The sequence below is a fragment of the Medicago truncatula genome, chromosome 7, assembly GCF_003473485.1.
Source record: "Medicago truncatula cultivar Jemalong A17 chromosome 7, MtrunA17r5.0-ANR, whole genome shotgun sequence".
NCBI lineage: Eukaryota > Viridiplantae > Streptophyta > Magnoliopsida > Fabales > Fabaceae > Medicago > Medicago truncatula.
The window spans coordinates 36,579,244-36,650,482 of record NC_053048.1 but is presented as its reverse complement, the minus strand read 5'-3'; the positions used below and the strand labels follow the sequence as shown (position 1 = coordinate 36,650,482).

Genomic DNA, 71,239 nt, shown 5'->3' with positions numbered 1-71,239 from the left:
CATAGTTTTGAAATTGTCATAGAAATTGACGCTGACAAAATGGCTGAAAAGAAATGCTAAACTGGTTGAAACTTTTGGAAATATGCCAAGAACCAAAAGAAGGGGAAAATTAAATACAGAAAAAGTGCACTTGGATAGAGAGAGTTCTTGAATATATTGTCATAAACAAGTGACTTATGTTGTAGAAATGACAACTCAAGTCCACAAGGTTGTGAGATCATAGTTTAGCTTCCTTCTGATATGAGTAACAGGGGCACCCCCCCGGTTGATGTATCAGCTCTCTGCAGTCCTTTTATGCCTTTGGAATTGATGCAATTTTCAATTTGGACAATAACCTAAAACCATAAAACAGTGAAATCAAATGTAAAAGAGTTGTTAAACAATAACCTACCTCAGAGGTGAAGGTTTCGGATGAAAAACAAACATATATGAGAGATAAAAAATGGTGAGCGTTAAATCCTCATAGTAGTTTAGTACCTATATCTTAAAACTTCAAGGGGAATGGAGTTCCATTTATCTTTCCCTAGAACTGTGTTCATGTATCATACCAAATGCTTGAATGCATTTTCTATTTTATAATACATTAAAACAAATAATTCTTTGTTTCATTGATCATATACAATTGGTGACATATGGTAGCTCAAAATATGATCATGTAGTTTGAAGGTTTTTATATAACAACCTAGCATTATGAAAGAGTACAATGGAGCAATCAAATTTATGCTACATATCCTAACTACATAGATCTATGTAGCTCAAACAATTGAATTTCCTAACTTACTTATAGTTGATATAGATGATAATAAAAAACAATAATAAATTCATTAAAACCAAGAGATTATCAAGTCAGTAACAATAACCAATAGATAGTGTCATAGTCATTCAAAAATACAATTAACTTAAGCAATCATAAAAACGTAATCCATGGCCCACCACCAGCGTACATCTTCTCTAGCTATATTGTTGTTGCTATTAGGTTTACTTGCAGTAAATTCTATTTTCTCTTCCTTATCATCTCTCCAATTATATAGAACTGCATATTTATCTTTCATGATTGTAAGCTTGAACAACACACGGCCATCCTCAGCAAGAAGCAATGGTACCGCTGGATTATAATTTATTGCGTCATCCTCAATAAACCCTTCTTCGCTAGGATTTTTGCAATTAAATTTTAAAAATTGAGTCCAAGACTCTTCATCTGCCATATAACAAAATCAGTTTCCTTGGAAAAATAAGAAAAACAAAGGCAGCCCCCTAGCACACCAAATGTTGGCTCCACAGACGGCACTTCATCAAACCCAGGAGGCAACATGTACTGCTTCTATGTCTCCGTCTCCAAATCAAGTGAAACAATAACAAATTGCCCAACTGTGATATCTTTGCAATTGTAACCGATGTTATTGTGAATAGTTAACCAATTAAGAGTGCCACATTCTTCACTAAAATGGTCCCTGTAAATGGAGTCCAGATGAAGAGGAACAACTGGAAAACTTTCAATATCTCTCCAAACATTAACTGAGAATTTTCACATTGCTTCTCAATTGAACTGGATTGTAACGGAATGCCCCACCTTGTAAGTTTTGTTTGAATTATCAAAACCAAATTTGAAGTTGCAAAATTCATGACAATAGAAACTTTCGTAAAAGTCACCCAAAAGCCCAAATTTTGAAGATGTTGTCCTGGTGGCTGGGTTCCATAAACGGTGATAGTACTCTAGATAGTTATCAGTTAAATTTAAATCATTTCCAAACAAACAAATCAAAAATGAGATCGTCTTTACTTAATTTTAATAGATTTTGTACTCCTTATTTTTTTTATACACACAATTTTAGTCTTTATTAAACTCAAATTATCCTTGAATTCTTAAGTGTTCGAATGATATTTTTTTTCAACAAACATTATAAAAAGAGTTTCTCCACGAAAAGTAAGCTCTATATTTAATTTTTAGTTCTAAATTTTTGTTACTTTAATCTTAACTTTTTGACGTTTAAAAGATTCCTAGTTAATTTGCCTCATGTTAAAAGTTTTAAATTTTAGTAAATGAATATAATCTACCAAATATGTCTATGAAAAATCACTCAAAAATTTAAAATTTTAAAGATTACTGCATAAATTTTATTTGAGCAGAGCTAACACTACGTGCAAAAAGTTTTATAGAGACTAAAACAACTATTAAAATTAAATAAGAATGAAACTTAGAAAATTACAATTTTGTAGAGACCAAAAACATATTTAACCATAATTTTTTTGGTAAAATATGTTTAAAGTCCCTACAAAATTATGAACTTTTAGCCCCTATTTTCATTTTATAGTACCTATTTTAAGGACTATGAAAATGTTTTTTTTTTTTTTTTTTTATAAAAATATTAGTTCAAATGTATATCATTAGGGAACTAAAAACATATTATATATAATTCTGGAACTAAACACACATTATATAGAGAGAGATATATGATTTTTATATAGTTATATATGTTTATGTTGGTTAAATCTTGTAGATTATGAATATCTTTAAATCTTAGGTACACATGCATTTTTTGTTGTTTCCTTGAGTTTGGGTGTCTTTATATTATTTAATCCGAAAATACCAAAACTCACTTCGAATTGTATTATCCGAACAGAGTAATACTGGAATTCCAGAGGGAGCCCGAGAAGGACGGTGGGTGGGAGATCCCAAAGTAAGATTCAATTACCTAATATACTTTCATTTCTATTTTTGGTCATTACTTGATGAGTATTTTGCTCTTTTTGGGGGAAAATTCAAGTTATACTGAACCACCTCAGTTCATTATTTATACATAGTCTATTTTTGGCATATGAAACGATAGGAAAATGTTCCATTCAAAAAAATTCACTGGTTTGAAAGTTGTACTATTATATCTCCTTTCATTCTTCAATTGCCTTCATTTACAAGCTTATGGGAAAACTTTTGTTTTAATACTGAAGAACAATAGCCACTAGAAATATATGGCAATGCTTTATTCACTTAGATATCTAACCCAAAATGAATGTAGTTACTGTCGTCATTTTAAAACAGAAACACAAGGTATAAAAATCAATAAATATAAAGTAGGAATCACTCACTCAAGCTTTTCCAGATTCCGGTGATAAACAATCTAGCTTCACAAATATTTAAATAGCTGGTAAAACCCTTTGAACACGTTTTTTTAACTAATCATTATGAGTAGTTACACTCTATGCAACGCAAACTTCACAAATTTCCTTTATAAATACTTTTCAAACCTTCACCATTTCTCACACCATTATCTCACACCCTCTCCTTCTATCACAATGTTTTCATCATTGTTCTTTCATAAAAAGAGACTACTTTGGAAATTTAGGGATTGCATGAACAGTCAATGGTGATGGTGCCACGCTGCAACGAAACACGGTTTGTCTGGGTGTCAGGTTGGTGTGTCTGCATGCAAGGTTGACCATCAAAGTCTTTTTCGCCCTTGAGAGGAAACAAACCTTACCCTCCCCACCTGCAAACCTTAGGGTTTTTAATAAACTAGCATTAGGTTTAAATATTTTATGTAATAAGCTTAAGCTTTATTTTATTGTAAATGTATTGATATAATAGTAAAATGAGATTTTTGGTATCATTTTGTCCTTTTAATTTTGTTTGTATTTGCATTTATTTTATGTTTTTGGCATCAAAATAATATAAATAAACCAAAGTCTATTTAAAAGTTTGGACATAGCAAATTTTGGATTATATAATCCAAATATTCATGGCAATCTAGTTCGGATTATATAATCCGAACTAGGGGTATTTTTAGAGAAAAAATAATAGGGCGCGTGAGAAACATATAGGCTGGGAAGAGTACTTAAAGGTATGTTATGTCAATGGAAAGTTGGACTTGGAAAAATACCTTAGTATATCACCCACTTTCATGACAAATTCGTACTGGCTATTCACCTATATTTTTCATGCCTAAATGGTTTGGTGCTACAACCTACTTCTCCCCATCTTCTTATCAGAGGGGAATACTTAGAATAACATTGATCATTCAAATCTTATATTCATGAAAACTGCAGGTTGAAATTCTAAGATCAGTTGCAAGAAATGAGGGTCATAGCATATAACACAGGAGCAACAAAAGTCAAAATATATCTTGAAAGTGCTAATCAGTTTTGCAGAATAACTTTTGCGTAAGAATTCTCTCAAGAAATTGTCTAAAGAAATTAATTTCCTACATTAAACTAATCCCAATTCACATACACAGTATGTCTTTCGCATGTAGTGAAACACAGAACAATTAATCTTGCTTATGTAGTTTTCTTTCAGCTTTTATAAATCATCTTCTTGCTATCCTCCAACATCATCTTTGAGTTTGACCTAAGTTCATTCCTCAAAACATTTGAAGTGCTTCTGGATGATTTCTTCCTCCGTCAATCCAAGAAGCTAATAAAATAGCCAAAGTGTGTGTATAAAATTTTAGAGATGTATTAAAAATTCATAATGGAAATTTTGTCATAAGATCCTAAAGCAATTGCAACACAATAATAAACAATCAAATAACTCATCAGACACTCTTCCACATAAAGGCAGGTGAAACATGAACAAGTAGATATATATCCATCGATACTTCAAATAAAATCAGCATAAATGAACTTGAAAGGGTGTAAACAAAATCAACAGTGCATCTACCAGTTCGGTGTCATATCATGATAACTTTAAGGGGCATCGTTCAGATTAAAACTAATTTATACAATCTATTATATATTATGAAAACAACATATAAAAATCAATCCAAGCCATCATAAAAATGAATATTCACAAAATCTATTATATATTTTGAAAACAACATATAAACATTAAAATTAATTTAAACATGTAAATCATGGGAGAGGAACTTACTTTCAAAAAATTGAAACTAAGCTTTCAACATAATTCTTGATCCATTCCCAGTTTACATGATCTCCAGATCTATCATCAGTAATAGTTCTTCTACTTGTAGTAATGTTTGTTCGCTCTACTGTATTACATCTCCGATTATAGAGAATTGCTTGGTGTTCTTGACTGCATTTCATTATCAATGTATCGCCATCCTCAGAAAGAAGCAATGGCACCAATTGAAATTTATACTTTGTATATTCGAAACTATAGTCATAATCAATTTGAAGACTATGGTAACTAATTCTAAGGAATTGAGTCCAAGAATCTTCAACCCCAAATTTCTTCATTTGCCAAACAATAAAATCAGTTTCCTTGTAACAATAACAAAAGCAAAGGCAGTCCTCCAACACACCAACAATTGGTCGTGCAGGTGGCACCTCATCAAAACTCGGAGGCAGTCGATATTGATTGTATGTCTCAGTCCCCAAATCAAGTGAAACAATAACAAATTGGTCAACAGTAATATCCTTAACATTGCTAACATTATACCAATATTCGTCATGGATAGCCAACCAATTAATAGTGCCACTCAAATACACATGATTGTCACCATGGCTCAAACAAAGAGGAGTTAAAGGAAAACTTTCAATATTTCTCCAAACATCATCACCAAGATTGAGAACTCTCACCTCGCTTTTCAATTGATCACGAAGGTAACGGAACGCTACCACTTTATAAATGTCCGTTGAATCATCACAACCAAACGCGAAACCAAAATCAGCAGATCTGGGAAAGTTAAACTCACTAAAATTTCCAAATTTATGAGATATTTTCTTAGTGGATGGGTTCCATAAACAGAAGCAGTACTGTGTATATTCATGGGTGTAAGAATCGGCAGCCAAACAGATCAAACCATTGCAGGTACCAACTATACGAGAGCATCCTTTGTTCTTCAATTCATAGTAAGGATCAACTGTAAGGTTGAAAGATGTGTTCTCGATTAAACTATTTATGGAGTATGGAACAACAGTGTAATCCATCTCAGTTTCATCATCACTGCCATAAGGGGATTCGCCTGGGATATGTGTGAAGTGCTGAGAGATTAGTGTGAAGAGGGGATCTCGTGCTTTTGATTTCTTGAGATGCAATTTCACAAAGGTTGAATCAGAAATGAGAGTGTCACAAGACTTGCTAACGCACCTGAATCGAAGAACAGATTTCGAGGGAAGAGCGGAGAAAATCTCTCCGATGAGATCATTGTGGAAGAACTTCGGCAAGGTAGCTGATTGCATATTCATAGTCGCAATTCCAATTACAATAGGAAACAACGCTGTTGTACTTTCCGTCAAAAAAAAAAAAAACGCTGTTGTACTTGTAATGGAAGATTTATGTTGTTGAGACATGAAAATCACATTTAATTCATGTATCACAAACAAAATTGTTTTTTTTTTTTTTTTTTTTTAGAGATTTTTATAATATTGTAAACATTTTTAAAAAACATTTGAAGGGTACACATGACCTCACTAAAGTAGAGACAAAAAATGGTGGTGGAAAATATTTAGACGGCCAAAATTGAAATAAAATTGTAGAGGAACTAAACCAAAATTTGAAATTCTTTTAAGGATCAAAAACTTATTTAACCTTTTTTTTACTCTATGTTTGGTGTTTTTAACAAAATCAGTTATTTAATAAAACTAGTTCAAATAAGTATTAGCTCTTGTAATATGTGTAATAATTATTAATTTAGTCATTTGGCTCACTCATACTAGAGAGATTTAAATAAAATATTTTACATATTACATGGACCTATTCCAATATAAATATATGTTGCAAGGACTAAATTATAACAAGGGCCAAAAATAAAATGTTTAGAAAGACGGATTTCTTTTAACGATAATAAAAGAAACAATTAGTATATTTTTAAGGACCTCTGTTGTTTTGAGTTAGAGACTACTTTTTTTGCCGGTATGAAAAATGTAAGAATTACTTTGAATTTTTTTTTCTTAGAGACTAAATTGGAATGATTAAAATTGTGAAAGACCAAAATGAATTTTCACTTCTTTTTTACTAGAATTTGTGACTTTTTCATCCACCCATATTTTTGTGACCCTGTGTAACGTAATTCTTTTTGACCCCTCCTTTGATCATTATTGTTCAAGTCCATGTATTCATACCATATAAACAAGATACGTGGTGTCTCAAGTTCCTACACAACAATTGTCGTATATGAAGACAAATGATTGTATAACAATTTTTTTCGGATGGTGTGGAAGACAAATGTATTGGAATCTAGATTCGGGCAAAGGTTACACAGGAAGCAGTATATATCATATGTTGTCATTTGTGGAGCAAGTTGGTCGTTCCGACATCTATGATATAGTTTGGAACAAACGGCCCCTTGGAAGGCTTCTTTGTTTGTTTGGTGGTTGTTACACAGTCGCTTACCAAGAAAGGATTATATTATGTAATGCGTCAACAATGCTTAAATTATTCAACAGGTTAATGATAATCAAGCTTTAATAAAATGGTTTAAATAATCACCTCCCAAACAGATCAAGCCATTGCACGAACCAAGTATACGGGAGTATTCTTTGTCTTTTAACCATGTAGTAAGGATCGACATCAAGGGTCATTGTCGGGTTATCAATTAAACTGTGTATGGAGTAGGGAATTGCACCACAATCCATCTCGTATTCATCGTTACTGCCACAAACGTTGCAAGACTTGCTAACGCACCTAAATCGCATAATAGTTTTGACAGGAAGAACGGAGTAAATCTCGCTGATGAGATCGTCATGGAAGAACACCGGAGACAATGGAGTCGTGATTGTATATTCCAATATGAACACAGCGCAATTGTACCTACGAGTGTGTTTGTCCATCTTTGTTTTTTAAGATTTAATCCCCTAAGTTTTGCAATTATGTGATTTAGCTCTCCAAAAGTTTTTTTTAAGCTATTTTGACCCCTCAAGTTCACGCCCTTTTTAATTTCCTAGTTCCCCACTCACATTTTGACCAAGTCTCAGCAAAATTAAAAATTAAAAATAAAAATGTTAGCAAAACACATCCTAACAAACTCCATTCTCTTCAACTCCAAAACCTTAGCAATTCATCCTCTTAAATGTTTCTTCATTGTTATTGCTATTGTTGTGGTTGTTGTTGTTGTCGCCATTCTTGTTGTTGTTTGTTGTTGTTATTGTTGTTATTTACTTTCAATCCAAATCGATTAACCAACTAAAGCAAGTAACACATTCAATCATCAGTCGCAGGATCTAATTCTCTATATTTGAAACACAAGACACCAAGTCTCAACTTGACCTTAACTCAAGTTCACCTGTTTTTTACTTTCTAGTCCCCCACTCACATTTTGACCAAGTCTCAACTGTTGGTATAATGTTGCGAATCAGATGCTTTGTTTACCAGCCCCATCTGATGCAGACGGCGTTGACACCTTGGGTTGGGGAGGGAGTAACACTCGCCAGTTTACTTTCAGAGTGCCTATTAGTTATAAACGGGGATATTTAAGCTACAGTTGGTGATTGGAAAGATGTTGTTAGTTGTAAGGGTCCCTTTCGTATTCAAACTTTTATCAGGTTGGCTGTTCATGAGCATCGCCTCACCAATTTTTGCAAGAGCAAATGGGGAGTGTGAATTTCTCCTTTATGCACCAATTATGGGCAACATGTTGAAACTACTCTCCTTGTGTTGCGGGATTGTGTGTTTGCTATGTAGGTTTGGATCCTCCTTGTCCCTTTTAATCTTATAACTGATTTCTTTTCTGTTGATTTGACTTTTAACAACATCAACAAGTTATAGATGCTAACTGGCAGACTACTTTCATGACCACTTGTTGGTTTCTTTGGACATGGCAGAATAAAGCTATTTTTGAAAATAATTTTTCAAAAGCTAAATGATCTTGTTTGGACAATCCACAATTTCATAGGAGGAATCAATAGCTGTTCTACGAAATCGCTTCATCATAATATTCAACCCAAGGAGACTATCTATATTGGTTGGAAGAATCACCCTGCTGTTGGATGGATAAAGCTTAATAGTAATGGTACTTGCAAGGGAGGTGGAGAGATCGCAGGATGTGGCGGCTTGTTTCGTAACTTTGAAGGGAGATGGATCAAATCTTACATTAATAAAATTGGAGCTTATGACACCCTTCATGTCGAAATGTGGGGCATACCTTGGTTTGGATATGGCTTGAAAGGACTAAGGAGAGTGCTTATCATCTCATTGCAGAAAGTGACTGTAAGAGGCATGAACATGTCATGATTTTGTTATTTTAAGTAACTACTCACACTTTTTTCTAAACCTGGGTAGTACAGAGTAGTTTCTATTTTTCAGATTTAACCAATTCTGCTATATGTTCCAAGTTACTGAGACACTGCAATCTTCATCTGCATACATTTATAGGCCAGACTCATAATATGTTCTTTGAACTCATATTAGCAATCTGCACATGTTGGGATGTACAAGTTGGAGGAGGTTGTTTAACACCTTCAATTCATAGAAAGAGATATATAAAAGTTCTATTAATTTGATCCTGTCGGTCAGCATCAAACATATCGTTACCTATTTATGTTGTGGTAACAGACCCTACATCAGTATCTATTTTCATTTTTAGGTTATGTCGACCTAAAGTTGAGCTTGGAATAGTACTTTGGTAACACCCTCTTTCATGACAAATTCTTAACGACCATGTTCACCTAGATATCTCTCTCTGCATAGTCATGTAGAAAACCAATGGCCACTTGAATTGATTCGATGTGAATGTCGAATAACCACATTCACTTGATACATTAATCAAATTCCAAAGCTCCCTCTTGGATATTTACCCAATATTTTGGAGACTCTTGTCATATGAGTCTAACCCACAAAGAATGTTCTGTGTTACTGGTCATCATTTTAAAACAGGGTACACAAGATATAAAAATCAATGAATTTAAGATTTATCAAAGTGAAGGAATACAAGGTACAGATATAGTTAAACAAACATCACTCACATGATCAAACACATGAAATCAGAATAATCTCATGATAGCAATTTTATATTTAAGTATGTAGAATTCCATCGTAATCTTATATTCTTATCTTACTTAAACTAAAATATCGGACATTCTAAACCATGAAATCATCAATCTCCTTTTTACTTCATCCACACTTATAGGAATCAATCACTCGAGCTTTGTTAACTTGGTTTTTCGCCCTCACCCCTTCCATGACATACCTTCAGGTGCCTAGTAAAATTGATATGCATGCATAACCAAAAAATGTGTTGATTTGAGGTAACATTGATTTTATTTTTGCTCAGGCACATATCTTTGATTAGACAGTATTATGCATTTAATTAATTTTAAAATAACTTACTTTTTTAAATACATTTTATCAGTTCCTGCTATGTCCAAAATTAGCAGTCACTGCAATCTTCTGTTCTTGGAACTTCTATTCGCAATATGCACATATTGGGGTTCTAGTAATTTGACCACGTTTATCAAATCAAACATATCATTATTATTATTTTTAGTTCGTACATTACACATGAGGGCCTCGTCTAAGTAACATCATGCTCGGTTAATATGGTTGTACTTTAGAGCTTTCATATCATAAACAAACATGTTCATAAAAATGTATATAAAATTTCAAGTTTGAGGTAGTTCTATCACCGATTATGGTTATTATGGGTCGCTGTTCTAGTAAAACCACCACCATTTTAAAACAGATCGCCAACATAAATATTAAGTATCGGTGTCAGGGAATATAAAGCTAAACATTAACAAACACGTACACATATTTGGGTAAATATATATAGTTAAACATCATTCACATGTTTAAACACATGAAATCAGAAACTTTTAATTTCATGACATCGGTAAATTTTCAAGTATGCTGAATTTCATTATGTTGTGCTGCTTCATTACCAAGTTCAATGTAATTTTTTGCATAAAGGTTAAAGACATATGGTTCTCTCATTCTCACCCAACCCAAACACACATTCATGTTTGGTTCATATAGACTGGATGACCCTTCAACCTATTTTCATGCATCAAATATTTTAAACTAAATTACAAACCAATGGTCTTTTCTCTTGTGTGAGTGAGAATAGAGATTTCATTTGTTTTATGTATTTTACTAGCTTATAATGATCCCGTGCAAGCGGATATTATGAAAATAATGACGAAAAATAGGTATGAAATTTCAATGCATGTCATCAAGGGGAAGACTTATTCTAGTTCTAAGAATATATTGATTCTTTCCAAAATGCACCCCCAAAGAAACATCAACACCATGGGACACATAATCATGAAAATGCAGGAGTTTGTACTAGTTGCAACAAAAATGCAAACGAAGGGTCATAACAGATAACATGCATGCTCCATGCCACAAAAGTCATAATATATCTTGAAAGAGACAATTAGTTTTGCAGAATAATTTTTTCATCAGAATTCTATCGCAAATTATCTAAGTTTATTTTCTTAGAATAATCTTATCTGACTCGGTACAAGTATCTTCAATACCACAAAACATGTGATCAAACACAGAAAAATTGATCTTAACTTGGTTCAACAACATCATCTTTGAGTTGGCCTTGAGATCCTCAAAAAGCATCTGAAGTGGTTTTGCATGATTTCTTCCTTCAGCAACCCAGGACGCTAACAAAATAACCAAAAAATTTGTGAATAATTAAAAGAAATAATATAAAATCAGTCATATCATCCTAAAGCAATTGCAACCCAGGAAGAGAAACTTACTTTCAACAAATCAAAACTAAGCTTTCAACATAATCCATGGCCATGTACCAAGATATACTAGTGCTTGTTCTAACATTAGTTCTATGATCGATAATAGAACTACTTACAGAAGCTTCTGTTCGCCTTACTGTATTATCTCTCAAATTATACAGAATTACTTCCATTTCTTGACTGCTATCCAATATCAGTGTATCACCATCCTCAGAAAGAAACAAGGATTGCAAGTTAAAATGATACTTCATGAAATCAAAACTATAGTCATAATCAATTTGAAGATTTTGATAACTAATTTTAAGTAATGGAGTCCAAGAATCTTCAACCCCAAATTTCTTCATTTGCCATATAATGAAATCAGTTTCCTTGTAACAATAAGAAAAACAAAGACAGTCGCCCCAACACACCTATATTTGGTTGTGCAGGTGGCACCTCATCAAAATCACGAGGCAAGAAGTACCGATTGTATGTCTCAGTTCTCAAATCAAATGAAACAATAACAAAATTCTCAACAGTGATATCTTTAATAGTGCTGAGAATATATTGTAATTGATTTTGAATAGCCAGCCAGTTAAGAGTACTCCTGAAATACACACCATCAGACACACTAGTTGGGCCATCATAGTCCAAAGAAATAGGATCAACAGGGAAACTTTCAATATGTCTCCAATCGTTATTGCCAAAACCTAGAATTCTCGCATTGCTTCTCAGTTCACGTCGATTGTAACGCACAGCCAAAACCTTATAAGTGTCAGGAGAATCATCATAACCAAAGTAGAATTTGTAATTTCCATCAAACAAGAAAGGGACGTCTTATAGAGAATTGCACTTTTCACGAAAATACCCAAATATTGGAGATGTTATCCTGGTGGCTGGGTTCCATAAACAAAGCCAGTACTCTTTATCTTCATAGGTGAAGGAACAATCAGTCAAACAGATCAATCCATTGCAGGAACCAACAATGCGGGAGCATCCTTTGTTTTCACCGTATAGTAAGGATCCATGGAAATAGTGAATGACAGACTGTCTGATAAGATTAGTAGGAAATGTGGATTTGGTGTTGCTGATCTTCTTTTGAGCTGTAATTTCACAAAGGTGGGATCCGAAATGAGAGTGTCGCAAGACTTGCTGAGGCACCTGAATCGCAGAAGAGATTTCACTGGAAGAACGGAGAAGATCTCGCCAATGAGACCGTCGGAGAAGAACACAGCCGGCAACAGAGTCATGATTGTATGATTGCAGCCGGCAACCTGAATGTGTTTTTTTTTTTTTTTTTGTGGTGCCGGGGTTTAAACTCGGACTTTAAATGTATTATACATTATCCTTACCAATCACGGGGACATGTCGTAGAGTGTGTTTTTCCAACTTTTTTTTTTAGATTTAAAGCTATTTTTTATGATATTTTTAGGCAATTTTAAATTATTATCGGTTTTATGGGAAAAAAATATTATTACTTTTACTTTTAATATAGAAGTTTTTTTGGTGAATCTTTTAATATAGAAGTTTGTAACTATATAACTTTTATGTTACTTTTAATATGTGGAATCATATATCTTTTATTCTAGATTCTACAAACACCTATTTAGCTCAAACTCCACGTATAATCCTTTAAATATCCCTTTGAACCTTCAAATTCACAAAACTCAATCATTGTTTGAGCACAGAGAATCCTTTTTTGACTGAAATGTCTGTTTTTGTCTACTAATTGAGTATTTTGCACTTTTGGGAAGGAAAAAAAACAAGTTATAATGAACCACTTTACTTGATTTTGATACAGAAGCCTAGTTGTGTCATATGAAACTGTAGGAAAAGATTTCATTAAAAAATATTTATGGTTTGAGTGTTTTGTACCATCATAAGATTTGACTCTTATTATGTGTGTTTAACCACAATTAATCTTCAAAGTTATTTTCATCATTTGAAAACAGAACACACAAGGTATCAAAATCAATGAATACAAGGTATCAAAATCAATGAATAAGGCTATGCAGGAAATAAGATATGCTTGTATATGCCACAGCCTCTACTGTCTCATTTGAAGACTTATTCTAAGGTACCAATTAGTTTTGCAGAATAACAAAAGTCAAACTATGTCTAAAGAAATAATTTTCTTAAAATAACATAATCCCAATTCACATACACAGTACCTAATTGGCATGTGCATGAAATATCAATATGAGGACTCAAAACAAGTATCTTCTGTGCCACAAAACATGCAATTAAACACAACAAATATCTTCATTTCCTTCAACAACATCTTTGAGTTTTGACCTAAGCTCCTTCCTCAAAGCATTTGAATTGCTTGTGGATGATTTCTTCCTCCATCAGCCCAAGAAGCTATTAACATAGCCAAAGCGTATGTCATGAAATAAAAATTTAGACATACATTAAAAATTGATAAAGGAAATTTTGTCATATGATCCAAAAGCAATTGTAAGTAGATATATATCAATCAATGCTTCAACAGAATCAGCATAAATGATCGTGCGTGGGTGTAAACAAAATCAAAGGTGTGTCTGCTACTTCAATGTCCTATCTTGTCAGGATAACTTCTACTAATGCAATTCCCTCTTTTTTTATGTCAAAGATATGTCAGCTCGATCGTAAGAGTTTGACTTTCTAACTTTAAGTGAAATGGTTCAAATTAAAACTGATTCATACAATCTATTCAACATTATGAAATCAACATAAAATCAATCTAAGCCATCATAAAAAAGAATATTCACAAAATCTATTATATATTTTGAAAACAACATATAAACATTATAAGTTAAAACTAGTTTAAACAAGTAAACCATGGGAGAGGAACTTACTTTCAAAAAATTGAAACTAAACTTTCAACATAATTCATGATCGATTCCCAGGCAACATAATCTATGGTCCTATCATCAGTAATAGTTCTACTAGCAGTAATGTGTTGGTGTTTATACGTAACTCATAAAATAGGAAAGGAAAAACTGAAGCTTTATTGAATAAAAAAACTACTATCAAAATACAAAGCTGTGATTTAAATAAAAACAAATACTAAGTAACTAACTCCTAATCTTTAGCCACTACTTTATTAGCTAATTTAAAAATTGAAATATTAAAACAAATTCTCCTAAAGACTTGGTCAATCAGTGCAACTGGCAGTCACAACTGCTGATACACACGTTCAACACTCCTCCTTGTATCAGTAGTTGGATATTCCAAGTTTCTCCCTTAGTAACTCAAACCTGCCTTTTGGAAGAGCTTTTGTAAAGATATCTGACAGTTGGTCTTCAGTCTTGCAGTACTTCAAACACACATCACCATCCTTTTGGACATCTCTGAGGAAAAATAATTTAATACTAAAATGCTTTGTTTTACCAAGAAAGACAGGATTTTTGGAGATGGCAATGGCTGCCTGGTTGTCCACCATTACCTCAGTAGTTTCCTTTTGCTCTAAATGTAAATCAGTTAGAACTTTTCTTAGCCACAAGGCCTGATTAACAGCTGCTGTGGCTGCAATAAACTCTGCTTCAGCTGTTGATTGTGCAACAATTTCTTGTTTTTTTGAACTCCAAGAGAATATCCCTGTCCCAGAACTAAAACAGTAGCCTGAAGTGCTTTTCATGTCATCTAAAGATCCTGCCCAATCACTATCAGAGTAACCTTGCAACTTGAATTTTTCCGATCGACAGAACTTAATGCCATAATTTAAGGTTCCCTTGACATACCTCAACACTCTTTTTGCTCCTTTGAAATGAGATTCTTTAGCACAGTTCATGAATCTTGAAAGAACATTTACAGCATACAAAATATCTGGTCTTGTAGTTGTAAGATACATTAAGCAGTCAATTAAACTTCGGTAGAGTGTTTCATCCACTTGTTCTTCTTGAACATCCTTGCATAGCTTCTCCTTTGGACACATAGGAGTGTTCATGCTTTTACAGTAATCCATATTGAATTTCTTTAACATCTCTTTTGCATACTTCCTTTGACAGATGAATATATCACCATTTTTCTGCTTAACTTCCATGCCAAGGAAATAAGACATTTCTCCCAAGTCTGACATCTCAAACACTTGCATCATATCATCCTTGAACTGTTGAATCAGTTCAGCACTACTGCCAGTAACTAGGAGATCATCAACATATAAAGAGATCACCAAAAAATTAGCTTCATCAGCTTTGATATATAAAGTGGATTCACTTAGACTTTTAACAAAGCCTAACTGCACTAAGTACTCATCAATCCTGTTGTACCAAGCTCTTGGAGCTTGTTTCAAACCATACAAGGCCTTCTTCAATAGATAGACCTTATCTTCATGCCCTTTCACAACAAAACCTTCAGGTTGCTCAACATATATTTCTTCCTCTAGAAATCCATTTAAAAATGCTGACTTGACATCAAGATGACATATTTTCCATCCCTTTTGTGCTGCAATAGCTAACAACATTCTAATAGTATCTTGCCTTGCAACTGGAGCAAATGTATCAAAGAAATCTACTCCAAAAATTTGAGCATACCCTTTAACCACTAATCTGGCTTTATGCTTGTTGATTGATCCATCTGCGTTTAGCTTTGTTCTAAACACCCACTTCACCCCTATGAATCTTTTGTGCTCAGGCCTTTTAACAAGTTTCCAAGTCTGGTTTTTATCAATCATGGTAAGCTCCTCCTGCATTGCAGCCCTCCATTTGGGATCTTCTTTTGCATCCCAATATCCTGCAGGTTCAAGGACTGCAACATTGCATCTTTCATAAACATCAGAAAGCAATCTGGTACCTCTTACAGGAGGATCATCAACTAACTCATCTAGATTTTGCAAAGGATCAGCTATTGGCTTATTTTCTGTATCATTCCAGTTCCACTTCTCATTCTCCATGAACTGCACATCCCTGCTTATCAAAAATTTTCCTGTGTTAGGTTGGAAAACTCTATAAGCTTTAGATGTTGAGCTATAACCCACAAATATACCAGGTTCAGCTTTCTTATCTAACTTGTCTCTTTTAATTTGTGGCACATAAGTAAAACACAAGCATCCAAATATTTTAAAATTTTTCAAGAGAGGCTTGTAACCATACCAAGCTTCAAAAGGAGTCTTTCCGTCTACTGCTTTGGTGGGAAGTCTGTTAAGTAAAAATACAGCTGTGCTTGCAGCCTCTTCCCAATATTCCTTAGGCAACCCTTTCTCATGAAGCATGCATCTGACCATTTCCATTATTGTCCTGTTCTTCCTTTCACTCACTCCATTTTGTTGAGGGGTGTAAGGAGCTGTAAGTTGATGCTCAATGCATGCCTCCTCACAGAACATAGTGAATTGTGTTGATGTGTACTCAGTGCCATTGTCAGACCTCAAAACTTGAATCACACAGCCACTTTGTTTTTCAATCCAATTCTTAAATCTCCAAAATACCCCAGCAACCTCTGACTTGGACTTGAGAAAATAAATCCAGCACATTCTGGTGTAATCATCTATAAAGACAATGTAGTATTTGCTCTCATTAAGTGAAGCTGTTCTTTGCGGTCCAGCCAGATCTGTGTGAATCAGTTGCAGCTTCTCTGTTGCTCTCCAGGTTGCTTGCGTGAACGGTAATCTTACTTGCTTACCATACTGACATACCTTGCAGCTTGGTAATTCAGCATCTAAGTGAGGCAAACCTTGAGCCAAATTCTTTCTTTGCAAATTCAATACTGCTGCATGATGAAAATGGCCTAATCTTTTGTGCCATATCTCTGTACTATTAACAATAGCTGGATAAGCTATTTGCTCCTCCTTCATTGGATCAAATGAAAAACTTTTGCTTCTCATTTTAATGCTGAAAATTACCTTATCATTGGCATCTTTGATCAAACATTGCTTATTTTCAAAGATGACTTTAAATCCTTTATCTCAGGTACATATAAAACATCAGAAATTAGCTTTGTACCTGTGCAACTTTCAATGGCCACGGTTCCTTTTCCTTCAACAGCAATCAGTTTACCATTACCGATTCTGACTTTTGATATTTGTGATATGTCCAGCTCTCTGAATATTTCTTTATCATGGGTCATGTGATGGGTACAACCACTATCCACTAGCCAACATTCACTTGAGCTACTGCTTGTAAAACATGTTGCTACAAACAACTGCTCTTCCTCTTCTTCTTCTTCTTCTTGATCTTCAGCTTGAGCCTCATTACTTTGTTGAAAATTGCTTCTGCAAATTCTCTCGTGATGCCCAAGTTTGTTGCACTTGTCACACTTCACATCAGGTCTTCTCCAACATTTGAAAGGAGGATGACCGAATTTTCCACAATGCTTGCAAGGAGGAAATTCTCTATTTTTTTCTTCATTTTTGTAGCTAGTGCTTCCAACTGCTTCTTGTTTGTTGAAACTCTTCTTATACTTATTTCCCATGCTCTTTTCTCCTTTGTTGATTTTTAATTTAGCTTGTAATGCTCCTTCCACTGATCCTTCAGACCTTATCATTCTTCTTTGTTCTTGGGCCTGCATAGCATTTACAAGCTCCGCCACGGTAAGCTTTGACATGTCCTTGGTATTTTCCAAGGAAGTGATGGTTGCTTCAAATCTTTCAGGGACAGTCACGAGTATTTTCTGAACTATTCTTGAATCAGACAATTCAGAACCAAGCAATCTTACTTTGTTAGCAATGCTAATAAGTTTATTTGCATACTCTTTAATTGTTTCAGACTCCTTCATCTTTTGCATCTCAAATTCTCGAATCAAATTAAGCGCTTGCATTCCCCTAATTCTTTCATCTCCTTCATATTCAGTTTTGAGGAAATTCCATATTTCAAATGCTGATTTGATGGTCATAATTCTGGTGAAGATTTCTTCTGAGACAGCAGCAAACAAAGTAGCTCTTGCTTTTGACTTTCTTGTTTTCCTTTCCTTGTGATTTTTTATCTGAGCCATTGTTGGATTGTCTGACAAAGGAAGAACTTCGTAGTCCTCCTCAACAGCTTCCCAGAGGTCATTTGCCTCTAAGTATGCCTCTATTCTTGCTGCCCATATATGATAGTTTTCACCATCAAACACAGGTAAAGGTGGGGCTTTGTAGGATGTTTCAGAATCCATCTGATTGATGAAATGAAAGGTAGTGTTTAAGCTTTTATGGTGGGTTTCACTCACTTCACTCACAAGTCCCTCTAAGAAGAAGGCTCTAGATACCAATCTGTTGGTGTTTATACGTAACTCATAAAATAGGAAAGGAAAAACTGAAGCTTTATTGAATAAAAAAACTACTATCAAAATACAAAGCTGTGACTTAAATAAAAACAAATACTAAGTAACTAACTCCTAATCTTTAGCCACTACTTTATTAGCTAATTTAAAAATTGAAATATTAAAACAAATTCTCCTAAAGACTTGGTCAATCAGTGCAGCTGGCAGTCACAACTGCTGATACACACGTTCAACATAATGTTTGTCCGCTCTACTGTATTAGATCTCCAATTATAGAGAATTGCTTGGAAATCTTCTAGGATGGATTTCAGTATCAATGTATCACCATCCTCAGAAAGAAGAACCGGCGCCAATTGAAAGTGACACTTTGTAGTTTCAAAACTATAGTCATAATCAATTTGAAGATTATGGTAACTAATTCTAAGGAATTGAGTCCAAGAATCTTCAACCCCGAATTTCTTCATTTGCCATATAATAAAATCAGTTTCCTTAGAATAAGAAAAACAAAGGCAGTCCCCCAACACACCAACAATAGGATATGCAGACGGCACCTCATCAAAACTTGGAGGCAGTCGGTATTGATTGTATTTCTCAGTCCCCAAATCAAGTGAAACAATAACAAACTGGTCAACAGTAATATCCTTAATATTGCTTTCAGGATAACAATATTCATTATGGATAGCCAACCAGTTAATAGTGCCACTCAAATATACATAATCTACAACAGTGTAAATTTGAAGAGGAACCGCAGGAAAACTTTCAATATTTCTCCAACGATCATCACCGAAATTGAGAACTCTCACATCGTTTTTCAAATGAGCATGAGAGTAACTGAATGCTACCACTTTATAAATGTCGGTTGAATCATCACAACCAAACATAAAACCAGAATGATCGGATCCAGAAAAGTCAAAATCACAGTCAAAACTTTTAGATGTTTCCCTAGTGGATGGATTCCATAACAAGAATCCGTCAAAAGAATCGAGCAAACAGATTCCATTGCAGGTACCAACTATACCAGAGCATCCTTTGGCATTTAATTCATAGTAAGGATCAACCGTAAGGTTGAAAGATGGGTTCTCTATTAAACTACGTATGGAGTAGGGAACGACAGTGCGATCATACTCAGATTCATCGTCACTTCCATAAGGGGATTCACCTTGGGTATATGTGAAGTGATCCGTGATCAGTGTGAAGAATGGATTTCGAGCTTTTGATCTCTTGAGATGAAATTTCACAAAGGTGGAATCAGAAATGAGAATGTTCCAAGAATTGCTAACGCATCTGAATCGAATAATAGATTTCACAGGAAGAACTGATAAGACCTCAGTGATGAGATCATTGGGGAAGAATCGGGCTGATTTTGTATTCATGGTACCACTTCCGTAGATCTAGGTTCGATCAGGACTTTTGAGTCAGACTCTACTCTACGTAGATTTTAATAATAAAATGATACTGAAAGAGGTTTTTTTAGATCTCACATGCACTCTCGTACTTGATTTGACTTTACTCTCTGTCTAATGGGTTGACCGACACCAATATGGACTTCCCCATAAGGTCAACATATGGTATCATAGCTCGATTTGACTTTGTGAAGAAGCAGAAGTGGTTCTTGGTGGTAGATCTCACATGCACTCTCGTACTTGAGAGAGATGTTAACATGTCAACTATGAGTTAAAGTTCTATATCAGTTACAATAGTACATGTTGAACAACATATAAACGATATGACACATATACCTAATTTCTTAAGGTTTATGGTGAAAATGCAGTGTCAAACTCACTTGTGTGAATTATCATTATCTAATGGGATGATCAAACTCACGGTAGGATCCCTCAAATGTCACAACATAATGAATTGTTCTTTTAGTTTTTAGATGTCATTTGTCTAATTGATTATTTTAACATAGTTTTTTTATAAGTCATTCTCTTTCATGTGATTTTTTTCATTCAACCTCTATTATTTAAAATTCATTCAGTTTTGAACTTTAGTGGCACGTGATAATGGAAAACTACATGTATGTTATGTTAAATTGACAAAATACATGTTTATTAGACATTTAAAGTCATGTTACGTTCTTTTATTTGAATTTAATTTTTTCGTAAAATAATTAATCAAAAATATCCGACTCCTTCAACAAACTCATAAATTATCAGAAACTCACTATTATCTATGCTTGGTGAAATGGGGGAATATGTATAAGGTTTGTGGAGATGATCTTTTGCATGGTGCAGAGGTATGTTTCTTTCGGAGATGGATTTATCTAATATTCTTTTGGTGTTGTTGGATGGTATAGGGTTGTGCTAAGAGGAGGATAAGTGGGTGTGGCTTTCGGAATAGTGTTGAGTGTTTACGGTAAAGTCCATGTACGAAGTGTTGGTAAGGTTGTTTATAGTAGATGAAAATTTTTCTCGCTTACAAGAGAAAGTGTATGCTATTCATAGAAGAGTCCGACTCCTTCTAAGGGTGGTGAAATTCTCTTGAAAGCTACATGATGTAGTATCAAAAGTAAGTATTTTTGTGTATCGTCTCCACATGGACTAGTGCGATATTCAAGTCGTTCAACAATCGATATCGTTCTAAACTTATGATTCAAATGATTTGATTGATTAAAAACTAATCTAAATTCGAATCTAGCAATAAAATTGAGACGAGGTAGGGTAATTCACGCATGGGGTTAGAGTCGTTGACCAAGCATTAAATAGTGCACTCTTATGATCGCTTAAACAGATTCTAGCTTTACTCGATATTATTACATGTCGCTCAACAGCATCATTCGTGTCCAAATGATGTCGCGAATTCTAATGGACTATTTAAATTCCGATTTCCCAAACTATTAAACGATACAATAGTCGATTGCATCGTTGTATTGTCGATATCCCGAACTATTAAACGATACAAAAGCTTTGCGTTCCAATATTCAAAGTGATTATCAAAACCTAAATTCCATGTCTAGAATTAAAGTTTTGATAAATTATAATTATAATAATAATAATAATAATAATAATAATAATAATAATAATAATAATAATAATAATAATAATAATAATAATAATAATAATAATAATAATAATAATAATAATAATATTGAATAAATAAGCTAGAACCATATATTTAAGTATCAAAAGGAATACATATTAGTTTGATCAAGTACCTCTAACTCCAAAGGATAGATTTAGCTACTTACTTTCATAGTAGCCTTGAAAAAGTGGAAGAAAAGATGAAGATTCAAGACAAGATCCATGATTCCTTTACAAATCTTGTGAAGATTCTACCTCAAACACTCTTGATTCATGTTTCTCTCTCTAGAAATGCCATCCCTCACTCTCTCTCTAAAAATCATAAATTATCAACAACAATGAATGAATCCCTAAAAAAATGAGAGAAAAGTTATTTATATGGTTGAATCTGTCAAACTCGCTTATAGCGAAATTTACTCGCTTATAGTGAGTTGCACGAAAATCTGCTCTACTCCAATGGATGAGCTCCACGTGTCTCTTATCCTCTTGAACTTGCTTGACTCGCTTATAGCGAGTTGCCTCTGGACAAAACTCACTATAAGCCAAAAAAAAACTCGCTATAAGCCAAAAAAATCCGCTATAAGCCAAAAATTATGAACTTTGGTTGATTATTGGTCCTTTCTTGTATTTTCTTGCACAAAAAGGGGTAGAATAAGGCATTAAAGCATAAATGGCATAATTGTATCAAATTGTAGCTTTTCCCTTAAGTAATTTGCAAAACAAATCACTAAAGTGCCTAAATTAACACAAGAAATATATCACTTTTGAGCATTTATCACTACAACATGATCTAATCCCAATCATTAATATGCAACCGTGCTTGACAATGTTTGTTTTTATTTTTGGTAGCACCGTAGCAGCAGTTTTGGGGGTGGCCTATCTTGTAACAGGTTTGGTTAGGTCTGTGGCGTTTCGTATATATACGACGCCTCTTGAATTTTATCATTTTTTGGCTAGTTTTGTTCTCCTTGTGCAGGCTATACCTTAATAATATTTGGTTGTTTAAAAAAAAAAATTATATAGAGAGAGAGATGATTGTGAATACAAATATGACATGATGAATATTTTGAGCCGAAACATTTCAGAGAAATTAAAGCATCCTATTTTCAATTGCACAAGATATTGTATTCCGTTCATCTACAGAAGATGAGAACTGTGTTATGGCGTCCACCACTACCGAAATAGTTTGGATGTTGGTTACTTTCTGATATGGGTGTCACTCTCTCTAAACCAACTCCCATATATTGTGATGACAAGAGTGTCATTCAAATTGTTCACAATTTGGTCTTTCTCACTTTACTCGTCATCATCTTCAAAATGGAACAATTACTCTACTCTTTATGCATGCCGTCCTCCTTGCAGATTGCTGATTCGTTCACAAAGACAATCAAACATTTTATTTCTTGATTGACAAACTCTTGATGCTCCATGTTAATGCATCATGAGTTTGAGAGGAGATGTTAAATATTATCATAATAATGTTTTATTATATTCTATTAACATGGTTTTGTTAACAAAAACAAATGTAATAAACATGGTGCATCGAACATGCACACGCTCTGGTGATAATTAATTAGGTGGTATCCATGAACTATTTTGATTCCACCAATAAATTATTCATTTTCATTGGTTGGTGGGTAAATTACCCACCATTCTTCAAAGATAATCTAAAAAAAAACTTTATTTTATTTATTGAAATTCATAGTACAATGATCCCTAGTGGGATTCAATTACAACCAGGAGAAATATAATTAAAGCATCCTATTTTATTTTCTTTTGTGATAGTAAATCCATCTCGTTTATTTATTTGTCTTGGTTGTAACCACAAACAAAGTCTTATTTATTCATCCAGTACTAGTTTACCCTGCAATGAATAATTAAAGATAATTTGACATTAGTTGTCCTTACAATTGTATTATTTTTCTGACGAAAAATGTATTAATTATAAAACTTATCTAACATGTACCCGGTTCAACGGTGGATTATACTATTTTTAGTAAAAATTAATAAAATATTATTTTTGTTCTCTATTTTTTATTATTATAAAACTAATTTTTACTAAAAGTTGTAAAGGTTCACATTCAGACCATTTTTAAAAGATCCATGTTATACATACATACTCTTACTTATTATGTATCAAAATATCACATTTTTTTAATCAAAGAATAAAAAAAGTTTTAAAATATTCTAAGTCCCTCACTCCCAACTGTAATATTTTTAAGGAATTTAAGCTTGGTAAACTATCAGTGTAATGTTTTCAATTGTCAAAAAATTACAACCAACAAATAACTAATGATCTCTTTCAAATATTCTTAATCATTTTTATTAAACTTCTTTTTTTGGATAAAATCTCAATATTTTGTTTTTCGTTATTACTTTTTTTTAAAATTAGTCCCTTAAATAAGTCATTACTATATATCTTATAAGAACTAATTCAACATATCTTATAAGAACTAATATATGACAGGAATTCAACATAATCCAAATATTATAGGGACTAAAACAAAAGTTAGGGACATAATGAGATCCATCTTCTTCTTTGTAGATCCATTTATCAATATCAAAACATCATCTTCTTTCTCTCCTTCCATCTTCTTTCTCTTACTCTCTATCAATTAATGGATTGCAAATCCGTTATCATGTTTGGGTTTCAAATCTCAGTAACGGTGCAACAGCGTTTGAGCTTCTTTTCCTCAGTTCACAGCTTTGTTTTTTGATTCCAAGTTGGATTTCGGCTCAAGGATTGGTAGGTTGTCAAGTTATGTTGATTTGGGAATGATTGAAGGAGTAACTCGTATGCAATATTTTTATTTTTATTTTTGAAAACTCGGTATCCGATCTAAGAATCGACTAATTCGAGGGGATCAATCCCACCGCCCACTTGCGGGGGCCCCGTTTAAAGCCAGAGCAAGTTCTGTATGGACTTAGCCCACCGAAATTGGCACCAGAGGGAATCGAACCTGAGACCTCTGAGGAGCAAACTGCAAAAAAATAGGTATTGGTAGATCACTCTTATATATGATGGACCTGCAATCTAATGGCTGAAATCGCATCTAAAATATTAGACATAAAAAAACTAACGGAATGGATCAATTTGACTGACGGAACATATTTAAGGGACCAAATTGAATTTTTTTAAAGATAAGGGATCAAATCGAAAACAACAAATAAGTTAGGGGACCAGTTATGTAATTAAGCTAAAGAAATAATAGATAAGATGAGAGAGATATATGAAGGAACACTAGAAAACAGCACTGTAATTGTAGGTGAAACTCATTATTATAAAAAGCATCTGAGTCGTCAAGATTCGTAATACTTGTTTTTAGTTGAATTTATCATCAATGCAAGTCATAAATTAAGTTTTTAATGACGAATTCAGAAAATTTTAGGAACTAGTAGTTGATAAGAATTGCATATGCAAGGATTCAGTCATTTTCAACCTTATTAATAAGATAAAAATTAACATGATCAATTGGCTCTTTAGATTTATGGAGATTTTTATAGACTTGTAGGAATGAAACTTTTATTGTAAATAGCAAATAAATAGCAAAAACAAAAATGGTGCAATCTTTTATTTTGTCATTCTACAGTTTTACATCCACATCAACCAAACCGTCTTCATTCCTTCCTATGGAAAGTTTCTCTCCACCATTCATTCCTATAGAAAGAGATATATGAAGGAACACGTTTTCCTATGGAAAATCAAGTAATCCATCAAACAAAGCTTAATAATTGAATAGGTTCTGATAATCAAGCTTTAATAATCAAGTAATGCATCAAACAAAACTTAATAATTGAATAGGTCAATGATAATCAGGCTTTAATAATCATCCTCACTTAGTGCTTAGACAGTTTCATCCTCTCCATACAGAGAGAGGAAGCCTATATATTAACGAGTCAGTTTAAAATGAAAAGAAAATCCTTATATGTTTATAGCATGTGAAGTTGTAAAAAAGTAAATGAACTTTAACACTGATAAGTCAAGTGTGTTTTTATGCTTTGATCAAAATATGTTACTCATGTAGGTTGGAAAACCTGCATGACTAGATATAGCCATCATAAAGAAGGAAATTTATCGACCTAGCAAGCCAATAATCCAATAATAATCAGCATAATCTTCAAAGGGATAAACTAGATATAATGTTATCAATCAACAATGAGAAAGAAAAGATTTAAATCTATATCCTCTGTGGATATTCCCAACAATCGAAATTGGAAGGGGTGATAAACTATCTAAGCCATTTGGTAATGCTTCAAAGCCCATTTGGTAAAACAATCTTATTCTAATTCACATATGTTGTCTTTGGCTTGACCATGAAATCAAAATATGATGATTCAATACAAGTGTCTTCTATGCCACCAAGTATGTAATCAAACACAACAATTGATCTTGACTCGATCTTTCCAACATCTTTATGATTTTCACGAGCTCCTTTTCAAAAAGCATCTAACGTTCTTAGGATGATTTCTCCTCCAACAACCAAGGAAGCTAATAAAATAGCCAAAACGTAAGTCAAGAAATTAGGGTCATGCTAACCTTCACGTATATCAAAAGTTTGAGAAATAAATTGATACCTATGTGCCCATAAAAAGTGATAATGGAAATTCAGTCGTATGATCATAAATCAATTGCGACACGACAATAAAAACAATCAACAACACCTCAGACACATACCACATAAAGGCAAGTGAAACATGTGCTAGCAGAAACATGTCGGTCAATGCTTCAAATAATATCAGCATAAATTTACTTGAAATGACGTAAATAAAATCAGACCAAGAACAATTTCCAACATATATTAATTTGTAAAAGCATTTCTATACTTCAAATATACATAGATAAAAGAGTTCAAATAATCATTTATTTTAATCAACAAGTAAATCATGGAAGGGATCTTACTTTCAACAAATCGAAACTAAGCTTTCAACACAACCCTTGGCCATGCTCCAAGATATACAACTAGCTATATCATCTGTAAATGATCCATAATATATGGTAGCTCCTGTTCGCTCTACACGATTATTTCTCCAATTATAGATAATTGCTTCCCTTTCTTGACTGTTACACAATATCAATGTATCCGCATCCTCATAAAGAAACATCGGCACCAATTTAAAATGATATTTTATGCGATCATCACTATAGTTGTAATTAACTTGAAGATTGTGATAACTAATTTTAAGAAATGGGGTCCAAGAATCTTCAACTCCAAATTTCTTCATCTCCCATATAACGAAATCAATTTCCTTGTAACAATAAGAAAAACAAAGATGGTCCCCCAACACACCAATAGTTGGTATCACAGGCGGCACCTCATCAAACCCACGAGGCAATAAGTATTGATTGTATGTTTCACTCCCCAAATCAAGTGAAACAATAACAAATTGTTCGACAGTAATATCCTTAATATTGCTAACAGTATAATAAAATTTATTTTGAATAGCCAACCAATTAAGAGTACTACTGAAATAAACAGCAGCATACTCACCAAGTTCGCTAGAAGAGGAGTTCAAAAGAATAGGATCAACCGGGAAACTTTCAATATCTCTCCAAACGTTATCACCCAAACTTAGAATTCTCACATTGCTTCTCAGTTCACGTTGATTGTAACGTGCGGCCACGACCTTATAAGTGCTGGTAGAATTATCACATCCAAAGGAGAATTTGTAATAACCATCAAACCAATCAGGTTTTTCCGGAGAATAATTGTGAAAAATGAAAAAATTCCCAAGTATTGGAGATGTTGTCCTTGTGGCTGGGTTCCATAAACGGAACCAGTAATCTCGATACTCACCGTTGAAAGAATCATCAGTCAAACAAATCAACCCATTGCAGGAACCAATGACACGAGTCCATCCTTTAATAACCAGGTAGTAAGGATTGACAGAAAGAGTGAACGACAGGTTGTGGATTAAACTGCGTATGGAGTATGGAATGACACCGGAATCTATCTTATAGTCATCTTCACTGCCGTATGGGGACTCGCCATTTATTTCTATGGTGTGATCGGTGATTAGTAAGAAGTGTGGGTTTCGTGTTTCAGATCTCTTGAGATGCAATTTAACAAATGTGGGATCAGAAATGAGAGTGTTGCAAGAATTACTAACGCACCTGAATCGCAGAACAGATTTTACTGGAAGAACGGAGAAGATTTCAGTGATGAGATCGTTGGGGAAGAACACCGGGGAAAGAGTCATAGACATGGCTGATTGTAATTAAAAAAACTCAAAAAAATTGTATAGGATTTAAAGGATGGGAAAGCCGTGAAAACTGAAAAGTATGTTTATGTACTGGAGATTCACGTGTTGTTGTTCACATATTCTAATAAAACCTACTTCTGCAAGTATTGGCTCTACTCATTAGCTTTAAAACAGAATCAAAATCCGGTTTTGGACCATGTCTAATATCAAGGAAAGAAATCAAAACAATTCAAAAGGGAATAATACAAATAAGGAAGCTGTTGAGGTTTTGTAGTTTCGCCAACGTACCTGAGTTATGGTTTCTTCATAGCATACAACAGTTCGAGAAACTTTTGAAACTGTGTTGGAATTCCGTGTGATTCTTAAAAGGGTGTGTGTGAGAGGATTCAAGTTGGTTTGTGTATGAGAATGAAAGAAGAAGAAAAAAACTAGAAGCACTTTTGGATGGAGCTTATTTCCCTTAGATGAAGAGAGATTTAGATCATAGTCTTCTCAGAGATTGAAGCTTGGTTATTCTCTAAAAGTCTTGAAATTTCATCCATAAGAAAGTGGAAATAGCATGGCATATGTGATTTGGGCATGGCCTGCAATCTACTGTTTCATTTCATGTTCTGCAAAAGCACATTTATTTGGTTTCTATGAATTTTAGGAATGTGAAAGTATACTACTCTTCTACTAGAATACACAACCCTTTTAGTATTCCTATAGGTAAGAAAATAAAGTAATTAAACCAACACATGTATGCATATACTTGTGATTTTTTTTTTAAACTCGATATCCGATCCAATGATTAACTACTCTAAGAGGTTCAATTCCGCTATCCGCTTGCGAGGCCCATTTAAAGCCAAAGAAAACCTATCTATAGACTAGCATACCAAAATTTACACCGGATCGAATCTGTGACCTTGGGCTGAACACTCTCTAAGATACCAAGTTAACACCATCGAGCCACCCAAGTGAGTATATGTAGATACTGGCATTATATACATGCTGACAGATAGTTCAAAAAGGCCTTCGTCAAAACTTGTTTTTGTCAAATAAGTGTATCAATCAAACACTATTACTAATGTTGAAATTATATTATAGGAACCACTGAAAAATTGCACTTCCCTCTTTCCTCTTTAATCATAATTTTATCTCATTTTTTGTGCATTGTGCCACATTTTCATACGAAAATTGTGTAATGCATCAACAAAGCTTAATAATTGGATAGACCAATGATAATAAATCTTTATTAAAATGGTTTATAGTATAGACTACTAGTAATTGGATAAATATACATTCAAACATAAATCCTTAAATGCATAACCAACAACATAGTTATGAAATTGTCATAGAAATCAATGCCGAGGAAAATGACTGAAAAGAGATGCTAAACTGGCTGAAACTTGGAAATATCTTTGGAAACCAGAACAAAAAGAAGGAAAAATGAAATAAATGAAAACTGAGAGTTCACAAAGTAGTGTACATCATAGTTCAGCTTCCATCTGATCTCATCCCCATGCTGGTGCATCAGCTCTCTGCAATCCTATACGCCTTTGGAATTGGTACGTTTACCACCATATAGTTGCTGCAATGAACCAAAATTTGAGTAATTTTAAAGCAATCTTAAGATTCTTAACCAAGACCAACCAATCCATTGGATGCAAAGCACAATTTCCAAACAGGTAATAAAACCATTATGGAAGAGTGCAACGGAGAAAGGAGATCGATTATCGTACTGTACTTAACTTTGACTGATTGTTACCAACAAAACACATTGCACACAAGAAAGGTACATCTAGGCTCTCTAATTTATAGAACTGTGTTTTCACCAACATAATTCTATGCGAGGGTGATGCAGCAAGATGAAAATGTGAAGTTGAAAATGAGGATGAGAGATCATAGAAATCCATAACTTACAGACGCGCTTGCAACGTAGTACAGACTTCACCGGCAACCTCATCAGGATTTCGGTTATCAATTCTCCAGGGAGATGCACGGTCTTCATCGTCATCGGTCATAAATTTCATGCAAAGACGTATTAGCTAATTAGGTAAACCCTAGCTAGGGTTTATTTAATTTTGTGAAAGAATGAATGATGGGGCATTGCAGCCAGGCATACTATAACTGAGCCCAATTACAAATGGCTAAATGCATACTCCTTCAAATTGTCTCTTTTATCCAACCCATGTTTCTTTTCTTCTGCTTCAAGGGGATGGAAAATATCTATTGTCGAAAAAAAATCTATTTATCTATTTATAGGTGAGTAAAAGAAGGCGTCGAAAAATTTGTCTGCCCATATCATTATGTATTATTACAGTACGGTGAATCAATTAGAGTTAGTTGATAGTTTATCAAGTTGGTTAGGTAGTTAGGAGTTAGTTAGACCAACTCACTACTATAAATAACTTCCATAGTAGAATGAATCTTTATGTATCTCTCACACAATACTCTTGTGGTTGCTTTCTTGATGATCAATATGATAGGGTATGCATTACATAATCGATTTAAGAGGTGTTAATCAATTTGACTGCCACTATTTGATAATCATCTTGTGTTATTTGAACATTCATTTGTTTGACAACTTAATGAACAGCCATGTTTAAGGCATGTCAATGGGGCGGGATGGGGACGGGTTTCACCTTCCCCATACCATACTCCCAAATACTTATTTGTTACCCTATCCATACCCAACGAGGATCAGAAGTCGAATTTCATCCTCATCCCTGACGGGTTCAGGTATCCCCGCCTCACCCCCATCCCCGCAATGGATAATTTATTTTAATAAAAAAGAAGAAATTTTCAGCCTCATATTCAATTTTGTAACACATTATCCAGCAAATAAATGATGACAATCGATGGCTATGGTGGAGAAGGGAGAGACTGAGGTGTGAGATGTGGAAGGAGAAGAGAGAGAGAGAAGTGAGTGTTGTCTAAAAGAAATAATAAATTGATTTTTACATTCGGGACAGGTTTGGTTATCAGTTTGGTGTGGGTACTTATATGCCCATTACCCGTCCCATACTCGTGCTTTGAAATCGGGTAAACCAAAACCCATGCCCAAACTCAATCAAAGCATAAAAACCCATCAATTTGAGTTTGGTTCGGACGGTTGCCCATAGGTATTGGATTTGTTGCCATGTCTGCATATTTTTGCAAAGAAAAATGTATATTGACACGAAAAACAAAGAAATAGAGGGAGATGAAGTAAAAATATAATGTGAGTATGAGAGAGAAAGTTGTCACTAAAAATGTTATAAAATAGTTGTACAAACATCGTTCTCAATCAAATATTACTCATAGGGTTGGCGTCAACAAGTTTTGCAAAATTATTTTCTAGGCTTTATCTAAGGTGCCTTTGTTTCAACTTAAAATAAAAATAGATTTTGGGTTAACAAAATGTAGGGATTTTTTTTTGTAAGATTTATATAAAAATCTGAAACTATTTTTGTTTATTTACTATCATAAAAATCATTTTTTTTTTAAATTACGAAGCTCTTACACATGAATTCCTTGTTTTTAGAGAAAAATTGATTTTGAAAAAACTACTAAGAGCTCGTTTGTTACAGCTTTTTTAAGAAGAAGAAAAAATCACTTTTTCTAAAAAAAATAATCAATTTTAAGAATATTGCATTTGTTTGATATAGCTTTTAAAAAAATCAGAATCTAAAAAAAATATAAAAACAACTTTAAATAATAAGCTATTAAGAGCAGCTTTTCAAAAAATATATATTTTTTAGAGGAGAGAGAAAATATGGTTCAAAATATTGAACTAATTTTGTAACGAAAAATCTCTTTTATATAGTTGTATTGTAATTTGTAACAAACTAAATTATTTGTTTAAAAACAAAGTGATTTTTATTATGGTAAACAAACACAAAATAGATTCTGATTTTTCATATAATCTTTAAATTATTTTACGTCAAAATTACTTTTATTTTAATCTGTAACGAACGGGCCTAAGAATTATTTTTCATTTTGAGGCCAGAAAGATATATTTTTAACAAAATAGATTTTTTTTTTAAAAACAAACACTACAAAAATAAAAAATAAAAAGTGATTTATTGGTTAAAAAAAACCCAAACAAACGGACCAATATTTTAAAAGTAAATTAAATACAATTGAAAAAAATGGAAGTCAGACTAATCTCCGAAATTGACACTACTAGTAAGAATCAAACATGAGGGTTACATACGATTGATATATTATTTGAATATAATTTTGTTGTCTCTTTTTATAAGGTCCCTTTAACACCCTGACTCTTCGATGGCTATGAACCATTTGATCAATTTTGTGTTCCAAATGATGTCATGGGTCTATTTTTTATTAAAAGATGTAACCACAAGAAACAAAACAAGTAAGCATTTCCGTCTCCATTCCTACTCGATACAATCACTGGCATAGACTCCGATTTGCCAAGCGGCATCAACACCTACACCTCCCTTTGTTTTTACGGCCATAAAAAGGGAAACAATCTACTGTCTAGAACCATCATTTCCTTCGAAATTGACTGCAGTGTTCATAGTCAAACGGAAGATGTGGTCAGAGTAAGTGGTCCGGTGAGTTGGTTTGGACGACGACAAGTGCAGGCAGTGTCAAGGTCAAGAGAGGGAGATGAAAATGCAGTTTGTTCAATTTTTTAAAAAAGAAAAAACATATGGCATGACACAATATAAGCAAGTTTGATCATAGGCATTGAAAGTCAAATACTAAGAACAGATGATCCTACTTGTGTTTTTTTCCTGTAGGCCTCAATTGTGTAATGTCCCAAACATAAAATTGTTTTCCTCCTCAACTCAGCATCTATCTTTGTTCCAAAACTCAAACTTTGAAACATCATGATTGTGACAAAAAAGACCGGTAAGATGCAAATTGAAGAGAATCCACTAATTACAACAAAGTTAAAAATTTTTTTCAAAGAAAAACAACACAGCAACCCCATCAACTTTCATGCAGGAGTGTTATAGATCAGTAATTTGGTGAATACAATCTAGTATACACATCAACAATGAAAATACACTATCTATAGCCAAAACCCAAGTCTAGCTCATGACCATGAATCCCCTGGTTGTGACCTGAAGGATGGATAGGCTTTGAGTTTGACCTAAGCTCCATCTCGAAAAGCCTCTGAAGTGCTTCTGGATGATTCCTTCCACCTGCAACCGCAGGAGCTAATAAAAGAACCAAAAACGGGCATCAGGAATTGAACTAGAAGAGTAAAAGATCAATCAAACCCAATAAGCATAAAATACAGCCACTAGATTCATTGTTATGAAAAAATAAATAAAAATAAATAACCACAACCATTGAAAAATTATGAACTTAGGGATCAAATATCCAAAATTGAATTGCAACAAAATTGACATATAAATTAATCCATGGACTAAAGAAAAGGATTTGAGATCATGCCCAATAACATTAATCTACTAAATTATTGAAAAACAATCCATGATTAATATCTGTCTGAAGCTATGATAATATAAGGCAAGCATACTAGCAATGCACATCAAATAATGTTTTACCTTGCAATTGCATTCCAGGGCCACCTAAACTAGGATGCTGCTGGCCACCAAATGGGAAGCCTTGCATTGGGTTTGGTTCTTGCATAATACCAGCCATCGGATTACTGGGATGAGGGGGCATTGTAGCACCCCTTGGGAAACCTCGTAATAGATGAGGTGGATGAAGGTTCCCTTGCATGTGCATCTGTTGTAACAGAGGGTGATGAGCAGGAGGATCAAACCCAGTTACAACACTGCTTGGTTGATGAAAAGGAGGACGAAGCATATTTCCCGGAAATTGACGGTTGGTTGGAGAGCCATGATGAACCATGCCCTCAGAAGTCGCATGCTTCATATAAGAACTAATATGAGGAGAATGTGAATCCAGTTGATTCAACATTGGACCAAAGTGATTCAGCTGATGAGGTTGGAGTTGTGAAGGTCGGTGGGAGTTAAGATTTTGATATGGAATACCAGGTTCCCTTATATCATAAGGACCACGAGGGTATGCTTGACCTTCTTGATTTCTCATCATAAGTCGTTCGTCTCTAAATGCAGAATTCAGAGCTGCCAGTTTTCTAGTAATCTCAACAGGTGATTCTTGAGACAATTCTGCCTTAGCCGAATTTCCAACAGATAAAAAGGACTGCAGAGGATCACCGGCAGAAATCAAGTTATCTTCTTCAGGGAGGCGAATATCATGAGACCTATTGAAACCACTAGCCTTAGGAATTCCACTGTGAAGCATCGATGGATTAACATCTCCATGAGAATCACCATAACCTAACCACTGCTCTTCAAATCTATTTGATTTGGGTTGATGAGTTTGTTCTGATGGAAAGACACCACTTCCATGTCTGTTTAGTGAAAGCTCGGCAGGAGGAGGATGAGAATTTTCTGAGGTAGGGAAAGGAAACAACTGAGACTCTGAAAAATCTGCCCCTGAAGATCCAATTGAACCTCTTTGAACAGAAAGGGGTGCTCCAACTGATTGCAGCTCCTTCATAAAAGCTGATCCAAAAAGTGTTTCCAGCGTCAGTGTTTTTGATGGATTAGAAGCATCGGCGTTTGCTTCCTCTGGATTATCAAGAAATTTGCCAGTAGTTACTCCTTCAGTGTTGTGCACCATGTCAGTAGAATCTAGAACAGATGATAGTTCCATATCTTTATGTAAGGATCCTTTCTGTAACAAAGAAAGAAGGTGTTCGGATGCATGACCATCAATTGAAGTGGACTTCCCAGTCTTTGCACCAAAGTCTTTGTCCTTCAAGCGCTGCTGAGATGATGAACCATTTTCACCAACTTGTGATAGAATTGACTGTTCAAGATCTTCACATGTAAGAACTGCTGGTAAAATCTCGGGTTTATCGCTCTCGTGTGATAGCCCAGAGTTGACAATAGCTGTATGTGTTACATTTGTTGCCACATGCTCACCAGCGGGTTCAGGATTACAATAAGTAAAATTCGGTGCAACATGATGGGTAGTCTCTACACCGGAAACCTGCAGCCCACCCTTTTCACCGCCAACAATAAGCGAGAGCAAGTCATTTGGCCTAGGTGTCAAGTCATCCATCGGCTTCTTTTCTGCATTAAGGTAAGTGGGAATTGAAGAAGATAAGTTAACATCTTACGAAGTACAACTTGTAATGCATAAAAACGTTGAAACACTTGAGCATTTATTCACACATACCTTCTTCAGCAAACCAATGAGCAAACTTTGAAGATTGGAAGGCATGTGGACTCCATGTCTCATCTGCTTTAGGATCGGGCTGCTACAAGAGCATAAATAGTCAAACTCATAGTAAAGTTAAAACAAAACATTAGTCCAAATCATAGTACATCTAGCCCAATAAGTAAAGTATCCATTTTCAGAAAGATATCTGCCAAACTGCAGTTAACACTTTCTTGGCATCACAAGTACAAGGAATTGCAATAATTTCTTTAATTACCTCAACAATACTAGTTGATATGCCACTGGTTAGCGTTGAAGCATTACCAAAAAGCTTGTATAGGATAGACTCGGAACTCTCAGGATTGAAAGCTGCTCCAACAGCCTCCTTTCCTTTTACTTCAGCATTAAGTTGAATAAATTTACTGTCATCTGATGCTTCCAAGGCTTCTGAAAGAGCAGACCTCTTTCTTAGTTGATCACTCATTCCAATTTTAATGTTGGGGATATCCGCAGCATATGATAAATTTAAAATATCTTCTTTCTCATTGTTGATTGAAACATTTATATCTGCCTTTTGAAGATTTTGTTGATTGTTATCCACTTGCTTGGTTGGTAATTTTCCTTCTTTATTTTCAGGATTTATACTGAATACATAGCTACCTCTGGTATCTCCTCCAGGCTCAAGTTGCCCAGCCTGCATAAGCACCATAGAAATCAAACAAGTATGAAAGAGTCATGAATAATAGCATGTAGTGAAACTTATTTAAAAACTATTAGGATTTCATTTAATTTTAAACTGGGTCCTCAATATCTAAGCTCTCTGTTGATATGGGGGGAAAAGCAGCATGAAAGCAAGAAATAATGGCCGAAAACCTACAACATCTTCCAGGTTGATTTGGCATCCAATAAGTAAAGACAAAATCATAATCCAATCAAGGTTAACACCGTAAATAGAAAACTTTTAACATACAAAATTTAAATGTCGAGATTTGATATTGGAACTTGAATGCTGAACATTTTAATAGAGGGTAGTTTCAAATGCTATATCATAATCTAGTTGAGTCCTCCCGTACAATGTTTGGTAACAATCAGTGAAGTTACAGTGCACTATCATAATCCATCTCCTTGATCCATTTCATTCTTATTGGCCCTTGATCCATTTCATTCTTATTGGGATGTTGCTACCTAAATATTCCTTTAAGAATTTTTGTCGCTATTAAACAATAATATAACCCAACATTTGAAACAAAACCTCACAGTCAAAACAGGCTGTTCTATCAGACTCTATAACTCAATTGTCAACATCAAACTCTCAGCATTGAGAAAACTAATGTGTTGTTGAATCAAGCCACCCTTTTCTTTCAAACTATAGAATTTTATACTATTAAGATTGCTCTTCCAACAGAGAATATTATTCTACAACCACGCTCTAAGAACACGCACTACAAAATTTCATCAATGATTCCCATCCCAAAAACATCACAGAACTCAGTTCTCCAATACCATTGCCAAACACCAACCTTCTACCATACATAAAAATTTCCCTCTCCACGTACATAACATTTGGAAAAGACAACATCGACAATTACGACTAAGAAAGTAAAACAGAAATGCATGCCAAATTAACACTTCAGGCAATAGATATTTGAGCTTAACATTCTAAAAATGACAGCATTTAAAGGCCATAAACAAGGTGAAAAAACAATGTATGTCAACTAGTTACCTCTGCTGCATGAGTGTTTGCGGATATTTTGGTACCCGTATTCCTTTCCAACATTGAGCTTGCAAAACCAGGGGGTACAAGTGGTCTTGCTGAAGCATGTGGAAGGGAAGAAGATTTCTCATCATTGCTTATAGCTGCTAAAGTCGAAGGAGACTCCTCCACTGAATCATTGCTTCGAGTAACTAGCCTTTTTGAATCATCGTCAATAAGTGAAGAAAGGTCGAAATCCGCTTTACTCTTTTCTGGATTCAACTTAAGCTTTTCTGTTTGCTCTTTCCTCATCAATTCGAAAGAGGCTGGCAAAAAAAAAATTCATTAATTGAATTTGAATATATTAGACGTGATTATACAAATGGCCCTAATTACAAAGTTAAACAGATAATAATTAAGGTAATAAATATTTTTGTTATGAAAGAACATTAAGGTAATAAATAATGAGAACAAATACAACATACAAATACCGCAATATCTGTTGGTAGGATATGAGGCTTACTGCCAAATCAGCCCAGGCCCGTCAAACATTGTGGCGTATTTTTATATTCTGGATTTTATGTTCTGTATACTGCAGCAGACAATGTGTTCCACTTAGTGTGCACAAATATTTTCTTTCTATTGAGGGACCCATTTCTATTTTCATGTACTTGACTAGAGCAGATGCCGTCTTTAAATGGGAAGAATGCCCTAAATTGTATCTGTGAAGTTTCTATATATTTCAAATAATTATAATTATAATACAAAACTCATTCGAACTTATATTTATCAAAGCATTCTATCTCAAAGGATTACTTTTTTATGTGCGCATTCTTTTGGTTTTCTTCACCGTGGCAACGGAAAGTTTTAGAGTTTATTTAAGTGGAATCATATCAGTGGCTTTCCTGTTGCACAACGGGGTTCACATTATTTCCTGGATTACAGACAGGGTAATTTCTCAATTCAAGATCGCTAGCTTTGCTTGATTAATTTTTGCACTGAGCATTCAGCTATTATTTAAATCTCTCTAGACTTCACTCATTATGACCAGATCTGACCTAACCAAACCAGTAATTCAAAATTGATGGACAAATTCCCTACTAATAAAATTGGTTGCACTGAGCAGCATCCAGCTACTATTTAAAATCTCTGTAGACTCTACTCATTATGACATGATCTGACCTAACCAAAACCAGTTATCCAAAGTTGATGGACAAGTTCCCAAATCATAAGATTGTTTGCACTCAATAGCATTTAGTTATTATTTAAAATCAGAGTTTGATATTACTAGAATTTTAAGAATTTTAAGTTTGATATTCAATCTGACACCTCCCAATACAATAGCAAGGCTAACCAAATCGCTGTTAATCAGGATTTTCGTGAGAACACCAAATATATTGAGGTGCGCAGTGAGCCATCATTCTGTTCATGATGCTTTTGCCAATGTCTTAAACAACCAAATGTTATCTCTCACTCATAAATCAACCCTTCAATTTGTCAATGTCTTAAATGGGAAGAATCTCCTTAAGTTGTATTTGTACAGTTTCTATATATTTCAAATAATCAGATACATAGATGTCATTTAAACAAATTGACAATATCTTCAAGAAATAACATGTACCTCTTCTCTTTCTTTCCTCTTCTGCCCTGTCCTCGTTTGTACACTCCAAAGAACCAAAAGTTTCATCATTGAAAGAGTCATTAGTTTCTCTACGCGAGTGAGGTGCCTAGAAAGAATCAAAAGCCACGATTATAACAGACTTGAAGTTAATAAAATTACTGCGCATAGCTTCACCACATCAAATGAAAATCATACATGATTGAGATTTGAGAATTTTTGGAGGTAATAAATAATACACTTCGGCCAACATATATCTGTCTGAGAAATAATAACTACAGATAATTGAGCTAACCTTATATGGGCGAGGAGGATGATACGGCTCATTAGATCGATTTGGCTGGTAATTGTCATTAGCTCGAAACTTAGGAGCAGACGACCCAGGCGCATACCCAGGTGGTCTTGGAAACGAACCACTACCTAGAAGTCCATCATGCTCAGGACCTTGCAATGATCTACGAGGCTGGTTGCCAAAACGTTTTCCAGAATCTGTAAATTGACATTGACAATAATAGATCAACATAAACCTTGACTTGCAATAAACTGCTACCCGAACACCCATTAAAAAGACAGGCACAGAAGAATTCAATGTTTATCCAAATATTTGTAAAGGCATTTAGATCTACTGTATTTTAAAAATTAAAAAGAAAACGAGTATTTTTGTCGGTCAAACGTAAACACCTGAATCCCATTCTGATTGAGAATCACCGTCTCTATCTGAACGTCCAGAAGAGCGAGAATCCCATTTTCCATGGGTTCCCCGCGAAAAGTTATTCATATCCCCTCTGGTTGGAGGGGATGAACTGTATTCATTACGTCTGAAACTATGTGTTGACAGAGCACCGGTACTTCTCTGTCTATCCAGTGAAGCGTCTTCAAATTCACTGTTTTCCATACAAAAAAAGGCATAACACATAAGTGAAAGAGCATAAATTGACTATATATATATATATATATATATATATATATATATATATATATATATATATATATATAATAAGGAAAAATTAAATGCAGCGGTCCACCGATATAGCATACTATACCTTAAAAGTGACCGATCAAACCCACTTGGAAACTCTTTGCAAATATCCAATCCACTAAACGATAGCAAAAACTCTCTTGTGTATGAAATTTTCAACTTCCTGAACAACCACCAACAAATAGGTGTTATAACATGCATCAAATTTCAAATTAAAACATTGTAAAAAATAAATACAACAAGCTAATCAAACAAGATAGAAGGTTACTTTTGCAATCCACTATCAGTTGCTTGATCCAACAAGCTCTGATCTTCGTTTTCAAAATCCATTGCGTTCCCTCCACACAATACTTGATGCTAAACAAAGTTGTTAACCAATGTCAAATATATCAAATCGATGAACAATGCCGAGTGTTACTGCAATCCTTAAAGAGCCCTAGTCAGCATCAAACATATAATTCATAACATATGCTCAAATTTTGAAATTTTGACCAACTTCAACTCTAAGTCCAACAATCACTGCTTATTCATAATTCAATTCTAAAAGCACTTGTATGAAAATTTCAAAACCTAGAACCAATCCCAGTCACTGATCCAGCTCAATCAACAAGACCCATCATCCAAAACCCTCTAAAGCTTCAACCTTTACGAAAATCTAGCAATAACCACCACCAAAAAAATTGAAAAAACTACTCTCTCCTTCAATGAAATTCCCGAATGAAACGTAAAGATTGGTATATACACAAAACCGTCCTAGAACACAGATTCAAAGGAAATAGAGATTCAATTCAAAAACTTGTGGAATACCCATGAAATTTAGGTCCGAGAAAAATCTAAGGGATGACAAATATTGAGGGTTTGTGCGATAAAAATACAAAATTGAAAAAGGAAAGAAAACTAGGGTTTTGAAATTGTAAAGATTAACGATGCGGATCGAAGGTTAAAGAGAGAATCAATGAAGGGAAAAGCGTGAAATCGAGAATTTGGGGGTGATTTTGCAGAGATGGATCGGGATTGAGGACGAGGGAGTGAGCGAGAAGGGATTTGAAGAGAGAGAAAGTAGAGAGAGATTGTTGCTATTATGGACTTATTATTATCTAGAGCAAGTAGCAATGTAACCTATGGTTTTAAATAATTTGTAAGTTAGATTAGATTAAAAATTCGTATTTATCTAAATCTTAATTCTTAATTTTGATCTAACAGTAAGAAGATAACAATTACTACATTTTAAGTTTCTTTTTAAAAAATAAATTTTAAGTTTTTCTTATTAGGTTTTGAGTTCAAACGCAATTGATATCTTTATATATAAAATTCTTTTGAATATAAGATCGTCTTTATTTTGAATTGAAACATCTTCTATTTACATACACGTTATAATGTTCGATTATATTTTATTTCGTGTATGTATCTTTAATGATTTAATTATCATCATTTAATTCGGATAATACTTTCAACTCTTTTGATTTTTCTTATTAATATAGTGGTCATATTTGTGTAGGCGTTAGATTAATAAATTTATTTAAATATTTTTTTTAGGAGAAAAACTATTTGATATTCTCTTTATATTGGATATATAAAAATTAATCGTTATTCTCTTTTTTACTCAGAATTAATCACTTAAAGCATCTCCAATTGAGGTATTTACGTGTTTCATAGAATGATGAACATTTTTTTATTTTTTTCTCTTTCTTCATCGGAGGAATCGTGATGTAGTAGTGTGGATACCAAAGTAATGGTTGAAATAACTTAAATAAATTACTGTATCATCAAATTCAAAGTTGAGGAAAAAAAAATAAAAGAATTGAGTTTTATAAAAGTTGCTAAATTGAGGAAAATATGCTTGAGTGCATAAGCATGGTGTGACATTGCGAAAGTCACTTTTTTATAACAAAATGATATGTATTCATTCAAATTAACAAAGTACGTCAAATGCAACTACATATTTCACATCGTTAAAAACGTAAATGATAAATCTATGAACAAACTCACAACATTCAAGTTGATTACGTACAATGAAAAAATACCTACAAATAATATGATAAAATATGAAATACTCATGTCTCTATATCACTAATGTTGACATCCAAATCATATTGAATTTGTAACTGATTGATGTCGATCTTTCACTAAGAATCAATCGAACACCACAAAGACAAAAAATCAAGCAATACCGCACAAGACGACAAACAACACAACGCCGCATTGAGACAACGAAATCACGAGAAAAACACAAAAAGAAAAAATGAAATCTATGTAAAAACCACTTATTTAGATTAAGATAAGGAAGAAAAAAAGATTCATAAGGGTGATTTTTAGGCCAAAAAATAACCCAAAACCACCTCCCTCTCTTGAGTGATGGAGAAATAAAACTTACAAAGAAGTCGGAGTTTGTCTCTTAAAAAATTAGAACCGACTAGTTAAAGTTTGCTTATTTCTTCAAATTCCTTACCATTATTTTAAAAGTCATTATAAGTACTCACTATTTAGAACTATATAAAACTATTCTCTCTAAAAATAAAATAAAAACTACATGACAATTCAGATATATAATAGGACAACTAATTATATGTGAAATGAAAGATGATTATAACTCATTTTATTCATTCATGTTTTTTTTAAGGAATTATTCATATATGTTTGTCGATCATTGATAATTTTGTTACTATATTGGAATACACAATTTGGAGAGAGATAGACACATAAAATAGATAGTGGGTTCTACCACTAAGTCACTTAGTCACGATTCAGTAATTTCCTCAACTTTGAATTTTCAACCCTAAACTCATAATTTGTATTGTGTATCGGTGCCTTTGTTTTTTGCATACAACTCCATTCATTTAGTGTGCCCTTTGCACTAGTGTTTATATATAAAGAGAGAGTTATCCATGGATTCCTAAAGCTAAACATTACGACCTTTCCACAAGCTCCAAAGGGTAATTACAACATGAGCTTTCTGATGTGGAGACAACCTCTCAATTAAATCAAATAACATAAATGCAAAGTTGTTGAAATTAAGGAGTAAATCTTGGATGATGTGGTGGACATCGATAAACTCCTAACAACTGATCGCTTTTAGACAAACAAAGAAAATGTGCATTTGACTTTCTGTCAATTGATCGCATGATACACATGAGTCTTCACAAGGAATTCCACGGAAAATGAGGTTTGCTCGAGTGGGCAAGCAATGTTGTGTTGAACACCATAGAAAGGCACAGACACGCGGTGGAATTTACACTTTCCATATAGAGTTCCAACAATTTTCACCTGTAGTAGTAAAGGTAGCGGTGATAAGTTCGAAAAATATGCGATAAGCGGGTTTAACGTGTGTATGAACCATCAGTAGTAGCCTTCCATATGAGCTTGACAACATATTCACAAGTGAAGGAAGACATGGAAAGGATTGATGCAACATCTGAAGGGTTGAACATTGACTGTACCAAAGGAATGTCCGAAGAATTTCACCCGGATTCAACAAATAATTAACGGTAACATCCTCATGGTGCACTAATTGCAAGCTAATCGATTTGCGAGTAGGAAGGTTGTGAATCCAAGGCATACTCCACACATTAATTTGAGAATCATCACTAATCGTCCATCTATGGCCCAAGGTAAGTAAAGGTTTTGTACTCCATATATTGCTCCTTGTATAACTTGGATTATGACCTAGGTTGGCATCCAAAAAATCCCTTCTCGAAAAATATTTAGCTTCCAAGATCCTTGATGGTAAAGAGGTTGACTCGGATAAGAGTTTTTAACTTTGCTTACCAAAAATAGAAAAGTTAAAAGCTTATACGTTCTGGAAGCCTAGACCTCCTAAACTTTTGTGAAGAGTGAGCTTATCCCATCACAACCAATTAATGTCACACCACCCATTCTTTCTAAATCCCTAATGAAAGGAGTTCATCATCCTTTCTATCTCATCACAAAGAGATGTACTATCTTAAAATATTACCTCTGTCCTGAAATAAGTTACTTTATTGAAAATATATGCTATCATTTATCTATAAAAATACATTTTTTATAGTTTTGATTTCTAAGGTTTTTGTTGGTTCCAAATTCCAAGCAATTTTTTTTTCTTTCTTCCTTTTGAGCATTTACAGTTTTATTTTCAACCCCTTATCCATTCTTGTCCCACTCACTTTGCCAAAAAATTTACCCTCAAACACAAGGGCACTTTGTAACACAGTACTTTAACCAACCAACGCTATCCATATCCCTCTCGTAGCGAGCATTGCTCAATCCACAACAATGGCTACAACCCCTTCTCTTCTACACTCTTCTGCCTCTTCCTTTCTCTCTCAATTTCGAGCTTTACCAACTCAATTTTCTTCCTCTTCGTTGTTATGTCATGGAAACAACAGAGTGGTGTCTGTGAAAGCTGATGCTTCTGGTGCTGTTTTGGTTGAGAAATCTGAAGCAGAGACTGTTTATAGACTCAAAACAACTTACAATGACAAAATTGTTCCTTTGCTTATGGAAGAATTCTCTTACACTAATATTCATCAGGTTGGTTTTTCTGAAATTTGGACCTTTTTTTTTTTTTTTTGTAATGGGTATTTGTTTAAATTGTTTGATTTTGTGTTTTTGTTGGGTTTGTGGGTTAAAGTTTGAGTCTTTTTTGGTTTTGGTGTGATGGTTTTTTTTAGATATTTGGATTTAGAATGAAATTATAACTGCATGTATCAATTTAGTCCCTCACATTATTATGGATATTCCAAAATGATATTTGAAAATGCAAATTTTAATCAAATGTGTCCCTCCGTTGATTGGCATTAAGTGTATGTTTGGTTCTGTGTTGACAAGACTTGGTTTTGAGTGATTGATTTTGACTAAAATGGGTTGAAGGTAAAGTGATTTGTGTTTGGATAGATTCGTGTAAGTGAGTTGAACTATATAAGTCTGTGTGTAATCAATTCTAGAATTAAAAGCCACGAATCCTCTCTTTAAGTAGAATCAATTTGGCAGGCGAAAGCAAAACATGTCAGAATTGATTCTACACCTCTAGAATCAATTTTAACTGTATCAATTAAGTCCCTCATATTATAGATATTCCAAAATGAATTTTTGAAAATGCAAAGTTTAATCAATTTTTTCTCTCCGTTGGTATTTGTAGGGACTAGAATGACATTAAGTTGATAAATCGGGGATGAATTTGAAATTAAGTGAATAAGGTCAGAGATACGTTTGATAACATGTCTATAGAGAGGGATGGATTTGTTCAACATATTGCAATTCTAAAGATCATTTAAGAATATTAATAATATGAAGACTAAATTGATAGAACATTAGTAGAACCCTTTAATTTCGAGTACCAACTTGAGTATTTACTCTAAGATTATTTTATCTATCAAATTTTGCAATGCTGAATATTGTTTTTCCCTCTTTTCAGGTGCCTAAAGTTAAGAAGATTGTGGTAAACTGTGGTATTGGAGAAGCTGCACAAAATGCAAAAGGTTTGGATGCAGCAATACTTGATCTAGCACTGATCACTGGGCAGAGACCTGTTAAGACTCGGGCGAGGAATTCCGTTGCCACCTTCAAGATCAGGGAAGGTCAACCACTTGGGATTGCTGTGACACTCAGAGGAAAAGTGAGTACTTCGTATTCAATTGATATTGCCTTGCCTAGTGAATATATTTTGTAAACATGAGATCATTATTTAGTTTAATTGCTTGACATTTTCCCATTTTTGATGCTATTTTGTATTTAGAACAATGTCGGTATCATGAATAATGATATTGTTAGATTCTAGTTAATTTGCTGGTATAGTTAGATGCATTGGTGTAATGAACTCTGATAAGCGCTGAGGTGCTTCAAGGACACCACTCCGAGACATGTGGCTACTGTTTGTTAACTTGTCTAGTATAATGCATCTTTGGATCACATGTAAAGTTTTTGGAGTTGGGAATATTCTTTGTTGACATAATATATGCATTCCAGTAATCAAATATTATTTTTGTAATAGAATATGTTTACATACGAAGCATTATTTTCCACATACCAAAACAAAGCGTGTAAAATTATTCTCTTTTATCATGAGAACGGTACTTCAGAAGTCAAAAGTTTAGTTAGTTTGGATTTTTTTCTTCTGTGTATGTGTTTTTCAACAATTTGTGTTTAAAAAGAGTGCATACCAGGAATTTACTGAATGAGACATTGATAGAGTTTCCATGTTGCCAAAAAAAAAAAGATTATACATGGCAATGTATGTGAATCTGGTTTCATTTTGAACTTCTTCAAATTATAGTATTTTGCATTACTTTAGGCTCATATTCTAACACAAGATTTTAAATATCTGTTAGCGGCTGTGGTTTCTTTGTGATCTTTGAGACTGTAGAAAATTGAGGTCAAACATGGTTGTGGAGACATCACATGAAAAACCTTGATCTTGCGTCCACACCCGCGGTCACGGCCTGTATTTTAAAACCATACAAATATATTATACATGCTTTGCAACTTTCTTTGTTTTTATATAGCTGAACCCAAAATCTAATACCTATTGGTTGATATTTTGACAGATAATGTACTCATTCCTAGACCGTGTTATCAACTTAGGACTTCCTAGGACAAGAGATTTTCAAGGTGTGAATATCAGCAGCTTTGACGGGAATGGAAATTACAACATTGGTATTAAGGACCAAACTGTGTTCCCAGAGCTGAAATCTGGTATTGGTACACCTAGAGGAATGGATATCTGCATCTCAACAACTGCTAAAACTGATCAAGAAGGACAAAAATTATTGGCTCTCATGGGTATGCCCTTCAGAGAGGGAGTTGAAGTTACCCAAATAGTTCGCAAAAAGAAGTTGAAATCTCATCATTTTGATCCAAAATCAAAGGGTAGAGGAGACAGAGCAAAGAAGTAAACTCATTTTTATTCATGCAAGATCAGAGATAATAATGAACTAAGGTTGTAATCAGAAGATAGATTGTGTTGTACCCCTTGTTTCGTTCAGATGTAATGTAATATTATTGATTCTTTTTGTAAAAGATGTGGATGTTTTCATGTTGCCATCAATCACGTTATTATATGGTTGTATGATGATCATGCAGATCTTGCTTGCTTTCTGATTTCTATTGTTTTCTAAATTATTTGGCTAGTTGGACTATTAATATTTTAGGTTCATTTCTCTTCATTTTTCTTCAATTTTCATACTCGGCTACTTGTATCTGGATTCAAATCTTATGTCAATACTTGCAGGCACGTCGTGTTAATTGCAAAGGTATGTACAAGAAAAACTAGTGTTGCATTGAATTAAAACCTTTTAACATATTTTGTTTATCTTTACAAAATGAAAATATTGCATGATGAACATTCTCAGGCTGTATAGTGCATAAAAAGGGAGATTTTATTTCAAGGGTCATGTTCTCAGAAAGGTAAGCATATGTTAAAATAAGGTCATTCCTTAAGCTCAATCAAAGTTTTCACAATTAAACTTTTGGAGTCTCAATCTTTCTGCAGACATAGTTTGAAGATTAATTTAAGTCTAGTAACCGATTGTTTTCGGTCAATTATATACTTATTTTCAATCTATCTCACAATACAAGAGTGTTTCACATGAAGCTTTAGAAACTCAAAAGAAAAGGGATACATAAAACAATGATGTTTCTTTACTGCTAGAGTTAAATTTTTCAATTGCTTCAAACCTATAAAACAGTAAAGACAATTTACTTCTTCCAGTTTTCCCAGTCTAAAACAGAATGCTCTTTCTATATAGCTTCTCCTTCTCTGTCAATCAGCTTCAGCAATCTGCTGCTTCCGGCAGAAAAATTACTAGCTCAATCAAATTTGGGTATTCACTAGGCAGGCCTTGCCACAGACATCCCTATTAACAACAAAATAATGAAAGTCAAGAATGGCTAGCAACGTACATTTTTAACCAATATTAGAGAAAAATCCAATCTCAATTAGGATCAATCATATAATAAACTTTTTTATTCTTGGTTGTGCGAGAATGTCATAAAGATCTTCTGTGTTATTTTCTTTGGTAGTAGATATAAACACCACAGTATCAAGTCTTAAACCTCATAAACATTATAAACATTTCAATCTCAAGTAATGACAGTCTTTATTCAACTAAAAAAAGTAATGACAGAGTCTTTTAAGAACAGTTCTGAATAACCCTATAAACATTATAAACCTAATAAATAATTGAGTTAACAGTATTATTGTATCTCCAAGATCATATACACAAACATGTAAAATCAAGCAATTCTTCTTGGCTAGTAATATTAAAGCAAAGGGTACCTGAAAGGGAGCAGAATCATTTTAGGTAAACAATATTTTTATTTTCTATTGTTGAGAGCCAATGCAGAGTGGACGGAGTTTCTAGGAGACGGCCACAATCAATTATTATAATTTGTTGTATGGAAGGAAGATGGTTGGGCAAATGTCCTCTCAGTTCAGAACACTTCTGTAACCTCAGAGTTTGGAGACAAGGAAAAGGAAGTTTGCCTCCTTCAAAGGGAAGCCATTCCTTCCAACTTGACATGTTCCTAAATTGCAGATTTTGTAGGGAAGGAAACGGTTCGAATGAAGAATTGGAACCTTCTCCTACCATGCCATAGAACTCTGGGCCAATAGTCTTCAACATCCTCATACCATCTAACCTTAGGTCCTTGAGAGAAGATAGATGCCCTAGTGATGGAAGTGTAAGGCAATATTCACAATTACTGATGCTAAGGTACACCATGTTAAAGAATGAAGAATCTCCCAACCAACTTGGAAAGCTTTTTCCGCCATAGTAGCCAATACTCAGTTTCTTCAAGTTTATTGATGGTCGCAACATATCAAGCACAGTTTTCTCAGTTCGATGGTCTTCAGTTTGTTCTCCCCATTGTAATACTAACTCCTCAATTTGCTCTTTGCTTTTTAAGTTGGCAGAAAATGCCTCCATGGAATCAGTGACATTATGCAGGTTCAAGATGGTAAGTTTTCCCTGTAGACGTGGATATTTCCTGAGCTCTTTGATACTTAACCCGATTTGACCCTTACCCACTATAAAAACAGTTAGAGTTCGAAGTTCTTCTAGTTCGACAATTTGCATTGGCAACTCTTTTATATTTGTCCCACTAATATCAAGGTGACGTAAATTGATCAACATTCCAATATGTGTTGGCAAATCAGTGAGACGATAACAATATGATAAAATCAAGGTTTGCAAATTGTATAGGTTACATATTGTGCTAGGCAAACTTTTGATTCTTGTGTTGGAAAGATCTAGATACCTCAATTGCGTCAAAGTGTCAAGTGAATCCGGTAGCTTGGTGACATTTCTATACTTTGATAGCGATAACACACGCAGTCTAATGAGAGTGGGTAATAAATCAACAACCACCTGTCTAGGTAAGCAATTTTGTCCCCACAAGGGGCCAATCGGCAGGAAGCTTCGCAAGACTTTGAAATCGTGGAAAATCTCACACTTGCTAGAAATGTCATGCTTTTCACGGTTATATGATAAATAACGAACATTTCTAGAGATTTTACCTCCATATTTAAGGCAACAACAACTTGTTCCTGATACGAATGCCGCTAAGTCACTGATACGGTCATGCATGACAAATTTTTCTCCATCAGTATCATCATATGCTTGTTGAATTAAGGATCTAGATATCAATTCAGCAAAGAACTCGTTACCTATTTCCTCTGCTTCTTTTGGACCTAGATAATGCTCAATGAATCCTTCTGCCATCCACAACAAAACCAATTGCTTCCTATCAAGTTGATAATCCTTTGGAAAAATTGAACAATAGGCGAAACATCTTTTCAAGTGACAAGGAAGATCTTGATAACTCAAATGCAATGCAGGCATGACTTTATCATTTGATAAGTTCCATATGTCACTATTCAGAATTGCATTCCACTTCTCTGCATCTACGGTATCACGTAGAAGTCCTCCAAGTGCTCTAGCAGCCAGTGGAAGTCCACCGCACTTCATTGCAATCCTCCGACCAATTTCTTCAAGGGTTGGATATTCATCACCATGAAAATTCTCACTTCTAAATGCACACTTTGAGAGTAAATGCCAAGAGTCTTCGTCCGATAGATGTGCTAATTTATGAATGTGAAATGCACGTACAGCCTCTGCAACTCTCTGTTCACGTGTTGTAATGATTACCTTGCTTCCCGATTTTCCAAAAAAAGGACATATCAGCTCATCCCAATCACAACCGTTTTCATTCCAAACATCATCCAATACAATCAAAAATCTTTTGTTGTTCAAATTTTTCTTCAATTCAACTCGAAGAAGATCAAGGTTATTGGTATTCCATTCTCTTGAAGTGACAACTTCAAGGAGAGATTTGGTTACTCTCAACATATCAAAATCTTCAGACACACAAACCCAGACTTGTACATCAAAATGATTTTTAACTTCTTCCTGGTTGTATATAAGTCGAGCGAGGGTCGTTTTACCGATACCTCCCATGCCTGTAATTGCGACTACACCTATATTATTATTGTCTGTATCTGATATCAACATATTAACTAGTTCCTCTTTATCATCCTTCCTACCAACCGTGACATATTCATTTACTAGTAATGTTGTAGGAGGTCCAGTCAAAACCTTCCAACTTACCGTTTGCAAGCCAAGGATATCTTTCTGTTGGGCAAAGAGCTGCAGTCTTTCACAAGATATCTTTATTTGGGAATTCACTTCTCCATTGGTGTTAGAAAAAAGAGATGAAAGGAAGTTCAGCACCTGATTTGTGACCTTGGATTGTATGGAATCGTAACTAATTTGGTTCAGCAAATCCTCTGTATCATAGATTGCATCTTTTAAATCATTAAGCCATTCTCGGACAGCCGGATCATGGATCTGCTTCCTCTCTGCATCAACTAGCACCGCTTCAAGAGTGAGAAGTGTTGTTTGCAACTGCTTCAAGAGAGAGTGATTCAGCTTCATGTTGTTGACGTAATCTTGAAACTCTGTTGAGGTTAGTTTGTCCATCATGGTTAAAATAGGAGCGGAGAGAAAGGCACCACCTGTTGCAAACATTTTTTTTTTTTATTCCAGAGGAGAGCTGTTTTGGTGAAAGTTGAATTAAGAAAGCAAGGTAACTTGGAGATCCTTTTATGTGTTCTTGGAAAAGATCAAGGAACATGTAAGAGAGGGTTGACAAGCTGGATTCATGATATGGAAAGAAAAAGAAAAAAAAAATAATGGAAAATGGTAACTCTAGACATTGGTTAAAGATATGAAAAAGGAAGTTATATACTAGTTAATGTATTAAAATTGCGTAATTAATTTGTAATAAAGTTAAAAACAGTTTTTTTTTTATGGTAATAATTCTATTTTATGGTATGCTTAACTGTGCCTCGGGAACACCGGTTAGCGGGACCCATAAATAATAAATACTCACTCCGTCTCACAATTATTGTCGCTTTAGCATTTTATCTTTTTCTCAAAATAATTGTTGTTTTACGGTACCAATGCAACATTTATTATTTTGTTCCACTATTATATCTTTATTTATTGAACATTTATTATTTTGTTCCACTATTATATCTTTATTTATTGAATTACATCCAACTAACTACTCCGTTAACTGCAATTAATAAGAGTGTTTTAGTAAATGCTACTAATTTTACCATTTAAATCAACATAATTAATCATTTCCTTAATAAGCGCGCACAAACCTTAAACGATTAATATTGCGAGACGGAGGGAATACGATATACTAGTAGAAATCCGAGATAGGAAAGAGCAAGGAAGCTTCTCAGTCAACCAACCAAAAACAAGACAATAAAAACTTATCCTTATTTTTTTATTTTATCTTTTAAAAAACAAGTTCAGATGAAATGGACTCCATGGGGTTCATCAAGGTTAGAATATAAGAAACTATTAACTTTTTAGATTCATTGAATAATTAATATATCTCGTTGTAAATATAAATTAGATACATCATTTACACAATAAATCTAAAAAGTCAATTTTTTTTATAATAAAGATTAGAAGAAACGCTAAAGAAATTTTCACGTTGAGAACAAAAATTCAACCCTTATACTTGCACGTGAGTTAACTCATTACTAATTTAGCTAACCAATAACAACAAAGACAGTAAAATACACAAATAATATTACTCCTTCCATGGCTTAATATACGAGTATTCCACAAAAATATGAGTATTAAAAAAGTTGGAATAATAATTTTTTTCAAAAAGTGTGTAACTAATATTAAATTGTTTTTTTTTTAAGGAAACTAAATTGCTCTTTATGTTTAAATACATTCAATATTCAAGATAATTTATAGAATTAATAAGGGGTGTAGTTGGGAACAAGAGTAATGAATGTATTTAAAAAATTGTAGATAGTCTGATGTTTAAAAACAAACATTATTTTTTCTAAATGATCTTATAATTCGGAACGAAGAGAGTATATTTTTTTGAAAACTTGGTATACAATTGAATGATTCGTTAATCTAGAGTCTATTTGTTTGTATCCAATCAAACTAAATAATTTTTTAAAAAAAAGTGATTTTTATTACAATAAATAAATATAAAATAGATTCTAATTTTTAATAAAATCTCTAAAAGAAATAATCTCTAAATTATTTTACCTCAAACTTACTTTTATTTTAAAGTTTAATAGTAGTTTTAGCCCCCTAACTTTTCCAAAGTTGTAATTTTGGTCCTCTAAAAAAAAAAAATACAAAACCGCCCCCTAAGTTTTGCACCTGTGACAATTTTCTCCCCCAAGGTCAATTTAGACTCGGTCCACGCTGACGTGACACCCTAAGTGAGGTGCCACATGTTATTTTTTTTAATCTTGGAGGTCAAAACTGCTACAGTTGCAAAACTTAAAACGGTTTTGTAGGGAGGGCAAAATCGCAACTTCGTAACAGTTAAGAGGCGAAAACTACTATTAAGCCTTATTTTAAGGGAGCTTCTACGAAGAAGTCGGGGAATTGACTTTTTTGGTAAAGTCGTTTAATTCAGCCAATCAGATTTCAAGCCATGACATGTCAGATGTTGGGACAAACTCTAATATGGATCACTTGCTTCATATGTTCCACCATAGACAAGTTTATTTCAAGATCTTAACAGTTAGATTTGTTTGGTCTCTATGTTATTGTGGTAAACCCTCTGCACATGATTTTACTTATTTTTCCAATTCTCTTTCCTCTTTATCACTCATTCATCTCTCTCATATTTCTTTCTCTTTCTTTATTTATCCATATTTTATTTCTTTCAGATTTTTATCAAATCACTATGTCACTCTTCAACATCTTCATCATACATTCATCGTCTTCATCATCTTCATGTGAAAAAAATTGGAAAAAAAAAGAAGAAAAAGAAATTACAAAATTAAAAAAAAAAAACATAATAAGTAATTACATTTGCATAGAAACAATAAAGTAAAAATGCAGATGAAGCTATAGATCCATCACAATAAACCTACCATAGATTCAAAAACGTCAACAACAATTTTGGGTATTTTTTATTGAAATTAAATTTATTTATTTCAATTAGAGTGCTTAAAGTTACAAAACATTGCTTGAAATCGCAAAAAATGTTACTTTTGTTCATGAATATGTGTTGAAAATGTGTTTTTGATGATAAAATGACTTCAAGTTATATTTTTTTGGTTTTGGGTCGCATGGGTTTTAACCGGGTCGTCATGACCCGTCTGGAGGTAGAAGATGAAGTATTAAAAAAAATTAAAAAAAAACATCTTACAACATTATAGGAATCGAACCTGTGACCAACCATTTGAAAATGATTGCCTTAACCAACCAACTAACCACTATGTTTTAGAAAGTTAGGCGTTCTGATTTTATTTAACGGGTTTTAAATTATATTGAATGAACAAATAATTATCATTAATTTCATGCTTTAGAAATTTCAATAGTACTCCTTTTTATAAGATACAAATGTAGAAAATTCCACCGACCAAGAAAATCAATTTTTCTACTATACTACCGGAAATTATATAAAAAAACAATTATATTGATAATTTTTTTTGTTGATAATATTATTAAACTTTTAAAGATATCAAAGAAAAATCCAATAATTTAATGTTTTTACTAATAAAAATTCTTTTATATGTAAATAATATATTGTTTTTCTTATTATTTATGTCATAATATATTGTTTTTCTTATTATTTAATAGGAAATTGACCATAAAGTCTATCATAACAGTGACAATAAGAGTACGACTGAGGACAATTTTGAAAAATTTATGGTACATAAAAATTCAAAATAAAATCACTTGTCTAACCGTACCCACTAAAGTAAAGTCATAGCCCTTATGTTTTAAAAATTGGACATGTCATTATCATAGCAAGGGTATTGAACTAAATTAAATCAATTGACTTAGTTGAATAGTTGGTCTCTATAAAAAATTGTAGGTTCTTGTTAATCGATGTCTTTAGGATAATAGTTAAAGAATTTACAAATAAAAATTTTGTCTTAAAAATATTTAATAAAAAACATTTATTAATGTTGATATTTTGAAATAGTCATGAGTTTTCAAAATAAATAAATTTCTTTTGGAGATATTTTTAAAATAATAATGAACTATTAAAGTTTTATCTTCGGTGTAAGTCGATCTGACAAACTATCACATTTGAAATCTAGTCAACATGGAAGGACATTGACCCGACGATCAAACGGACCAAATCGATTAACGATATCAAATATAATTAATCAGACCATTGAGTATGACCTTATTAGAATAAGAACTAAGTAGGAACTGGGATTTTGGAAATCGGAATCTTCAGTGTAATTCGATCTTACAAACTATCACATTTGAAATCTAGTCAACATGGAAGGACATTGCTCCAACGATCAAAATGGACCAAATCGACTTAACGATGTCAAATATAATCAATCAGACCATTGAATATGACCTTATTGAAATAAGAACGAAGGACGAACTGAAATTTTGGAAATCGGAATCTTTGATGTAAGTCAATCTGACCAACTATCACATTAGAAACTTAGTCAACTAGGAAGTATGCATGTCCGACGACTGAAAAGAGTCTAGGTCACAAACGGAAACAAATATAATCAATGAGACCTTTGAATATGACCTTAATAGAGTAAGAAGGAAGTAGGAACTTGAATTTTTCAGATTGAAATCTGATTGGTAAGTCGATTTGACAAACTATCCCTTCACAAACCTAGTCAATTGAGAAGTACGCTTGTCCAACGACTGAAAAGGGTCTAGATCACAAACGGAAACAAATGTAATTAACCAGACCGTTTAATTAGATTAACTTTTTTCTATAAAGATATAGGAGTACAAAATTTACTTGTCAATATTTTTATTATTTTTATTTTTAAAATCAAAATTTTATTTCAAATAAATATCTCAACAAACTATTGATCTTATCCACAAAATATTTTATTTAATATTTTTATTGAATTCTTAATATTTTATGTAGAGTAAATATCTCAAAAAACTATATGTAATACTTTCAATCCTATCCATTAAATATTTCACTCCATTTGTTAAATAATCATTGGTTTAATGAATTAACGGCTACTTTAGTTTCAACATTATTTGTTTCAATAAATTTAGTTTTATATTTATTTTTGAATTTACAAATTTTCAATAAGTAATAGTATAAATATATAATATATTTCACTCGATTACTAAAAACAAGTACTTGATAACACGGTTCGAAACCTTGAGCCTTCAATTTTTTCAAATTGTGATTATTTTTTTATATAAAAATCAAAAGTCAAAGCTGTTCCAAAGTAATTGCGCATTTATTTCGGTATTTACTATTATTAATAGGCATACCAAATCTAATAAATGCTTGGTTATGTCTATAATGAAAGAAATCCACACGTTAACTTTTTTATCATGATTTTTTCTTATCTTTCCTTAAAAAAATTTGCTACCGTATTAATTGAAAAGGAATTGGAAAACATGTCAATTGCAAAACAAAAATAAAGAGAGCAGGGATCGACCCCGCGACCAAAATGTTTTGAAAATTTGCTAAACCACTGCCACGCATATAATGTATTTGTACCTTTTTTTCGCTCTTTTCTATTTGTAATAGAAAGTCCGATTAAAAAAAAGAGGAAGTCGTCTTCAACCTCCAACCGGGTCGTTTAAACCCGATTCAGATCATTCACACCCGAAATTGAACCCGATGATCTGTACTTAATTTCAAAGTTGAAAATGATGATTATAATTCGTTTTCAATACTCTTCTAATTCTCCTCTTCCTTCCTATCTATTTAAATCACAAAATCAGGTGTTTGAAAAAAATGTTGTGTGTTGTTCAAACAACATTTAAACCATCGCCGGATTACTGCTGTCATCGTCGCGTTCATCCTATCTTTGCGCCTATGTTGCTGAATTTTACGACATAGATCTGGAAACTTTAATAACATAAATCATGACATTTTAATTTTTGGTGGTGAATTAGAGTAGCTATTTTGTTTTTTGTTCAATAAAGAAGATGATGAAGGTATGAACATGGCGATGATGTTCATAATCTTCCTGGGTTTATTTATTTTTAATAATGAAATATTTTTTTTTTATAAAAAGGATTATCATAAGAAGGTTTATTTAATATTTTTTGAAATAGAAGGAAGAAAAATTCAAAAAGGAGAAAAGAAATAAATATAGTGTGAAAGACAACACAATAACACCAATGAAGTGTTTAATCTGATGATTCAAAAAATCTAAGGGCTAAAATACAATTAAATTTGACTGAAGGTACACAATACATACCATGCATCCGCCACTATAACACATAACTAACAGTGTTCTTATTAGCTGTAGAGTTAATTCACCGAAAAAGTCATTTTAGCAACTTAACCATAGAATTTCCCTTTATTTTAATCCTTAACAAACGACCAATCAATCTCACCGTCGAGTGACGAAGACCATTTAAAGCATGGATTAGCCAACATCCAAGGACTGTCTCAAACACTAGTCGCTGATGAAAAGTTGTAGCAATTGTTGAACAAATGGAAGCCTCTTCTTCTTCTTCTTGCAGATCAAGTTCAACCACAAGTTTATGCAGCTACCATGTGTTTTTGAGTTTTCGAGGAGAAGATACACGCAAAGGATTCACTGATCATTTATGTGCTGCCCTTGAAAGAAAAGGGATAACAACTTTTAGAGATGACAAAGACCTTGAGAGAGGGCAAGTCATTTCAGAAAAGCTAATCAATGCAATTAAAGATTCTATGTTTGCCATCACTGTCCTCTCACCAGACTATGCTTCCTCCACCTGGTGTTTGGATGAACTTCAAATGATCATGGAATGCAGCAATAAGGGTCTAGAAGTTTTACCAGTCTTCTATGGTGTGGATCCATCTGATGTAAGACATCAAAGAGGATGCTTTGAGGAATCTTTCAGAAAACATCTAGAGAAATTTGGTCAACACAGTGACAGGGTTGATAGATGGAGAGATGCTTTCACACAAGTTGCCAGTTACTCTGGATGGGATTCCAAGGGCCAGTAAGTTATTTTTTATTTTTTTTATAAGCACCAAGGGCCAATAAGTTACTTATCCTATCATTAGAGATTAATGTTGACTTCATTGACTTTTGGATGAGGCAAAATTTAATCTACATGTGTAGATTTGATTTTGTCATGCTTGGATGCTCTCAAGTAGAATTGATTTTGCCTCCAAAAGTAATTCTATAGCTTGGAACTTTTGTCTCCATAATTGATTTCTAGCCTTGAATTTACAGTTCAATTTTGTACCTGAATGTATCCAAACATAAATCACTTTACATTCAACTCATTTTTAGCCAGAATCAATTCATTCAGAATCAATTTTTATCACCGTAGGACCAAACACGCACTTGATCATTTAGAAAGTTCAGTTATCACATATTGTTTAATTATTTTTGGTGTAACACTCGCATGAGTGTGGGTTCACATGAAGGTTCCAGCTCGGCCTGGACCTTTTTCGACCTTGACGTTTTAGGTGAAGAGGTTGCCCACCCCCTTCCTAATCCGCTCGCTTACCCCGTGGGGGCTCCAGAACCTCAGGCTACACAAATGTATAGTTACTTGTTGTATATTATTAGCAGTTCAAAATCTATTCCTTTTTACATATCATAACCAATTCTGCCTAATATCAAATGTCAAGCATATTCTTTTACATGGGTTTAACTTTATTAAAAATTGAAAATCACAGTAATATGCCTAGCTAGCTTTACCTTATATTTCATCTGATGGGACATGTTATACATACAAAATCATTTCCAAGTTTTCATTAGCCTTGACTTTCAACTTGAGTTGGTCCTTCATAGTGTGTCATGGAATTTGTTTCAGGCTTTACCTTGGATCAAACGGAAAAATAAGAACTTATATTTTCAGTTTGTTTTTTTATTTGCTTACGGTTTGGTTGTTGTCTGCTTCTACTTGAACAGGCACGAGGCGTTACTAGTTGAAAGCATTGCTCAACACATACATAGAAAGTTGGTTCCTAAATTGCCATCTTGTACAGAGAACCTTGTTGGGATTGCTTCAAAAGTGGAGGAAGTGAACAAGCTCTTAGGTATGGGGTTGAATGATGTTCGCTTTATAGGCATATGGGGTATGGGTGGCATAGGTAAGACAACTATTGCTAGAGCTGTTTACGAAGCAATCCAATGTGAATTTCAAACTACTTGCTTTCTTGAAAATGTTAGAGAGATATCTGAGGCAAATGGTTTAGTTCACATACAAAGGCAACTTCTTTCTCATCTAAGTATAAGTAGAAATGATTTTCATAATTTGTATGATGGCAAAAAAACAATACAAAATTCTTTATGCAGAAAAAAGGTTCTACTTGTTCTTGATGATGTGAATGAAATAAATCAGTTGGAGAATTTGGCTGGGAAGCAAGATTGGTTTGGTCCAGGAAGTAGAGTAATAATCACAACAAGAGATAAACACTGGTTGATAACACATGGAGTACATCAACCTTATGAGGTTGGGATGCTATTCCAAAACGAAGCCCTTAATGTCTTTTGTTTGAAAGCCTTTAAAGGAGATAAACCACAAGAAGGCTATTTGGATTTGTCTAAAGAAGTGGTGGAATATGCTGGTGGTCTTCCATTGGCACTTGAGGTGTTAGGTTCCTATCTTTATGGAAGAAGTGTTGATCTTTGGCATAGTGCTATTAAAAATATAAGAAGTGCTCCTCTACGTGAAATCCAAGATAAACTGAAAATAAGTTATGAGAGCTTAGATGCCATGGAGAAGAATATATTTCTAGATATTTCCTGTTTCTTCAAGGGAATGAAGAGAGATAAAGTAATAAATATATTAGAAAATTGTGGATATCACCCCGAAATTACAATTCAAGTTTTGATAGACAGATCTTTGATAACTCTAGATCGTGTCAATAATAAACTGGGGATGCATGATTTGCTTCAAGAAATGGGAAGGAATATTGTAATTCAGGAATCTCCAAATGATCCAGGCAAACGTAGCAGATTATGGTCTAAAGAAGACATTGATCGTGTGTTGACAAAAAATAAGGTGGTTACTAATTTTTCTGCCACGGTTGGATAATTGGTTTTATATGAAGTAATTTTTTTTTTTTACTATAACATACAACCATAGCAAATCATACAATATTTTGTTTGTTTAAGATCGTGTCCCCCTCATTCTATGAGATTATTATGATTTTGTAGGGAACCGAAAAAATTAGCAGTGTAGTTCTCAACTCACTCCAACCATATGAAGCACGCTGGAGCACTGAAGCATTCTCAATGGCAACTCAGATAAAATTACTCAGCTTAAATGAGGTGCATCTTCCCCTTGGCCTCAGCTGCCTTCCTAGTTCTTTGAAAGTTCTTCGGTGGAGAGGATGTCCTTTAAAGACTCTTGCACAAACAAATCAACTGGATGAAGTTGTTGACATTAAACTATCTCATAGCCAACTTGAACTACTTTGGCAAGGAATAAATGTAAGTCACTTCTACTAATAGCTCTATTAAGTTTTATAACCATGACATTTGATGCTGATAATTTTACAATTTTGAGCAGTTTATGGAAAATCTGAAGTATCTGAATTTGAAATTTTCCAAGAACCTAAAGAGATTGCCTGATTTTTATGGGGTTCCAAATCTTGAAAAATTGATTCTTAAAGGCTGCGCAAGCCTAACTGAGGTTCATCCTTCCCTTGTACACCACAATAAAGTTGTTCTGGTGAATTTAGAGGACTGCAAAAGTCTTGAAGCTCTTCCTGAGAAATTGGAGATGAGTTCCCTGAAGGAGTTGATTCTTTCTGGATGCTGTGAATTTAAATTCCTTCCAGAGTTTGGGGAAAGCATGGAAAATCTATCAATCCTTGCTTTACAAGGAACAGCTTTAAGGAATCTAACCTCATCACTTGGACGCCTAGTTGGACTTACTGATTTGAACTTGAAGGACTGCAAAAGTCTTGTTTGTCTTCCAGATACCATTCATGGATTGAATTCCCTCAGAGTTTTGGATATTTCTGGGTGCTCAAAACTGTGTAGATTGCCAGATGGTTTAAAGGAAATCAAGTGTTTGGAGGAACTCCATGCTAATGATACTTCTATTGATGAACTCTATAGATTGCCAGATAGTCTTAAAGTATTATCATTTGCTGGTTGCAAAGGGACGTTGGCCAAGTCAATGAACCGGTTTATTCCTTTCAACCGGATGCGAGCGAGTCAACCAGCTCCCACTGGGTTCAGATTTCCACATTCTGCTTGGAATCTACCCTCTTTAAAACATATAAATTTAAGTTATTGTGATCTTTCTGAAGAATCAATCCCACATTATTTTCTCCAATTAACGTCATTGGTGTCTTTGGATCTAACTGGTAACAATTTTGTTACCATACCAAGCAGCATTTCTGAACTCTCGAAGCTGGAACTTCTTACTCTAAATTGCTGCGAAAAGCTTCAATTGCTGCCAGAGCTTCCACCAAGTATAATGCAGTTGGATGCAAGCAATTGTGATTCACTGGAAACTCCCAAATTCGATCCAGCAAAGCCATGCAGTCTCTTTGCATCACCAATACAACTGTCCTTACCTCGAGAATTTAAAAGCTTTATGGAGGTATGTATCCTTAATTCATTATATTGTAACTGTGTATAAATTGAAGTACTTAGAATGGTGATACATTAAGCCAATAAATGTGTAGCACAATGATACAAATAGAATATGAGCTGTAAGATTAACTTTGTAGTAAAAGTTTCACAATTATGTGTTGCAGGGTCGTTGTCTCCCCACAACAAGATTTGACATGCTTATCCCAGGGGATGAAATTCCATCTTGGTTTGTTCCTCAAAGATCCGTTTCCTGGGAAAAAGTACACATCCCTAATAATTTCCCTCAAGATGAATGGGTAGGATTTGCATTGTGTTTCCTATTAGTGAGTTATGCCGTCCCACCTGAATTGTGCAATCATGAGATTGATTGTTATTTGTTTTCGCCTAATGGTAAGCAATTGATCAGCACCAGGAGATTACCTCCTATGGATCCCTGTTATCCTCATCTTTATATTCTCTACTTGTCCATTGAACAATTCCGCGACAAAATTCTCGAAGATGATTATTGGGACGACGTTGAATTTTCATTGAAATGTTATTGTTGTCAATCATTGCAAATAGTGAATAGCGGCTGCCGTTTGGTGTGCAAACAAGATGTTAAAGTGTTTCAAGATCATATGGTTGTCAGTCCTTGACAATAGCATCATTCATTCTGCGATGAACATGGAGCTTCCTGTGGCGAAATGAGATGAACTTGACCAGCAAAATGCTACACAAGCCAACAACTTACAGAAGCAGTATCAGATGCAGGCAAAATCTTCAATATTTGAAACTTATTTGAGTGGCCATTGTTTTAAAGAAGCTGGGCTTGAGGTTCAGTCAAAGAAAACCTCTGTTACTTAGTGTGGTTTCAATTCATACTTGATGTATAAGATTGTTTGAATCTATCTATAAATTTATAAATCCTGTTATCATCTAATATTCCATCTATATTTATAGATAAATTTGAGATGAACTCCTTTTTAATTTTCTTTGGTGCCTCTCAGATTTTATTTTATGATAAAATCATGTACATCTTTCTATATATAAGAATCAAGAAAGGCTACTTAGAAGCAGTAGCTATGGTGATAAATTGGTAATATTCACTGCTGATCAGGAACTCTTGATGAAAAACTTCACACATAAGCTAGCCGAGGCTACTAGCTCCTGCCTCTTAGTAACTGGATGCAGAAATGAAACAAACATTTTCAATTTTTGAGACAGTGAGTATAATCACCAGCAAAAGCTAAAGGATTAAACATGCATTTTTAAGCAAAATCTAACGAGCAAATGGATGCAACCTCCTTCCTCGTAGTCATCATGCATATGTTGCATTGATCTTGAACCAGACACCACAAAAAAAGACATTAATGACTCTTTTCATACCATGTTATTAATTATTAGTAATCTATATTCTTGAAAAAAAAATTAATATCGCCTCATAATGTCATCCATGAATGACACTTTTATAAATGATTTAAATTTTTTTTTTTTTTTACCCTTCAATTCTCAAGAAAAAAAAAAATTGATAATCTGAAGTTTGGTCGGAAGGTAAATATAAACTGACAAAATATTGTTCCACCTAAAAATTATACTCGACTCTTCTGAACAATTAATTATTGGTAGAGCTCCTTAACCACTTGAACGTAATTGTTTGGTTATTCAAAATTTAATTCAAAATTTCACTTTCTCATGCTGAATTAATTATATTTTTTAATTTGCGTGAAATTGTTAAAATGTTGTATAATTTCATATTTAATTGTTTTGATTGCTTTTTTTTTTAGAATTCATTTGCATCACATACAATTGGATAGACTAATCACCTAAAGTAACTAAAATTCATTTAAGAATAACTACTGAGATCCATTAAATGATAAACGTTTTTTAATGCCCATAGGAATATAACTCTGGATTTGATTTAAAGAATAAAAGGCTAAATTATTTATGTTTATCATATAAGTAAGAGTAAATTACACTCCCCTCCCTTCAAAGATGTTTGAATTACACTCCCCTCCCCTCTTAAGTTAAAATATACACTTTACTCCCTCAATATTTTTTTTATGTTAAAATTTATACTCCCCTCTCTTATAAGATGCTTGAATTACAAACCTCTCCCTTAATAATTAAATATGCACTACACTTTAATCTATTTGAACATAAATAAATATTCTTATAATATATATATATATATATATATATATATTAATTTTGAATCACCATTTAAGAAAAATTAATTCATTTCTTTATAGTTTAAATGTCATGATAATTAAATTTAAATATATTGCTATTGATTTTATAAATTAGAGTATAAAATTAACTTTTAAATAATCATGTTTTAATGATTTTAGTAATTTTTCACATATTTTAATTTTGTTTTGGGTTGTTTCATGTTTTATAATAGAGTTTAAAACTACATGTTAATGAAATTGTGAATAAAAAATAGCAAAAAATATGTATTCAATTTTTTATTATATTAAAATAGACCCGCAATAATATTTTTTTTAAGTGTGTTAAATTATTATTTTTTGCTAGATTATTAGAAATAATAAAAAAGAATATTGAGGGAGTAAAGTGTAGATTTTAACATAAGAGGGGAGGGGGATGTAATTCAAGCTTCTCTTAGGGGAGGGGGATGAAATTTTTTCTAATATATTTTGAATAAGAGGGGAGGGGAGTGTATATTTTAACTTAAGAGGGGAGGAGAGTGTAATTCAAACATCTTTGAGGGGAGGGGAATGTAATTTACTCGATAAGTAAAATACATTTACTTAATTTTTTATATTTTTATATATAACCAACCGATCTCTCTCTCTTTAAATTTGCGATTTTTTCACTCTTGTTCGTTTCGCTCTAGCTAACTTATAGTTCATCACCGTCTCTGTCAACCATCTAAATTAAATAATTAAACATATTTTATACTATTATCGTGTATACACCCAACTACAATCACATATTTTGGAGAATGATAATTAAGTGCAGTCTCTTACCAAGGAAAACGTGATCTTTTAAAAGACCAATAGGCCACTAACTATAAAGAGGGTGGAAAGGTCAATTGTCCATAGTTTTGATTAAAGGTATACTTGGATATTTTACTACGAAAGAAAGGGATGGATGGTTGTTGTAGTTTTCAACTTAGTTAATTACTCCAAAATCAATATCAATATTGTTTATTAATTTTCTGCATACCTAGAATATCACATTCCAATTCCTATACCTCTGTTCAACCCACCGAAACTGAGATTCTACTAAAAAGATAAATGTTAGAGTCACACTCTTTAAAATTCTCTTTTAACACACTCCAATCAAAATAAGCCATGTAATCCACTTTTTTATTTCCTTTACCGGTTACCTGTTTCACTTTGTTTCAAATTAAATCCAACTGAAAACGGCCACCAGAGCTTGCGAATAAGACATTGAAGGGGATGAGTTATGGACAGAGAAGGAGCCGTCTGATTTGCTGAGAACCTTGAAGGATCCATGGTGATTTTGTTCAACTTTTTTTTGTTTGTTTGAGAGATGTTTTGTTCAACAACTTGTATTACCGGTTAATAGGTAAAGGAAAATCAAAATTGAATGAGGTGATTTATTTTGATTGAAATGTGTTAAAAAATGGCTCTTCTTCCATCCAAAATTGTTTCATTCCATACAAATTGACAAAAATGCATTTCACATTACTTACTTAAGTCACATAAGTGTTATATCCAACTTTAATTAAATCACTCTTAATTCTCTTAATTACAATTTAAATGAGTTAAGTCACCCTAAATTACCACACGTGTTTACAAACAAATCTTAAATATATATTTATCTTTATTGACCATTTTTTTTTTATTTACTCTTTTTGCATTTGTGCAAGTGTAAAATAACTAATTGTTAAGGAAAGAGTATAATAATTGACAACAAAAATTCATATATAATATGAAATTTGTTGGTAAAAGAGTAATCGTGAAATTTGTTTTAAAAAAAAACGTTTAAATTTTAAAACGATGTATAAATAGAAACAAAAATTTTTTTTGAAAGAAGAAACAAAATTTTCTTAATAGCTAACAATTGGAAAGAAACAAAAGTAGGAGTTATTATGTAATATGTAATGTCTCAAATTACATAATATATATATGAGACATTAATCAATCTCTAAGAAAACGAATTAATCAGTCTTTATAAAGACGAATTATATTTTACATTATTCTGGCACATTTTTACCACACTTAAAAGTTCATCAACGGACGCCGAAAGAAAAAAAGCTACATGGGGAGGAGGAAGAAGCTTTGGATATGGTGGAGAGATAACTCAAAATATTACTTATTAATCAATACTACACAAGTGATAGATACAGTTCATGGTGTACCAATAACATTAGTCTCCAGATTCATTTTTTTTTTTTGTATTATCCGGCATTTAAACTTCAACCTTACATATATGCATTATTCCTACTAACCGATCAAAGCTTACGAGGGATTCTCCTGATTCATCTATAAACACAATAATATGGTGCACCATTTACACATTATCTTGTCTCAAACACTGTCACTGTTAAAAGCAGCATACATAAAATAACACAGCTACCACAGTACAAACTAGAAGGTTGTGCCAATTATTGAACAAATGGCAACATTCACTATATGTGAAGCATCTTCTTCCTCTCCATGCAGTTCAAGTTCGACCACACGGTTATGCAGCTACCATGTGTTTTTGAGTTTTCGAGGAGAAGATACACGCAAAGGATTCACTGATCATTTACGCGCTGCCCTTGAAAGAAAAGGGATCACAACTTTCAGAGATGACAAAGACCTTGAGAGAGGGAAAAACATTTCAGAAAAGCTAATCAATGCAATAAAAGATTCTATGTTTGCCATCACTATTATCTCACCAGACTATGCATCTTCCACTTGGTGTTTGGATGAGCTTCAAATGATCATGGAGTGCAGCAGCAATAACAACCTGCATGTTTTGCCAGTCTTCTATGGTGTGGATCCGTCTGATGTAAGGCATCAAAGAGGAAGCTTTGAGGAAGCCTTCAGAAAACATCTAGAGAAATTTGGTCAAAACAGTGATAGGGTTGAAAGATGGAGAAATGCAATGAATAAAGTTGCTGGTTACTCTGGATGGGATTCCAAGGGCCAGTAAGTTAGTTATCTCATCATTATATAAACATGGTTGTGGAGTTCATTGATGAGATCCATTTGATTAAAGAGATTGGAAAGTTCAGTTTTCACATATTATTTAATTATTTTGGTGCTAAACACACAAATGTACGGTTACTTCTTGTATTTGTATATTCTAACAGTTTAGAGTCTATTCTTTATTACTCATCTTGACCAATTCTTCCTAATATCAAATGTCAAGCATACTCATTTGCATGAGTTTACCTGTGTTAAAAATTCAAAATCACACATGTGTTTTGCTTTACCTCATATTTCATCTGACGGGGCATAATCATTTACAAATTACATTTAATAGCCTTGACTTTTGAGTTTACTTGGTCCTTCATAGTGTGACATTGAATGTGTTTCAGATTTTACCTTGGATCAAAAGGTAAAATAAGAACTTATATTTTTAGTTTGTTTCAATTTATTTGCTTAAGGTTTGGTTGTTGGCTGCTTTTGTTTGATCTGAACAGGCATGAGGCATTACTAGTTGAAAGCATTGCTCAACACATACATAGAAAGCTGGTTCCTAAATTGTCATCTTGTACAGAGAACCTTGTTGGGATTGAGTCAAAGGTGGAGGAAGTGAACAAGCTCATAGGTATGGGGTTGAATGACGTTCGCTTTATCGGCATATGGGGTATGGGTGGCATAGGCAAGTCAACTATTGCTAGAGCGGTCTATGAAGCAATCCGATGTGAATTTCAACTTACTTGCTTTCTAGAAAATGTTAGAGAGATATCTGAGACAAATGGTTTAGTTCACTTACAAAGACAACTTCTTTCTCATATGAGTATAAGTAGGAATGATTTTCATAATTTGTATGATGGCAAAAAAACAATACAAAACTCTTTCCGTAGGAAAAAGGTTCTACTTGTTCTTGATGATGTGAATGAATTAAACCAGTTGGAGAATATGGCTGGGAAGCAAGACTGGTTTGGTCCGGGAAGTAGAGTAATAATCACAACGAGAGATAAACACTTGTTAATGACACATGGAGTACATAAAACTTATGAGGTTTGGATGTTATTCCAAAATGAAGCTCTTAATCTCTTTTGTTTGAAAGCCTTTAAAGGAGATAAACCACAAGAAGGCTATTTGGATTTGTCCAAAGAAGTGGTGGACTATACTGGTGGTCTTCCATTGGCACTTGAGGTGTTTGGTTCCTATCTTTATGGAAGAAATGTTGATCTTTGGCATAGTGCCATTAAAAAAATAAGAAGTGTGCCTCTACGTAAAATCCAAGATAAACTGGAAATAAGTTATGAGAGCTTAGATCCAATGGAGAAGGATGTATTTCTTGATATTGCGTGTTTCTTCAAGGGAATGAAGATAGATAAAGTAATAGATATATTAGAAAATTGTGGTTATTTCCCCAAAATTATAATTCAAGTTTTGATTGACAGATCTTTGATAACTCTAGATCGGGTCAATAATAAATTGGGGATGCATGATTTGCTTCAAGAAATGGGCAGGAATATTGTATTTCAGGAATCTCCAAATGATCCTGGCAGATGTAGCAGGTTATGGTCTAAAGAGGACATCGATTCTGTGTTGACAAAAAATAAGGTGCTTACTATTTTTTTTGCCACTGTTGGATAATTGGTTTTAAGATACACACAGGGCAATACCTACAATTTATTTTTTTTTGTTTAAGATTGTGTCCCCCTCATTCTATGTTGAATAAGAATCACTTACATTCTAAGAGATTATGATTTTGTAGGGAACTGAAAAAATTAGCAGTGTAGTTCTGAACTTACTTCAACCATATGAAGCACGCTGGAGCACTGAAGCATTCTCAAAAACAAGTCAGCTAAAATTGCTCAACTTAAATGAGGTGCAACTTCCCCTTGGCCTCAGCTGCCTTCCTTGTTCGCTGAAAGTTCTTCGGTGGAGAGGATGTCCTCTTAAGACTCTAGCGCAAACAAATCAGCTGGATGAAGTTGTTGACATTAAATTATCTCATAGCAAAATCGAAAAACTTTGGCACGGAGTATATGTAAGGTCCTTTTACAAAGAGATCTATAAAGTTTTATCACTGTGACATTTGATGCTGATAATCTTTTCATATTTTACAATTTTGAGCAGTTTATGGAAAAGCTGAAGTATCTGAATTTGAAATTTTCCAAGAACCTAAAGAGATTGCCAGATTTTTCCGGGGTTCCAAATCTTGAAAAATTGATTCTTAAAGGCTGCTCAATCCTAACTGAGGTTCATCTATCCCTTGTACACCACAAGAAAGTTGTTGTAGTGAGTTTAAAAAACTGCAAAAGTCTAAAATCGCTTCCCGGGAAGTTGGAGATGAGTTCCCTGAAGAAGTTAATTCTGTCAGGCTGCAGTGAATTTAAATTCCTTCCAGAGTTTGGGGAAAAAATGGAAAATTTATCAATCCTTGCTTTAAAAGGAACAGATATAAGAAAACTGCCCTTATCACTTGGAAGCCTAGTTGGACTTACTAATTTGAACTTAAAGGACTGCAAAAGTCTTGTTTGCCTTCCGGATACCATTCATGGATTGAATTCCCTCATAATTTTGAACATTTCTGGATGTTCAAGACTTTGTAGATTGCCAGATGGATTAAAGGAAATACAGTGTTTGAAGGAACTTCATGCCAATGATACTGCTATTGATGAACTACCTTCCTTCATTTTCTATCTAGATAATCTTAAAGTATTATCATTTGCTGGTTGCCAAGGGCCACCGGCAATGTCAACGAACTGGTTTCCCTTCAATTGGATGTTTGGGGGTCAATCAGCTTCCACTGGATTCAGATTACCAACTTCTTTCCTGAGCTTACATTCTTTGAAATATTTAAACCTAAGTTATTGTAATCTTTCTGAAGAATCGATCCCGAATTATTTTCACCACCTATCATCTTTGAAGTCTTTGGATCTAACTGGTAACAATTTTGTTATCATACCAAGCAGCATTTCTAAACTTTCAAGACTGAGATTTCTTTGTCTAAATTGGTGCGAACAGCTTCAATTGTTGCCAGAGCTTCCATCAAGAATAATGCAATTGGATGCAAGCAATTGTGATTCATTGGAAACTCGTAAATTTGATCCAATAGAGAGCTTTATGAAGGTATGTATCCATTTGATTTATCTGTAACTGTAAATTATTGAACTACTTTCATGGTGATACATTAAGTTAATCAATGTGTAACACGGCCGCAAATAGAATATGAGCTGTAAAATTAACTTGGCTGTAAAAGTTTCAGCCTTTGGGTGTATGACATAATCTCCTATATCTTGTTACTTATTCAACTTCACACAATTATGTGCTGCAGGGACGCTGTCTACCCGCGACCAGATTTGACATGCTTATCCCATTCCCAGGGGATGAAATTCCATCTTGGTGTGTTTCTCAAGGATCTGTTTCCTGGGCTAAAGTACATATCCCTAATAATTTGCCGCAAGATGAATGGGTAGGATTTGCATTGTGTTTCCAGCTAGTGAGTTATACCTTCCCACCTGAACTGTGCAATCATGAGATTGATTGTTATTTGTTTTCACCTAATGGTAAGCAGCTGATCTTGATCAGCACCAGGAGATTACCTCCTATGGATCCATGTTATCCTCACCTTTATATTCTCTACTTGTCCATTGAACAATTCCGCGACAAGATTCTCCAAGATGATTATTGGGATGGCGTTGAATTTTCATTGAAATGTTATTGTTGCCATTCATTGCGAATATTCAGTAGTGGCTGCCGTTTGGTGTGCAAACAAGTTGTTGAAGTGTTTCAAGATCAAACAGTCGTCAGTCCTTGACAATAGCATCATTCATTCTGCAACGAACATTGAGCTTCCAGTGGCAAAATGAGATGAATTTGACCAGCAAAATGCTGCACTAGCAAACAACTTCCATAAGCAGTATCAGATGTAGGCAAAATCTTCAATATTCGAAACTTGTTTGAGTGGCCACTGTTTTAAAGAAGCTGGGCTTGAGGAAGATTTTCAAGTTATGCTACGGTGACTACAGTTTATATTGGTGAGATTCAGTCAAAGAAAATCTCTGATACTTAGTGTGGTTTCAATTCGAATTTGATGTACAAGATTTTTTTGATCTATGTATAAATTCATAAACCCTGTTCTTCTAATATTCCATCTATATTTATAGATAAATTTGAGATGAACTCCTTTTTACTTTTCTTTGGTGCCTCTCAGATTTTATTTTCTGATAAAATGATGTACATTTTTCTATATATATATACACACGAAACAAGAAAGGCTACTTAGAAGTAGTAGATATGGTGATAATATTCATTAGTGATTAGGAACTAATTACTGTTGAATAATCTGAGGCTACTAGCTCCTCCCAGTAACTCTAGATGCAGAAGTGGAACATAAACATTTTGCATTTTGAGATAATAATGAGTATAAGCACCAGGAAAAGCTAAAGGACTAAACATGCATGTTTTGAGCTCAATCTAATGAGCAAATGGATGCAACCTCCTTCCACATTGACATTATGCATTGATCTTGAACCATATAGACCTATTTGTAGTAACATGTTAGCAATATGACAGGAGGCCAAAAATTTTTAGAATCAGGTATAGCATTGAGAAACATGAAGAGTTTTTTAATGCACAAACTAGGATAACATTAGGGGTTTTGTATCTGAATTGTTGTGTCTAGTAAATAAAAAACTTAAGAGTCATGTGGAAATTAAAGCACCTATCAAGTTCCACAACCGCGGTCGTAGTGCATTTTTTTTTTCTCTTATGATAATATAAAATTTAGGTGAGTTGGATTCTGAGACTCATTAGTGTTAAGGAAGACTCAGTTAACGTTAATAGAGGTACTTATAGATCACTCATGATCCATTAAAGACCTATTTGGGCTAGCAGCAGGAGTTGATTCCATGCTCTTGTGGGCTATGGATCAACTTCTTACAAACTAAGTTAATTTATTGTTATTTCATTAGTATTGTAAAGTGACATACCAAACACAAATATTATTTTTCTTCAAAATGACATAATAAAACAAGGAGGGAGTATCTTATTACCTCTGTTCGAAATTATAAAGCACTTTCCAAAAATAATTGTATCATAAATCATAAATCAATTTACAATATTAATAAAACATTAATGACTCTTTTCATACCATGTCATTAATTATTATTAATCTATCTTCTTTAAAAAAAAAAAATATTGCCTCATATTGTCATCCATGAATGACACTTTTATAAATGATTCAAAATTTCATTTTTTTTTATCCTTCGATTCTCGGGAGAAAAAAACACATTGATAATCTGAAGTTTGGTCAGAACGTAAATAAAAACGGATAAAATATTCTTCTTCCTAAAAATTAAACTCGAATCTTCCAAACAATTCATTAGAGTTCATTAACCACTCAAACATAATTGCTTGGCTATTCAAAATTTCATTTTCTCATACTCAATTAATTATATTTTTTAATTTGTGTGAAATTGTTAAAATGTTTTATAATTTCATATTTAATTGTATTGATTGATTTTTCTTTTATAATTCATTTGCACTATTGCATACAATTACATAGCTTAATCACCTTAAATAACTAAAATTCATTTAAGAATAACTGAGATCCATTTAATGATAAACGTTTTTTAATGCGCATGGGAATATAACTCTGGATTTAATGGTTAAATTAAAAGACTTCAATTTTTTATTTTTTGAAAAATAATAGACTAAAATATTTATCATATAAGTAAAATACATTTAATTCA

General features: G+C 33.6%; 9 protein-coding genes and 1 long non-coding RNA gene across 11 annotated transcripts in view; 4 read left to right on the top strand and 6 right to left on the bottom strand.

Moving 5' to 3' along the window:
* Positions 1-4,042: 4,042 nt before the first annotated feature.
* LOC11410276 (F-box/kelch-repeat protein At3g23880) lies at positions 4,043-6,217 on the bottom strand. The gene is made up of 2 exons (XM_003624019.4): positions 4,865-6,217; positions 4,043-4,408 (listed from the first exon to the last, which is right to left on the bottom strand). The coding sequence occupies exon 1, from the start codon at positions 6,139-6,141 to the stop codon at positions 4,867-4,869; it is 1,275 nt and encodes a 424-aa protein (XP_003624067.2). The 5' UTR covers positions 6,142-6,217; the 3' UTR covers positions 4,043-4,408; positions 4,865-4,866.
* Positions 6,218-13,534: 7,317 nt separating this feature from the next.
* On the bottom strand, positions 13,535-14,569 carry LOC112416351 (uncharacterized). The gene is made up of 2 exons (XR_003006729.2): positions 14,409-14,569; positions 13,535-13,932 (listed from the first exon to the last, which is right to left on the bottom strand). It is a non-coding gene; the product is annotated as an uncharacterized lncRNA (long non-coding RNA).
* A 4,369-nt stretch (positions 14,570-18,938) lies between these two features.
* Positions 18,939-20,120, bottom strand: LOC11408153 (F-box/kelch-repeat protein At3g23880). Its single transcript, XM_003624017.1, has one exon. The coding sequence runs from the start codon at positions 20,118-20,120 to the stop codon at positions 18,939-18,941; it is 1,182 nt and encodes a 393-aa protein (XP_003624065.1).
* A 6,549-nt stretch (positions 20,121-26,669) lies between these two features.
* LOC11422558 (F-box/kelch-repeat protein At3g23880) lies at positions 26,670-28,007 on the bottom strand. The gene has a single exon (XM_003624016.2). It carries the CDS (start codon positions 27,969-27,971, stop codon positions 26,670-26,672), a length of 1,302 nt encoding a protein of 433 aa, XP_003624064.1. The 5' UTR covers positions 27,972-28,007.
* Positions 28,008-32,657: 4,650 nt separating this feature from the next.
* Positions 32,658-40,521, bottom strand: LOC11411203 (uncharacterized). 2 transcript variants are annotated; one of them, XM_003624014.3, is made up of 10 exons: positions 39,682-40,521; positions 39,478-39,576; positions 39,116-39,318; positions 38,730-38,923; positions 38,438-38,543; positions 36,847-37,142; positions 35,401-35,817; positions 35,142-35,223; positions 33,473-35,035; positions 32,658-33,121 (listed from the first exon to the last, which is right to left on the bottom strand). In XM_003624014.3, exons 1-10 carry the CDS (start codon positions 39,741-39,743, stop codon positions 32,970-32,972), a joined length of 3,174 nt encoding a protein of 1,057 aa, XP_003624062.1. In that variant the 5' UTR covers positions 39,744-40,521; the 3' UTR covers positions 32,658-32,969. The 2 variants fall into 2 exon arrangements, with proteins under 2 accessions (XP_003624062.1, XP_024626337.1); XM_024770569.1 differs by having other exon boundaries at positions 32,817-33,121; positions 35,142-35,220.
* A 3,030-nt stretch (positions 40,522-43,551) lies between these two features.
* Positions 43,552-46,513, top strand: LOC11405167 (50S ribosomal protein L5, chloroplastic). Its single transcript, XM_003624012.4, has 3 exons — positions 43,552-43,919; positions 44,803-45,003; positions 45,932-46,513. Exons 1-3 carry the CDS (start codon positions 43,662-43,664, stop codon positions 46,277-46,279), a joined length of 807 nt encoding a protein of 268 aa, XP_003624060.1. The 5' UTR covers positions 43,552-43,661; the 3' UTR covers positions 46,280-46,513.
* A 231-nt stretch (positions 46,514-46,744) lies between these two features.
* On the bottom strand, positions 46,745-50,540 carry LOC11406613 (putative disease resistance RPP13-like protein 1). The gene is made up of 2 exons (XM_003624011.4): positions 47,662-50,540; positions 46,745-47,239 (listed from the first exon to the last, which is right to left on the bottom strand). Exon 1 carries the CDS (start codon positions 50,408-50,410, stop codon positions 47,678-47,680), a length of 2,733 nt encoding a protein of 910 aa, XP_003624059.1. The 5' UTR covers positions 50,411-50,540; the 3' UTR covers positions 46,745-47,239; positions 47,662-47,677.
* Positions 50,541-56,207: 5,667 nt separating this feature from the next.
* On the top strand, positions 56,208-61,371 carry LOC11406612 (TMV resistance protein N). Its single transcript, XM_003624010.4, has 5 exons — positions 56,208-56,839; positions 57,763-58,858; positions 59,014-59,289; positions 59,369-60,412; positions 60,570-61,371. Exons 1-5 carry the CDS (start codon positions 56,343-56,345, stop codon positions 61,038-61,040), a joined length of 3,384 nt encoding a protein of 1,127 aa, XP_003624058.1. The 5' UTR covers positions 56,208-56,342; the 3' UTR covers positions 61,041-61,371.
* A 3,590-nt stretch (positions 61,372-64,961) lies between these two features.
* Positions 64,962-69,657, top strand: LOC11413732 (TMV resistance protein N). The gene is made up of 5 exons (XM_003624009.4): positions 64,962-65,507; positions 66,005-67,100; positions 67,255-67,530; positions 67,620-68,615; positions 68,821-69,657. Exons 1-5 carry the CDS (start codon positions 64,990-64,992, stop codon positions 69,301-69,303), a joined length of 3,369 nt encoding a protein of 1,122 aa, XP_003624057.1. The 5' UTR covers positions 64,962-64,989; the 3' UTR covers positions 69,304-69,657.
* Positions 69,658-71,219: 1,562 nt separating this feature from the next.
* Positions 71,220-71,239, top strand: part of LOC11408152 (CAAX prenyl protease 1 homolog) — an 8,133-nt gene continuing 8,113 nt past the window's right edge. The window contains exon 1 of the mRNA XM_003624008.4: positions 71,220-71,239. This exon is cut by the window's right edge and continues 135 nt beyond it. The gene's annotated coding sequence lies outside the window, so the exon portion shown is untranslated.

Bases quoted from the DNA above. Each gene is read 5' to 3' on its own strand.
- LOC11406612 (XM_003624010.4), top strand. From the start codon at position 56,343: ATGGAAGCCTCTTCTTCTTCTTCTTGCAGATCAAGTTCAACCACAAGT. The intron at 56,840-57,762 runs GTAAGTTATTTT...CTACTTGAACAG, and splicing joins GGATGGGATTCCAAGGGCCA to GCACGAGGCGTTACTAGTTG. The intron at 60,413-60,569 runs GTATGTATCCTT...TATGTGTTGCAG, and splicing joins AATTTAAAAGCTTTATGGAG to GGTCGTTGTCTCCCCACAAC.
- LOC11408153 (XM_003624017.1), bottom strand. From the start codon at position 20,120: ATGAATACAAAATCAGCCCGATTCTTCCCCAATGATCTCATCACTGAG.
- LOC11405167 (XM_003624012.4), top strand. From the start codon at position 43,662: ATGGCTACAACCCCTTCTCTTCTACACTCTTCTGCCTCTTCCTTTCTC. The intron at 43,920-44,802 runs GTTGGTTTTTCT...CCCTCTTTTCAG, and splicing joins CTTACACTAATATTCATCAG to GTGCCTAAAGTTAAGAAGAT. The intron at 45,004-45,931 runs GTGAGTACTTCG...ATATTTTGACAG, and splicing joins CTGTGACACTCAGAGGAAAA to ATAATGTACTCATTCCTAGA.
- LOC11413732 (XM_003624009.4), top strand. From the start codon at position 64,990: ATGGCAACATTCACTATATGTGAAGCATCTTCTTCCTCTCCATGCAGT. The intron at 65,508-66,004 runs GTAAGTTAGTTA...TGATCTGAACAG, and splicing joins GGATGGGATTCCAAGGGCCA to GCATGAGGCATTACTAGTTG. The intron at 67,101-67,254 runs GTGCTTACTATT...ATGATTTTGTAG, and splicing joins CTGTGTTGACAAAAAATAAG to GGAACTGAAAAAATTAGCAG.
- LOC11411203 (XM_003624014.3), bottom strand. From the start codon at position 39,743: ATGGATTTTGAAAACGAAGATCAGAGCTTGTTGGATCAAGCAACTGAT. The intron at 38,544-38,729 runs GTTAGCTCAATT...GATTCTTTCTAG, and splicing joins ATCCTCCTCGCCCATATAAG to GCACCTCACTCGCGTAGAGA. The intron at 35,036-35,141 runs GTATGTGTGAAT...ACCTTAATGCAG, and splicing joins TCATTGGTTTGCTGAAGAAG to AAAAGAAGCCGATGGATGAC.
- LOC11406613 (XM_003624011.4), bottom strand. From the start codon at position 50,410: ATGTTTGCAACAGGTGGTGCCTTTCTCTCCGCTCCTATTTTAACCATG.
- LOC11422558 (XM_003624016.2), bottom strand. From the start codon at position 27,971: ATGTCTATGACTCTTTCCCCGGTGTTCTTCCCCAACGATCTCATCACT.
- LOC11410276 (XM_003624019.4), bottom strand. From the start codon at position 6,141: ATGAATATGCAATCAGCTACCTTGCCGAAGTTCTTCCACAATGATCTC.